The 71,712-nt window shown below is 46.0% G+C and overlaps 2 protein-coding genes, 4 long non-coding RNA genes and 1 pseudogene across 7 annotated transcripts; 4 read left to right on the top strand and 3 right to left on the bottom strand.

Moving 5' to 3' along the window:
• The first annotated feature begins 16,042 nt into the window (after window positions 1–16,042).
• On the top strand, window positions 16,043–25,116 carry LOC117192799 (annotated as a pseudogene).
• Window positions 25,117–28,760: 3,644 nt separating this feature from the next.
• On the bottom strand, window positions 28,761–45,964 carry LOC117192547 (kinesin-like protein KIF13A). The gene is given in 17 exon segments (XM_033397245.1): window positions 28,761–30,424; window positions 30,497–30,811; window positions 30,869–31,483; window positions 31,550–31,960; window positions 33,684–33,788; window positions 33,858–33,960; window positions 34,768–34,913; window positions 34,974–36,636; window positions 36,785–36,826; window positions 36,944–37,083; window positions 37,086–37,257; window positions 37,314–37,886; window positions 37,946–38,522; window positions 38,590–39,106; window positions 39,168–39,331; window positions 39,454–39,541; window positions 44,860–45,964. Coding segments are annotated over 17 exon segments (5,754 nt in total). The 5' UTR covers window positions 44,915–45,964; the 3' UTR covers window positions 28,761–30,356.
• Window positions 45,965–48,438: 2,474 nt separating this feature from the next.
• LOC117193730 lies at window positions 48,439–62,692 on the top strand. Its single transcript, XR_004474666.1, has 4 exons — window positions 48,439–49,480; window positions 61,765–62,131; window positions 62,188–62,519; window positions 62,603–62,692. It is a non-coding gene; the product is annotated as an uncharacterized LOC117193730 (long non-coding RNA).
• Window positions 53,901–55,155, top strand: LOC117193733. The gene is made up of 2 exons (XR_004474669.1): window positions 53,901–54,097; window positions 54,151–55,155. It is a non-coding gene; the product is annotated as an uncharacterized LOC117193733 (long non-coding RNA).
• On the bottom strand, window positions 55,082–56,154 carry LOC117193729. Of its 2 annotated transcripts, XM_033398456.1 has the most exons (3): window positions 55,945–56,154; window positions 55,706–55,886; window positions 55,082–55,649 (listed from the first exon to the last, which is right to left on the bottom strand). In XM_033398456.1, coding segments are annotated over exons 1-3 (666 nt in total). In that variant the 5' UTR covers window positions 55,947–56,154; the 3' UTR covers window positions 55,082–55,166. The 2 variants fall into 2 exon arrangements, with proteins under 2 accessions (XP_033254347.1, XP_033254346.1); XM_033398455.1 differs by having other exon boundaries at window positions 55,706–56,152.
• LOC117193731 lies at window positions 56,727–57,705 on the top strand. Its single transcript, XR_004474667.1, has 3 exons — window positions 56,727–56,841; window positions 56,900–57,080; window positions 57,137–57,705. It is a non-coding gene; the product is annotated as an uncharacterized LOC117193731 (long non-coding RNA).
• Window positions 57,632–58,986, bottom strand: LOC117193734. Its single transcript, XR_004474670.1, has 2 exons — window positions 58,690–58,986; window positions 57,632–58,636 (listed from the first exon to the last, which is right to left on the bottom strand). It is a non-coding gene; the product is annotated as an uncharacterized LOC117193734 (long non-coding RNA).
• Window positions 62,693–71,712: the final 9,020 nt, after the last annotated feature.

Below are 71,712 nucleotides of genomic sequence, written 5' to 3'. Positions count from 1 at the left end.
CAGATGTCCTGGAAAGGTCTCACCGTGGCAAACATCCTGCTGAACGACAAGACTCTGCGCGGCCTCTTGAGCCAGTCCTTTCCGTTTCCCCGTGACTCCAGCAAACAAATGAAGCTTGTCTGCTTCCTGCTGTGCTTCGCGAGTGTGATGATGACCACCATGTACGAGGCCTATCTGTAGTCCTTTTTTACGAGTCCGCCGCCTGAGCCGCTGCTCCGCTCCTTCAACGATGTGCAACACTCCCGCTATAAGGTCGCCATCAGCCAAGCCGATATGAAGTTGCTGCTGGCCTCCGGACATCAAGGAATCCAGCAACTGAGCGAAAATCGCACCTGCATCTTTAAGGACTACAACGAGTTCCTTAATCTGCGAGAATCCTTCAAGGCCAGCTTCATCTTTCCGGTAACGAATTTGCGCTGGCACACCTACGTGGAGCAGAAGAAGCTCTTTGCCGAGCCCGTCTTCTACTTCTCGGACGACATTTGCATCAACCGTTTCTTCTTTCTCGCTGTGCAGGTGCGCCGGCACCTGCCGTACCGCGAGCTCTTCGAAGAGCATATGCTGCGGCAAAAGGAGTTCGGCGTCCTCAAGTTTTGGATAGACAGAAGCTTCTACGACATGGTGAGGCTTCGCCTGACTCCGCTGAATGACTTTAGCTCGCCGGAGGCCTAATGGGACGCCATTTTTTTGGAGGATATATCCTGGATAATGTCGTTGTACATGGTTGCTATGCTGCTTTGCTGCTTTTGCTTTGCCCTGGAGCTCTGGGTCTCCCGGTTCTGGTCGAAATGGGGGCGATGCAGAGCCCCGAATTGAGATCGACGCAGAGATACATATGATCTGGAGATCATGGAGATTGCGAGTCACTTTTTACCACATTTTCTTTGTTTGCCTAATCTGAAATACATTGAAAAGCATCTTTCTTAATCTAATTCTGGTCCGATTCTCTGTTGGTTTAGCAACCTTCGCCAAACAAAGGAATATTGAATAGAGATTCGCCACCTCCGCAAAATAAATGATAGCGGATATGCTGATGCGGTTGTTTCTGTTGTCGCTGTTGTTCAAATCGACATCGAGTCATCTCATCAGGGACTGCAAACATTGAGACAATGCTCAATGTTGGGTTTTGATCGATACGCTTTATTGATTTTGATGTGGTTTTAAAAGACAATCGGATGTGTCTATCTATATCTGTCCATCTATAACGATTGTGAAAACCCAAATGGACGGACGCAATGTGCATTCCAGGCGATGAGTCGACCCAATGAACTGGCCAAATATTCGATGACATCTCACATGATTTGATCTTACATAAATATGACCATAAGCGGACGACAATGCGGGTGTTTCAGTCGCAGTCACAGACGCAGCAGCACCAAAGTCTGCGATTATGCAAAACCCGAACAGGCTACCATCATAAAGGCGTTATAATTTGTGTTTATTTGGGGCCAACTTGCATATTTGATCCGCATTATAACTCGGTTCGTCACTTTGGCGCCACTTTTGACGCGTGCTGATTGGAATTGGGATTGGGTAACGGAACACCAAACACCCCAGTGGGTGATACAAAACAATGGTCTGACACTGTCATCGCCGGCGGGATTTTCGAAATCTTTCACTTTCAATTTAGTAGTAAAGAAATCTGTGCTTAATATAGAGTAAGCTGGATCATAAATCATGGCTTTAAATACGCATGTTTGTGGTGCGCATCATTATGGTTCCCAGGTCCATCAGTTCGGTTTCTCATGGGAAGCCGTGTTCAGATCGGATCTGAATCGGATCTGTTGAAACCCCCGATGCAATGCCATCGTTCAGTTCAATTGCTCCACCTTTAGACATTTGCAAAAGGCTTTCGGAGCGAAACGAAAGTATCAGACAGTCAGGTCAGGCCAGACCATGGTCCATGATCCACTATATGGCAATCTCTGGCAAGCATTTCTCAACTGCAATCCCAATTCTATTATTATACGCTGTCGACTACCCATTCGCATTGACGGATGATGACTATTTCTCAGCTGCTTGTGCCTTCTTCAGGGTCGTTTAGATTAATAGATTTCTGTGGCTGAAGCCATTATGGCGAGCGCCTTAACCACAGTCGGCTCACATGTGGAACAATGTCTGGCAGCAGTTAAACTGTTTTTCGTTTGTTTTTTTTAAGCCTTTTTATACCCGATACTCAAAATGAGTATTGGGGTATATTAGATTTGTGGTAAAAGTGGATGTGTGTAAAGTCCAGAAGGAATCGTTTCCGACCCCATAAAGTATATATATTCTTGATCAGCATCAATAGCCGAGTCGATTGAGCCCTGTCTGTCTGTCCGTCTGTCCGTCCCCTTCAGCGCCTAGTGCTCAAAGACTATAAGAGCTAGAGCAACGATGTTTTGGATCCAGACTTCTGTGATATGTCAATGCTACAAACATATTTCAAAACTTCGCCCCGCCCACTTCCGCCCCCACAAAGGACGAAAATCTGTGGCATCCACAATTTTTAAGATATGAGAAAACCAAAAACGTAGAATTGTAGAGAATGACCATATCTTTAAGACTGCGGAATCTGAATTGGATCGTATTATTATTATAGCCAGCATCAAGAAAACAATTTCATTTTTTCTGGCCCTGTCTCTCTCTAACACACACGTAGCATAGGCGGCTTTGCTTAGAGTAAAACATTAGCGCCTAGATCTCAGAGACTACAAAAGCTAGAGCAACCAAATTTGGTATCCACACTCCTAATATATCGGACCTAGGCGAGTTTGATTCAAAATTTCGCCACACCCCCTTCCGCCCCCGCAAAGGACGAAAATCTGGGGATATTCAAAAATCTCAGAGACTATTAAGGCTAGAGTAACCAAATTTGGTATCCGCACTCCTGTTAGACTATAAAACGAGTATCTCAAAATTTCGCCCCACCCCCTTCCGCCCACACAAAGGACGAAAATCTGTTGCATCCACAATATTGCACATTCGAGAAAACTAAAAACGCAGAATCATAGATAATGACTATATCAGATTGCTGAATCTGGATCAGTTCAGATCATTTTTATAGCCAATAGGAACAAATCAATTTGCAGTGGCTACGCAGCGCCCGACGTCACGCTCAGACTGATTTTCTGTCTCTCTCGCACGCACTCTTTGTCGTGTCGTTTAATATTAGCGGCGTCTGCCGGAGGAGAGCCATACTGACTTAGTATCGGGTATAACCGTAGAGTTGCGGTGTCCGCAGCAACTCACAACGTTCCCCCTCGTTTATTGTATTAATGAGGCCTCGTTTGGAGCTCCACTCATTATTCAATATAGTAAGTTTTTTAATTATTTATCGAGCACTTCTGCTGTTTACCCAAACGTATTTGCTGGCTCTTGACGGTGGCTGATTTTCAATCCGGTTGCGGCTCATAACTCATAAAAGCAAACTAATTCGACCTCTAGCATTAACTATTTCACGAATGTGCTGAAAATGCATAATTTTCGGTGGTAATAAAGGGTGTTTCGGCTTAGGAGGTGTTAATTTGTTTCAATGCCGGACTTGATGTATTTTTACAAAGTTGAATTTTGAGGTCACACACGAAATGGAATTCCAAAGTCTGGTTGCCTCTCGCTACCCCTTCTCCCTGTCTGTCTTTCTCTGTGTCGGAGGTTTTTTTCGTGGGGGACCGAAAAAACAAAGGCACAGCCACCATGCCACCCTCTCCAAACTGGTAATTTATTATTAAGTAATTTATTTCCTTCCTAGTTTTTGTCGCTCAGAGCTATTAAAAGAGTTTTAGCGAAGATTGGCAAAACAGTTGCCACCTTTCAGCGGTGCAGCGGTTCAGCTTCTTTCGCTCTCTGGGATCCCGCCGAAACTCCAATTACTGGCTGGAGAGCACTTTGAACTTTTGCTTGTGGCTGTGCCGGCTGCTCGTCCGCCCGCTGCTTTGGCCCATTGCGTCTCCCGCAGCGTCACCAATGCGTATACGTAACGTATTAATTATGCGGCCGGAGAGCCAACTGCGACGACCGTTCGCAATAAAGATTCGTACGTTAATTACAGCAATTAATCACAGCCAGCTCCAAATGAGCTCCACTCAGATAGAATAGTTGGAATAATTTCGCAGAATTACAAAATGAAAGTTGGGTCGAGAATACACCCCACTTGTCAATTAGATATAACAAAAATGTAATTTTAACAAGCAACGGCTACAACGAAAAGAAACGAAACGAAAGAAGCAACATCAGCTCCAACGCTCACCTCTCTGACTCGCTGTGTTGCATGTCAAAGGTAGCAACAGGTTTTAATAGGAAATCCTTTTTGTCTCGTTTCAACTACAAATGAACATGCAATTTGTGCATTAAGTGGCAGAAAAAGTGTTAAGTGTGACAGTTTTGAGGTAGTCAGTCACTCAGTCAGTCCCTTTCGCTTCCAGCCTCGCTTTAGGCACCATTTTAAGTGATATGAGTTTCCGCTTTTTTAAATAATTGCTATGTCAACTGGGCAGCAATGTGGGTAGTAAAAGTGTCTGGCACATAATAACTTTCACTACAAATGAACATGCAATATGTGCATTAAGTGCCAGAAAAAGTGTCAAGTGTGACAGTTTCGAGGTAGTCAGTCACTCAGTCAGTCCCTTTCGCTTCCAGCCTCGCTCTAGGCACCATTTTAAGTGATATGAGTTTCCGCTTTTTTAAATAATTGCTATGTCAACTGGGCAGCAATGTGGGTAGTAAAAGTGTCTGGCACATGATAACTTTATTTATGATTTATGTCCTCGCACCAACCGAAAGTCTAAGGCATGAAAATGCAAAAAACTTAACTTTTTTTCGCCTAATTGAACAATAAATTAATTTCATATACATATTCTGAATCTTTGGTTTGAACGGCCCGCCAAGGCGTTGCCCCTTCCAACAGGTCTGGTTTCATAGCATATTTTTTCGGAGAATACACGTAAAAATTTAAGAATTGGCATTATTTTGTTTTTATATTTCTTATCTTGATATGCATAATTTTATACTACTATTTAAATAGTCTTTGTTCATACATACTGTATTTTCTTTTTAATTTGCATAAAATATAACGCTATTGTAGAATTTTTCACCAAAAAACTAGTTCCGAAACATTATTTACAACGATAAAATCCGGAAGAGATACACTAGGTACCCTAGGATATTATATAATTGAGGAAATGTTTGTCATCTGACGAAGTCTCCGTTATAAAGCTATTTTAACGAAATTTTCCTGTTCCTGGAACGTAATATATCCTCTTTACATAAAGGGGGGTCTAAGTGGGCTAAGTTCGTTCTTTCATCGGTATATTTGCGGTATTTCTCTGGTTCAGACGGTCACACTGCTGCTCCCTCCTACAACGAAAAAATGAGTCGTAATTTTGCATGGGCTATAAAAACCGGTATGGACCTCAGGCAAAAACAGACAAGTCAGATGCCAAAAAAGTTCGTACAAACCTCACCTCACGTGCGAGGAAAATATACCTTGAAAACAAGCCGTTTTGTTTTCAAGATATATTAAGCAAGTGGGGTGGATTTTACCTTGCACTTGTTGCGTTTTCTGGGCCGTTTTGCCTGTTTTCCATACCCTCTTTATCGACCTATTAACGAGTAACATGTGTCAAAAATTGTTGCATCACGTGATGAAAATACGCCTGAAAGACGCCCCCGTCCAACAGTTTTACAACAACAAATGGGATGGCGAGGGACGTCGGGGTCGTCGCGTTTAGAATTAATATTTCCATTTAGTCTAGTTTAAGCGTTTAAGCCACTAGAGCGGCTGAGCGGCGCTAATCAATAAGCGCTGCTTCTAGAAACGAGCAAAAACTGGAATTCCTATTCTCATTCGCATTCGCGCACAGCCATTCAGATCTACGAACAAAAACATATGCATAGCAATCCAATGCCCGTGCGCCGTGAGTGTGTATTTTCGCCAGCGACTCGACTCCGTGACAAATGAAGCTAATAGTGTAGGAGAGAAACATTAGCCAGAGACGAGGAAGACGGATTCACAGCAACGTCTGCGTCTGTGGCGTTGCAATTGAAAGTGACCAGACCAGTGCTACCTCAACCCCAAAGCAACACCCACAACCACCACGAAAGCAACCAGAATGCTGCCTCGGTTTCGTTCCTTTTATGGCAAACTAGTCATATTCATACTGGTAGCCCTGTGCTTCATCCTGTACAGCAAGGTGCAGCAGCCAAGCGGCGATGAAGCGCCTCCAGTTCGAGCAGCCGCCCTCCTATTTACTCCGCCCTTAATACGTTTGTTCCAGATATCACTGTACCTGTATCGTCCAAGCCTCCCTGGTTCTCCAAGTATTTGTCATACTTAAAAAATAATAAATCCCGGCTCTATAAAAAGTACCAGAAGTCGGGCTCCACGTTGGCCTTAGCTCTATACTCCTCCGCTCGCTCTCTGTTCCTTGCCGTCAATAGTCAGTGTTATAATCATTACCTTTCACAATGTAGTAGTAACTTTCGTAGTGATCCTAAAAAATTCTATTCGTTCGTTAATTCTAAGCGCAAGTCAAACGTTTTTCCTCCGTCCCTTCATTACCAGAACAAAACAGAAGCTTCTGCTGTTGGTATTGCAAATTTATTCGCTAAATTTTTCCAAACAACGTACTCGTCTCGTATTTACAACGCATCCACTCCGTATCCGTACCAGCTACCTCAAGCTAAACAGCATTTTTCTGCCCTTTTTCGAGGGATAAAAAACATTATCTCCACATAAAATTTGGTGACCCCGACGTGATCTCTGAGTTGCAGTGTCAATTAATAATCATTCGCGATCGACATTCGTTAGCCCTAGCAAATTTTCGGCGGTTAAGCACAATTCGGTGCTAAAACACACTTACATACACCTACATACACGCATTGCTGGCTATTAATTTCTCTGTCGCGACAATTCGGTCAGTGCGGTGCGGTAGGCAGTGCAGCGAACTCACTAATACACACAAGCGGAGTACAAAGCGGAATCGGACAGCTCGCACAGCCGCACAGCTAAAGGCATTAGCTGTAATCCCTTTGCTTTCGGTTCCCACGTTTATACGTATACAGGGTGTCTTTTTCGGTCGTGCTGAGTGACTCTTTTAAAACCTCAACATGGCAGCACCTGAGCCTACCAATGTCGCGAACGCAGCAATGCCGAGTGATGTAGATTTCTACAAGCACAAGGCCGAGTCCATCGCGCGCCAACTAAAGGCCATGGATCGCTTTCTCACCAAGGAAGAGCTTGCCGAGTTAGATGAGGCTCAAGCTCGCTTAGAGCAGATCGAGCGAATGAATGCGGATTTCGATGCCGCTCAAACGAGCCTTGAAAGGCTGGATTTCCTGCAGTTAGCCCATGATGCCCGGCTGGACTTTTCGAATGTTTATGTCAAGGTTAGGTCCAGGCTGTCGCGGGAGTTGATGGCTGCTCGCACGGTAAATGTTGCCAATTCAACGGCTCGGCATACTCTCGAGGGGAATTCGTCGTTGTTCGCCTATAATAGTATAGGCCGTTCTCGAATGCCCGAGTTGCAGCTTCCGCGATTCGGTGGGAGCTACATGGATTGGCCAGAATTCCACGCGATGTTTTCGACAATGGTGCACAAAGACCATCGTATACCAATCATCGAAAAATTCCAATATCTTCGTGGATGTCTAGATGGTGCTGCGCTGGATACGATTCGTTCCTTGGAACTTTCTGAGGAGAATTACGACAAGGCGTTGAATTTACTAATGTTGCGATTCGATAATAAACTGTTACATTTTCAGGCACACGTCAAGGCTATTTTCGGGCTGCAAGGGGTGGAGAAGGGCTCGGCTATCGTCTTGCGCGCGCTCAGCGATAAAATCAATTCGCACTTGCGTGCACTTCAGACCTTGGCGACCCCGCAGGAGATTTCCGATGGGTTGCTGATCTTCATCATAGGCACGAAATTGGACCACAAGACCAAGGAGAAATGGGAAGAGAACTTGCCGACGTCAGGATTGCCTCGGTGGTCAAGCATGGCCTCATTCTTGGAAGCAAGATGTCGGATGCTGGAAAATTTGGGATCGGCTATGGTAACAATTCCTAGCCAGCAGGTGGGAGAAAGTAAACCTAGCACCCTAATCACCTCCATTAACGATCATAATAGCTCAACATGCAAGTATTGCAAATCCTCCGATCGCTACATATCCCGATGCCAGGCATTTATAGATCTCCCTGTTTTTTCTCGATACAAGGAGGTGAAGAAGCGCCATTTATGTCTAAACTGCCTCAACAAAGGCCATTCATTGCAACGCTGCAAGTCAGGGGCATGTAGAAATTGCCAAGCCAAGCATCACACACTGCTCCACATGCAGTCGGGCGCTGACGCTGAGTTGACGTCGCCGAGCACGGAATCGACCCAGCATGATCCTGCAAGTGCCCTAGTAGCAAGCAAATATATTAGCCCTCCCCCTCGAGTAAAAAATCTCTGCCTAGCCAAAACGTGCTGCTAGCTACTGCAATCGTATATGTCAGGGGCCGTTTTGGATCGCTTATTCCATGTCGTGCCATTTTAGATTCCGCTTCTCAGGTTAACTTTATAACATCGAGACTCGCCAATCAGCTGCAGTTAGATCCTCACCCGTCTCACGATCAAATCGCCGGTATTGGAGAGTCAATTCTACCATCCAGCAAGGCTGTGGACATCGTCCTGCAATCTCAAGACGAAAGCTATCGCGGTTTCCTCTCTGCAATTATCAGTGCCTCAATCACAGGAATGCAGCCTAACTTCGGCCTAGACGCAAAGGATTGGCCAATGCCAAATAATCTAAAACTGGCTGATCCTAATTTCGCCATGCCCCAGCGTGTCGATCTGTTGATAGGTGCTGGTTTGTTCTTCGAATTAATGTGCGTTGGACAGATTCGACTGTCAGACCAATTGCCAACATTGCAGAAGACGAAACTTGGCTGGATAGTGTCAGGAAGTATTAAAAACTCTGAGAAAGCCCGTGCGGCGCTAGCAGCCGTTGAAGATCCCCCTGTCATCTCCGCTTGCGAGACTAATTTGTGCGATATTGTAAGGCGGTTTTGGGAAGTCGATGGAGATTATTCGCCCTCATCAATTTCGGAGGAAGATGTTCATTGCGAACAGCATTTCGTCACAAACTGCATTCGCCTAGAGTCCGGAGCTTACTCCGTGCGTTTGCCAACCAAATTCAGTCTAGAGGAATTAGGAGAATCGTATCAGCAGGCGCTACGTAGATTTCTCAATTTGGAGAGGAAGCTAGCAAAAAATGCACAGCTTAAGGCAAAATATATGGAGTTTCTCCAGGAGTATCGTGATTTAGGACACATGTCGCCAGCTTCGCGGCAGTCAGACCTCCCGCAGTACTTCTTGCCTCACCATTGCGTCCACAAGCAGGATAGTACAACCACCAAATTACGCGCAGTGTTCGATGGATCTGCCAAAACAGCGTCTGGAGTATCACTGAATGATGCGCTAATGGCTGGACCCACCATCCAACCTAAAATTCTGATAACTCTGCTTCGTTTCCGCTTTTTTAAAGTCGCCTTGTGTGGCGATATCTGCAAAATGTACCGCTGTGTACGTGTTTCCCATCCCGATACGCACGTGGAGTGCATCCTATGGCGCAATGACCCGAAGGAGGAGATTCAGGTGTTCAAGTTGGAGACTGTTACTTACGGAACCAAACCTGCCGCCTTCTTAGCAATTCGTGCTATGCATCAATTGGCAAATGATGAAGAGTTGCGTTTTCCGCTTGGCGCTGATGTTGTTCGAAGAGATTTCTATGTCGATGATCTCATATCTGGAGGGGACAGCGTTGATTCTGTCATCAAGATTCGTCAGCAGGTAAAGGAGCTACTTTCGAAAGGATGTTTTCCCATACGTAAATGGTGTTCCAATGAACCCGCTGCTTTGGAAGGCGTATCGGAGGCGGATCGCGAAAAGTTCCTTACCTTTCATGACGGGACTGAAGTAACCAAGGCGCTTGGTCTAGTTTGGGATCCCACCACGGACAATCTTCTGTTTAGCTTCGCTCACGTCGGAACCGCTGCAGGCCCAACCTCGAAGCGTTCGGTCCTGTCTACACTAGCTAGGTTCTACGATCCTCTAGGGCTCATCTCTCCCATCATCACAAAAGCTAAAATATTTATGCAGTCGCTATGGAACGAAAGCCTAAAGTTGAATTGGGACGAAAGCCTGCCTCAGGATCTACATACGACTTGGATTGAGCTGACTTCGCAGTTGTCGATGGTTAAAAACTTTAAGTTTCCACGTTACGTGCTTCAGCAGCAAGCCAGATTAGAAATGCACGCGTTTTGTGATGCGAGCCAAGCAGCATATGGCGCCTGTGTATACATGCGTTCGGAAGCTCTTGGCATTGTGCAAAGTCATCTCTTATGCTCTAAATCCAGAGTCGCGCCCTTGAAAAGTATGACTATCCCCAAGCTTGAGCTGTCCGCTGCCCTCGTATTAGCCGAACTAGTGTCCACCATAGTTAAGGGATTATCAGCTCCATGCCAAATACATTGCTGGTCGGATTCGTCCATAGCCCTTGCCTGGATTCGAGAATCACCATTGAATTTTAATATATTTGTTTCTAATCGAGTTCAGCGGATTCAGGAGCTCACCGCTGGAATGACTTGGCATCACGTGCCCACAAAGTTGAATCCTGCCGACATCATATCACGTGGATCCACGCCCGCTGAACTAATGGATAGCAGCCTTTGGATCTCTGGACCACCATTCTTGCGTCTTGAGAGCTCAGAGTGGCCTGCAGGCTTGCAATTGCCGACCGATGTACCAGAACGTCGTCATGCAGCATTGGTTGTTTCAAACGAAAGGGATGTATCGTACGATTGCAAATTTCAAAACTCATTCGGATCCATGCAGCGCGTCTTTGCTTACATATATCGATTCTACATTCTCAAGGACAAAGGCATAGCGCGGTCGAAGGGTCAACTTACCGTAATCGACATCAAAAATGGTACGCATTTGCTCATAAGGGCAATACAGCAGCAACAATTTTCGGAAGAGATAAGGGCCCTCGCCAGCAAACAGGCCCTACCCCCAAAAAGCACGATGGCCTCACTGAATCCATTTCTGGATAGCTTTGGATTGCTGCGTGTTGGAGGCCGCCTCCAAAATGCCGAATTGGACTACGACGCGAAGCACCCGATCCTGCTTCCTAAGGGACATCCTGTCACTGTCTCTATTATTATCTTCTTTCACGAAAGGTTTCTCCACGCAGGAGCTCAAGGATTGCTCGGACTGCTTCGGCAAAAATTCTGGCCTATTGGTGGACGCAAATATGTTGGGGGAATCATTCGCAAATGTGTTAGATGCTTTCGTTTGAAGCCAGTGCTGAGGGAACATATCATGGGAAACTTGCCTGCGGATCGCGTAAGGACTAATCCAGCATTCCACACAACGGGCGTTGATTTTTGCGGACCCTTTTATCACAAGTCGGAAGTCAGAAGCAGGCCTCCTATCAAATGTTACATCGCTGTCTTCGTATGCTTTAGCACCAAAGCAACTCATTTGGAAGTCGTTCGGGATCTATCTACAGAATCCTTTCTGGCAGCATTAAGGCGTTTTATAAGTCTACGTCCCAAACCTCGAATCATCTGGTCAGACAACGCTACAAATTTTGTAGGAGCAAAAAATGAGCTTTTGGAGCTTCGGCAAATGTTCCTCAGTGATCCTCATACGTCGGCTGTGTCACATCTCTGCGTTTCTAGTGGAATCGACTGGAAATTCATCCCCCCTCGCTCACCTCATTTTGGGGGTTTGTGGGAGGCGGCTGTTAAAGCAGCTAAATATCATTTTCATCGCATCGTCGGGACCTACATTTTTACTCTTGATGAAATTCAGACCTTGGCTTGTGAAATCTCTGCTTTGTTAAATTCCCGTCCGCTTTATGCAATTACAGAAAGTCCCGATGATCTAGATGTGCTCACGCCAAACCACTTTCTCAATGGAGCCCCGAAAGCTGCATTCGACGAGCAAGATGTGGCGCATCTCCGGGTCAACCTACTTAGTCGATGGCAGCGCTTGTGTCAAATGAAGCAGGCGTTTTGGAGAAAATGGAGCACGGCGTATCTTTCGATTCTTCAGGAGCGGAGCAAGTGGCGGTCATCGTCTCCAAACATTAAGCTAGGAGCGCTCGTCATGATCAAGGAGGAAACGCTGCCACCATTAAGGTGGCCGCTTGGCGGCATTGAGAGCGTCATACCAGGAAAAGATGGAACCATCAGAGTAGCCGTCATCCGCACTCAAAAAGGCCTTTTCAAGAGGGCCGTTGGAAAAATAGCGGTTCTGCCCCTTCAGGATGGATCTGTTGAAAGCCTTTGCCTTCCAACGGGGGGTGAATGTTCGGAGCAGAACCCAGCCGATTAGCTGCTTGCCAAATAGCACCTAATTCTTGGCCCTCAGCCGCTTATTTTGTTTGTTACTTATGTCTATGTCACTCATTTGTTTGTTAAAGCTCTGCGCTTGCTTGCCCTGCTAAACGCTCTCTGCCAGCTCGCTCTTCGCTATCTCCGCTTTGCGTCTGCCTACCGACGTCGGCCGAGCGAAGCTGCGCTTAGCGATCGGAGCGGCAATGTAAAGGGCTGGCAAGCCACACTTGCAATTTGGATGTCACGCATTAAAGAACATATCGTAATTTTATTTCTGCGCCGAGTTTTATTTAATTCGAAATAATTAGTCGGCCGATTGGGGATAAAAAACATTATCTCCACAGCGTTGTTCTGGAAGGTTTGTCATCTATGGACATGGTACCAAGTTGCATCTTAAAACACTGTGCCCAGTCCCTTTGCAAACCCTTGACCTTTCTCTTCAACCTCTCCTTGGAACAGTCTTGTCTCCCAGTAATTTGGAATGAGTCCTACATCATTCCGCTTCACAAAAAAGGTTCAAGATCAAACATTGAAAACTATCGTGGTATCGCAAAGCTTTCCGCCATCCCGAAGCTTCTTGAGTTCCTGGTCACCCGGCAACTGCAACATCTTTGTTGCAGCTTGATATCTCCGTCGCAACACGGTTTTTTCAGACATCGTTCAACATCGACTAACCTTCTTGAGTTTTCTAACCTAATCCACCGGTGTTTTCAAATTGGCTTGCAGACGGATGTAGTTTTTACGGACTTCAGCAAGGATTCGATTCTGTGAACCATGCTCTGCTTATTCAAAAGCTCTCTTTATTAGGGTTCCCAACGAATCTTCTAGATTGGATTTTGTCCTATCTCTCTAACCGTACTCAACGTGTTTTGTTTTCTAACGTGTTGTCAAATACTGTTAATGTTACTTCAGGTGTGCCACAGGGAAGTCATCTGGGCCCGCTTCTGTTTATTTTATTTGTGAACGACCTTCCTCAAGTTATAACATACTCTACTACACTAATGTATGCTGATGATGTCAAAATCTGTCTTTCTTACTCTGATTGGTATTTGCACACACGCCTTCAACTTGATCTAAGTGAACTACTATTGTGGTGTTCAACTAATCTTCTTTTTCTGAACCTTTCCAAATGCAAACTTATGACATTTTACCGTCGCGCTCCTCATTTTGTCTCATATGTTCTAGGAAATCATGTCCTTGAGCGAATTTCGAGTTCAAATGACCTCGGAGTCCTTTTTGATCATAAGATGTGTTTCAACACCCATATAGCTGCAACTGTAAATAAAGCTAAGGGTGTTTTAGCGTTCATCAAGCGTTGGTCCAAGGAGTTTGACGACCCGTACCTTACGAAACAACTGTACATCTCGTTAGTACGTCCTATATTGGAGTATTGTTCTTGTGTGTGGAGCCCGCAGTATAAAGAGCAGCAGGCTGTTATTGAATCCGTGCAAAAGCAATTTTTAATTTTTGCCCTTCGGAACTTTAACTGGGACTCGGGTAGAATCTTGCCACCCTACCGGTCTAGGCTAAATCTTATTGACCTGCCGTCGTTGCACCATCGCAGAATATGCAATGGCGTAATGTTCGTGCACAAGCTCCTTCTTGGGACTGTTGACTCCCAAACTCTCTTGGGTCAGATTGACTTGGCCGTTCCATCCAGACCTACCCGTACTTTTAGGCCTATCCGTCTACCCATATGTAGGTCTAATTATGCTGATCATGAACCTTTTAGGGTTTTATGCCATAATTATAACTCCCTCTGTCAAACCCTATCCCCTGAACTGTCTCTTAAACTAATTGCATGCAATATTTATAATCATTTAAATTTAGCTAACTTTTAACTTATCTTTTTCCGCCTTTAGTAACTAAGTACCATTATTAACAGATAATTTGTTAATTTTATAAATAAATAAATAAAATAGTCTTTGAGCACTAGCCGCTGAAGGGGACGGACAGACGGACGGACGGACAGACGGACAGACAGACATGGCTCAATCGACTCGGCTATTGATGCTGATCAAGAATATATATACTTTATGGGGTCGGAAACGATTCCTTCTGGACGTTACACTCATCCACTTTTACCACAAATCTAATATACCCCAATACTCATTTTGAGTATCGGGTATAAAAACAATTTATTGGGTCATCGAGCCGCCTTCGAATTTTTGCCAAGCGGCAAGCCAGCACACTCCAACATCGCCAAGATAAACTTTGGGCGTACAAAGCTCAGGGGCAGCTACCCCGACCTCTCTTGTAGCACAGTGTAGTGTACGTAGAAACCGACTGAGAGTTACAAAAAGTCAAGCCCAAAAACACACATAATCTTAACTTGACGAACTGGTTTTACGGTTGCCGTTTCGTTTCGTTTCTCCTCTTTCTGTGTCTTGTGTTTTTGGTTATTTGAGCTTTTGTCGGTTCTGACATTATGCTGCCTGCTAAAGAAGATGCTCCACCGCGTCTGACACGGCACTGGGCCACAAACTAGTTATTCAAATGATGGCAAGCCACGAGCGATTCGATAGCTGAATAGCCGAACTTTCCTAGCCGTAAGACAAATAATTTGTAAAATGGATCCACGGCCTTTCTCCGCTCCGTTCAGCCACTCACCGATTCTTCAGGCGCAGCACCGTCACTTTGCCGGGGGAGTACGGGTGCGAATGTAGTAGTCCAGCTTTCCCCCAATTCGGGGTTGTCACTGCCATCGTCCACAAGGATGATTTCCTTCAAGGCCTGCTGGTTGCAGGTGATTAGCGTGCTGTGCACGGTCCGCAGCAGCACGGAGTACGGTTCGTTGTAGATAATGACGACCACGCTGGCACTGGGCAGAGTACTGGAATCCAAGTGTTGCGCCAGGCACAAGGGGTTGCAGTGCGGTCACCCACACTGCGGTTGTAGGACAACTGCTCGCTCAGTTCCTCGTTTAGGGCGATCTTCTTGTAGATGGCGTCGTCGCGCGCCTTGGCTTTGCCAGACAGGTGCACTGATGCTCCCTGCTCGCCCAGGCCAACCTTCTGGTTTTCTAGGTCCAGCTGCATGCTCTGTTCATAGGGGGACACTGTGGCCGGTCGAGCGATTTCGTTTTCGCTCTCAGCGTATGCGTTGTATCTGTCTCGAGCGTGGCCCCGGAGGGCGGCTGCTCGAACTGGAGGCGCTTCATCGCCGCTTGGCTGCTGCACCTTGCTGTACAGGATGAAGCACAGGGCTACCAGTATGAATATGATTAGTTTGCCATAAAAGGAACGAAACCGAGGCAGCATTCTGGTTGCTTTCGTGGTGGTTGTGGGTGTTGCTTTGGGGTTGAGGTAGCACTGGTCTGGTCACTTTCAATTGCAACGCCACAGACGCAGGTCTAAGTGGGCTAAGTTCGTTCTTTCATCGGTATTTTTGCGGTATTTCTCTGGTTACACTGCTGCTCCCTCCTACAACGAAAAAATGAGTCGTAATTTTGCATGGGCTATAAAAACCGGTATGGACCTCAGGCAAAAACAGACAAGTCAAATGACAAGGTTCGTACAAACCTCACCTCACATGCGAGGAAAATATACCTTGAAAACAAGCCGTTTTGTTTTCAAGATATATTAAGCAAGTGGGGTGGATTTTACCTTGCACTTGTTGCGTTTTCTGGGCCGATTTGCCTGTTTTCCATACCCTCTTTATCGACCTATTAACGAGTAACATGTGTCAAAAATTGTTGCATCACGTGATGAAAATACGCCTGAAAGACGCCCCCGTCCAACAGTTTTACAACAACAAATGGGATGGCGAGGGACGTCGGGGTCGTCGCGCTTAGAATTAATATTTCCATTTAGTCTAGTTTAAGCGATTAAGCCACTAGAGCGGCTGAGCGGCGCTATTCAATAAGCGCTGCTTCTAGAAACGAGCAAAAACTGGAATTCCTATTCTCATTCGCATTCGCGCACAGCCATTCAGATCTACGAACAAAAACATATGCATAGCAATCCAATGGCCGTGCGCCGTGAGTGTGTATTTTCGCCAGCGACTCGACTCCGTGACAAATGAAGCTAATAGTGTAGGAGAGAAACATTAGCCAGAGACGAGGAAGACGGATTCACAGCCACGTCTGCGTCTGTGGCGTTGCAATTGAAAGTGACCAGACCAGTGCTACCTCAACCCCAAAGCAACACCCACAACCACCACGAAAGCAACCAGAATGCTGCCTCGGTTTCGTTCCTTTTATGGCAAACTAGTCATATTCATACTGGTAGCCCTGTGCTTCATCCTGTACAGCAAGGTGCAGCAGCCAAGCGGCGATGAAGCGCCTCCAGTTCGAGCAGCCGCCCTCCGGGGCCACGCTCGAGACAGATACAACGCATACGCTGAGAGCGAAAACGAAATCGCTCGACCGGCCACAGTGTCCCCCTATGAACAGAGCATCCAGCTGGACCTAGAAAACCAGAAGGTTGGCCTGGGCGAGCAGGGAGCATCAGTGCACCTGTCTGGCAAAGCCAAGGCGCGGCGACGCCATCTACAAGAAGATCGCCCTAAACGAGGAACTGAGCGAGCAGTTGTCCTACAACCGCAGTGTGGGTGACCACCGCAACCCCTTGTGCTTGGCGGATTCCAGTACTCTGCCCAGTGCCAGCGTGGTCGTCATTTTCTACAACGAACCGTACTCCGTGCTGCTGCGGACCGTGCACAGCACGCTAATCCCCTGCAACCAGCAGGCCTTGAAGGAAATCATCCTTGTGGACGATGGCAGTGACAACCCCGAATTGGAGGGAAAGCTGGACTACTACATTCGCACCCGTACTCCCCCGGCAAAGTGACTGTGCTGCGCCTGAAGAATCGGTGAGTGGCTGAACGGAGCGGAGAAAGGCCGTGGATCCATTTTACAAATTGTTTGTCTTACGGCTAGGAAAGTTCGGCTATTCAGCTATCGAATCGCTCGTGGCTTGCCATTATTTGAATAACTAGTTTGTGGCCCAGTGCCGTGTCAGACGCGGTGGAGCATCTTCTTTAGCAGGCAGCATAATGTCAGAACCGACAAAAGCTCAAATAACCAAAAACACAAGACACAGAAAGAGGAGAAACGAAACGAAACGGCAACCGTAAAACCAGTTCGTCAAGTTAAGATTATGTGTGTTTTTGGGCTTGACTTTTTGTAACTCTCAGTCGGTTTCTACGTACACTACACTGTGCTACAAGAGAGGTCGGGGTAGCTGCCCCTGAGCTTTGTACGCCCAAAGTTTATCTTGGCGATGTTGGAGTGTGCTGGCTTGCCGCTTGGCAAAAATTCGAAGGTGGCTCGATGACCCAATAAATTGTTTTTATACCCGATACTCAAAATGAGTATTGGGGTATATTAGATTTGTGGTAAAAGTGGATGTGTGTAACGTCCAGAAGGAATCGTTTCCGACCCCATAAAGTATATATATTCTTGATCAGCATCAATAGCCGAGTCGATTGAGCCATGTCTGTCTGTCCGTCTGTCCGTCCCCTTCAGCGCCTAGTGCTCAAAGACTATTTTATTTATTTATTTATTAAATTAACAAATTATCTGTTAATAATGGTACTTAGTTACTAAAGGCGGAAAAAGATAAGTTAAAAGTTAGCTAAATTTAAATGATTATAAATATTGCATGCAATTAGTTTAAGAGACAGTTCAGGGGATAGGGTTTGACAGAGGGAGTTATAATTATGGCATAAAACCCTAAAAGGTTCATGATCAGCATAATTAGACCTACATATGGGTAGACGGATAGGCCTAAAAGTACGGGTAGGTCTGGATGGAACGGCCAAGTCAATCTGACCCAAGAGAGTTTGGGAGTCAACAGTCCCAAGAAGGAGCTTGTGCACGAACATTACGCCATTGCATATTCTGCGATGGTGCAACGACGGCAGGTCAATAAGATTTCATCCTTACCGGTAGGGTGGCAAGATTCTACCCGAGTCCCAGTTAAATTTCCGAAGGGAAAAATTAAAAATTGCTTTTGCACGGATTCAATAACAGCCTGCTGCTCTTTATACTGCGGGCTCCACACACAAGAACAATACGCCAATATAGGACGTACTCACGAGATGTACAGTTGTTTCGTAACGTACGGGTCGTCAAACTCCTTGGACCAACGCTTGATGAACGCTAAAACACCCTTAGCTTTATTTACAGTTGCAGCTATATGGGTGTTGAAACACATCTTATGATCAAAAAGGACTCCGAGGTCATTTGAACTCGAAATTCGCTCAAGGACATGATTTCCTAGAACATATGAGACAAAATGAGGAGCGCGACGGTAAAATGTCATAAGTTTGCATTTGGAAAGGTTCAGAAAAAGAAGATTAGTTGAACACCACAATAGTAGTTCACTTAGATCAAGTTGAAGGCGTGTGTGCAAATACCAATCAGAGTAAGAAAGACAGATTTTGACATCATCAGCATACATTAGTGTAGTAGAGTATGTTATAACTTGAGGAAGGTCGTTCACAAATAAAATAAACAGAAGCGGGCCCAGATGACTTCCCTGTGGCACACCTGAAGTAACATTAACAGTATTTGACAACACGTTAGAAAACAAAACACGTTGAGTACGGTTAGAGAGATAGGACAAAATCCAATCTAGAAGATTCGTTGGGAACCCTAATAAAGAGAGCTTTTGAATAAGCAGAGCATGGTTCACAGAATCGAATGCCTTGCTGAAGTCCGTAAAAACTACATCCGTCTGCAAGCCAATTTGAAAACACCGGTGGATTAGGTTAGAAAACTCAAGAAGGTTAGTCGATGTTGAACGATGTCTGAAAAAACCGTGTTGCGACGGAGATATCAAGCTGCAACAAAGATGTTGCAGTTGCCGGGTGACCTGGAACTCAAGAAGCTTCGGGATGGCGGAAAGCTTTGCGATACCACGATAGTTTTCAATGTTTGATCTTGAACCTTTTTTGTGAAGCGGAATGATGTAGGACTCATTCCAAATTACTGGGAGACAAGACTGTTCCAAGGAGAGGTTGAAGAGAAAGGTCAAGGGTTTGCAAAGGGACTGGGCACAGTGTTTTAAGATGCAACTTGGTACCTTATCTGGACCCGCAGAAAACGATATGTCCATAGATGACAAACCTTCCAGAACAACGCTTTCCTCGAAAAAGGGCAGAAAAATGCTGTTAGCTTGAGGTAGCTGGTACGGATACGGAGTGGATGCGTTGTAAATATGAGACGAGTACGTTGTTTGGAAAAAGTTAGCGAATAAATTTGCAATACCAACAGCAGAAGCTTCTGTTTTGTTCTGGTAATGAAGGGACGGAGGAAAAACGTTTGACTTGCGCTTAGAATTAACGAACGAATAGAATTTTTTAGGATCACTACGAAAGTTACTACTACATTGTGAAAGGTAATGATTATAACACTGACTATTGACGGCAAGGAACAGAGAGCGAGCGGAGGAGTATAGAGCTAAGGCCAACGTGGAGCCCGACTTCTGGTACTTTTTATAGAGCCGGGATTTATTATTTTTTAAGTATGACAAATACTTGGAGAACCAGGGAGGCTTGGACGATACAGGTACAGTGATATCTGGAACAAACGTATTAAGGGCGGAGTAAATAGAACTATAAAACGAGTTAACAGTTGCATCTATGTTCGGTAATGAATAAAGAAACGACCAATCAACACGCGAGAGATGTAGATCTAAATCAATAAAGTTTGTTTTGCGAAAACACTTTATGTGAAAAGGAGCCATGGAACTGTCAGCACCTCCAGATTGTGTACACTCCAGTGATATCAACAAAGTTGGATGCTAAGGATCTTCAGGGAGAGATATTGGGCTTGCTCTAGATACAGTAGCAAGAGAACCATCGTTAACAAAAACGAGGTCAAGAAGTCTGTCCCTAATGTTTTTAACGGCATTAATTTGGACAAGGGAAATATCCGTTAGCCCATTGATAAAATCATTATGGCAATTGGGAAACAACAGGTTAGCGTCATTATAAGGCAGCCAAGAAAGAAATGGGAGGTTAAAGTCCCCCATAACAATAATTCGATCATTGCACCCTAATGTAGAAACAACATTATTAATTGCTGAAAGGTGGTGTAAGTAAAGCTCAGCATCAGACCTGGGAGGAATGTAAGAGCAGGTTAAATAGAAAAATGCGGAGCCAACACGAACTTTGACTGCAACAAATTCAATTCCATGAATGTTATTGAATGGGAATAACTCAGATGAGAAAACAGATTTAACTGCAATCAGAACCCCACCTGAAAAAGATGGGCGGTCCATTCTATAAATAGTGTAACTATCAATGAAAATTTCGTGATCATTGACAGAGGAGTTAAGCCAGGTTTCGGTAAACGCGATGGCATCGAAATCAAAGGACGCGCTATTAGTATGCTGCGAACGTTCTGATAGTGCATGGAAAAATAGTACATCAGTTTTTTGGAGCATGTTCGGTAATTCTTGGATTCGAGTTCGAATCTTTGAGAAGGAACTCATGCACAATTGTATGCACAGGCCATATTGACGGTTCTAGAGAACAGGATAGTAAAGAATCAGGGAGAAGAATTTTAAAGGATGATATGTTGCGCTTATGTTTAAATGTAAATTTAGTCACAACTATATCAACAGGCGAAGTGTTAAGTATAGCGGCAAGATGTTGTTTAACATCCTCCGTTGTAGCCTCAGGAATAAGACGAGAAACAAATATTGCTTTCCGAGGGACCACTGCTTTAAGTTGAAGTCCCGAGCGAGATCGAGATGGTGGAGCCACTCCTAAAAGAGTTCTCGGTACAAGGGCAGAGGAATTGGCAGCAATGGCTGTAGCAGGAATTGGAGTAGGAATTGGAGCAGGAATTGAAGCAGGAATTGGAGCAGGAATTGGCAAGACGTCGTCAGCAACCAGCACACCCGCACTAGGAGCACTCACCGCGTCAGAAGTGACGGCCACAGAAACTGCAGGGATGGGATTGATGCTGTTGGGGAGTTGGGTGCTCGAAGGAAGCACATTGCTCGGTGTAAAGAACTCCGGAGCCACCGTTGGCGGATTAACAGACAACGGCGTGGCATGACTACACGGAAATGCTACCGATGGATGAAGGTGGGAGGCAGGCGTACCAATCGTATTAGGTTGCAAGAGATTGGTATCATTATGCGGAATTTTCCGTCTAGGCGATTCGCTCAAGAGTTTGAGCCCAAGAAACTGTGATTCAAGGGCAAGAAATTTCTCGCTGAGAGTCACAAATTGTTTCCGGACATCCAGAAACCCAGTTCGAGTCTGTCTCATAAATGTGCGCATTTCGGCCTCAATCTCCCGACAAGCCAGACATGACCAAGACAGGCCCATGCGTTTCGAGATCAGATCATTCAGCCGGCCAAAATTTCCACCACCAGCACATTTTATGTGGGCAAAATTGTCACACAGCCAGCAGCTAAGAAATGAATCACCAATGATAACACCACCGAATTCACATTTCTTTGCACTACAAACGATTGCCATTATTGACAGCAGTAGAATCACTGTGCACGAATAATAAGAGAACGGAGTGAGATCGCAGGTAAAGTAGGAGAGCAGACAGCAGAGCGAGCCAGACAATCAGCTGCAGCGGCAATAATTCAAAGCAGATGATCCAACGAAGTGCAGTAAACGAGCAGTAAACTCACCAAAGCAGAGACACAAAAGAAAAGTCCACAGAGAGGGAGAGTATAGGCAATCCAGAGAGAGTGAGAGCAACAATGCCAGCAGCCCGCTTATGCTCACGAGAGAGTGTGGGCGATGCAAACGCTGATGCGCGAGAACAGTGCACACCGAAGAAGCGATAACGAAAAGCAGACTGGGCAAAAAACAATAACAAAGTGCCTGCACGAGTCCGATGTGTTACGTTGCAATATTGAATTTATATTATACACTTGTTTACAAACAAAACACTGGTGGTTAACACAAAGTAGAATCAAATTAAAGAGATGCGATAATAAATCAAAACAAAGACATAACAATGTTGTATGATATTTAGGCAAAGGGCGGAGAATGCGGGAGCAAGAAAAAAACACAACCGGCTTAAGCAAGAGCTAGAAGCGTCGAGCTAAAGCAACGATGTTTTGGATCCAGACTTCTGTGATATGTCACTGCTACAAAAATATTTCAAAACTTCGCCCCGCCCACTTCCGCCCCCACAAAGGACGAAAATCTGTGGCATCCACATTTTTAAAGATACGATAAAACTAAAAACGCAGAATCGTAGAGGATGACTATATGTTCTAGAGTGTAAAATCTCAACCAGATCGTATAATTATTATAGCCAGAATCAAGAAAACAATTTCATTCTTTCTCGCTCTGTCTCTCTCTAACACACAGGTTTCATGGTAGGCTTTGCCAATTGCAAAATATGAGTTCAAGGATCTCAGAACCTATAAGAGCCAGAGCAACCAATTTTGGTATCCACACTCCTGTGATATCGGACCTTGACCGTTTCGTGTCCAAATTTCGCCACACCCCCTTCCGCCCCCGCAAAGGACGAAAATCTGGGGCATCCACAAATCTCAGAGACTATTAAGGCTAGAGTAACCAAATTTGGTATCCGCACTTCTGTTAGATCTCACTATAAAACGTATATCTCAGAATTTCGCCCCACCCCCTTCCGCCCCCACAAAGGACGAAAATCTGTTGCATCCACAATATTGCAGATTCAAGAAAACTAAAAACGCAGAATCATAGATAATGACTATATCAGATTGCTGAATCTGGATCAGTTCAGATCATTTTTATAGCCAATAGGAACAAATCAATTTGCAGTGGCTACGCAGCGCCCGACGTCACGCTCAGACTGATTTTCTGTCTCTCTCGCACGCACTCTTTGTCGTGTCGTTTAATATTAGCGGCGTCTGCCGGAGGAGAGCCATACTGACTAAGTATCGGGTATAACTGTAGAGTTGCGGTGTCCGCAGCAACTCACAACGTTCCCCCTCGTTTTCTTTTCATAGCACAGTTCACAAAAATTCACATCGATTGGCTAAAGAAAGTTTTGGTATTTCCCGTTTAGATTGGGACTGATACGCGCCCGTTTGGCCGGAGCCCGCATCGCCACAGGAGATGTGCTCATCTTCCTCGACGCCCACTGCGAGGGAAACGTGGGCTGGTGTGTGCCGCTGTTGCACCGGATCAAGGAGTCGCGCACGAGCGTCTTGGTGCCCATCATCGATGTGATAGATGCCAATGACTTTCAGTACAGCACCAACGGGTACAAGTCCTTCCAAGTAGGCGGATTCCAGTGGAACGGTCACTTCGATTGGATCAATCTGCCGGAGCGGGAGAAGCAGCGTCAACGACGCGAATGTAAACAGGAGCGAGAGATCTGTCCAGCCTACAGTCCGACCATGGCCGGGGGACTGTTTGCCATGGATCGACGTTACTTCTGGGAGGTGGGCAGCTATGACGAGCAAATGGACGGCTGGGGAGGCGAGAACCTGGAAATGTCGTTTAGGATCTGGCAGTGCGGGGGCACTATTGAGACGATTCCCTGCTCCCGAGTGGGTCACATCTTCCGCGACTTCCATCCTTACAAGTAAGGCAAAAATCATCCGCTTCTATATTGAGAACAAATTTAATTTAATTCCTTCACAGATTCCCCAATGACCGGGACACGCACGGCATCAATACAGCCCGCATGGCCTTGGTGTGGATGGATGAGTTCATCAATATATTCTTCCTCAACCGGCCCGATCTGAAGTTCCATGCGGACATCGGAGATGTCACCCACCGAGTGATGCTTCGGAAGAAGCTACGCTGCAAGAGTTTCGCGTGGTACCTGAAGAACATCTACCCTGAAAAGTTTGTGCCCAACGCGGATGTTGTGGGTTGGGGCAAGGTGAAATCTGTCAGTTCCAACTTGTGCCTTGATGACTTGCTGCAGAACAACGAAAAGCTCTACAACGTGGGCCTCTATCCGTGCGGCAAGGTGCTCCAAAAGTCTCAGCTCTTTTCTTTCACCAACTCGCAGGTGCTGCGAAACGAGCTCAGCTGCGCCACAGTCCAGCATAGCGACTCACCACCATACCGGGTGGTGATGGTGCCGTGCATGGAAAACGACGAATTTAACGAGCAGTGGAAATTCGAACACCAGCATCTGATGCACAGCAACACGGGCATGTGCCTCGACCACAAGGGCCTCAAGACCGTCGACGATGCCCAGATGGCGCCTTGCGACCCCAACAGCGAGACGCAACGTTGGACCATCGAACACTGAGGAGGCACTGGGAAGACAGGGATTGCGATGGGGACGGGACCAAACCAACTGAGAGAAACTGACTAAAGCTGACTGAGCAGCACAGACCCGAATACTTGTAAATACATAACCGAATTCTAGAATCATATATTTTCTATACGCTGTACGTGTATACCACGACCATTGAGAGGTCCGCCGATCACCGGATCGGTAGCTAGTGCAAATCGAAATATATTTAAAAAAATCAAAAGCAGCGGCGAATCAAACACAAACAAGTCACCTAGAAATCGAATAGGCATAACAATTACCTGTGTGTTGTGTATTTTGTGTGTATAAATATTATTAGAACAAGTTGTAAAATAGAACGTCGGTACATCCTACGAGTATGGAAATGCTTCACCGATAATTATAATCGCAATGTGATCACGGAACGATGAAAGCGACGCGATGCATGGCAAAGTGTGTAACAATTGCATTCCACGGATGTAGAGAGAACGGACGTAAGGGAATCATCCGCTTTCATCGAAAGTCTCCTCGAATAACCAACTATGTAAACTGTAAACTAAAAGTGTTGTAAGCATTTATCTACTAATATACCTTTTTTGCCATTTGTTTTCATAAATAAAACACTTCCAATCCAAGTGGAATACACACTTGGTCTTCAACGTTTGACCTCGTTTTCCTATGCCCCCATACACCAGGTCAAAGGCGTTAGCCTTTGGGAAAGGGGACCAGTTACAACTAGCACCAGAGGCCGAGTTCAAGGCTACCCTACCCCGCCGATGTCTTTCACAAACATCAACAAGATGGGAACGAAACAGCTTTGACAGCGTACAGAAATAAAGTCAACTCGATTCCAATATATTCATTGCATGTTTGTATATTTGTATTTATAAGTAGATATAAGTACATATTCATATTCTCTTTTTTGGTTTTTGCTGAAATTGTTCAAATTTGCTGATTACCGTGTTTGTTTTATTTTTTGCATCTTTTTCTGACTTGTTGAATTTAAAATACTTTAATTGGAGTCAAACAATTGTAATTACACAAATTTGATCACATTATTGTGTACTATTTTGTTTTGTGTACTTTTTGTAGTACCCCGCACTGTTAAAACTACATGTGGAGAGTATGAACTTAATGTCGGTTATAATTATCCATCCTAACACACAACACAAAAGAAACAAATGCATCATCATCAAAAAGTGGGTTTTAGCCCTATTCTGTCTGCCTTTTTAGTATGATTAAGGCAATTGTTAGCATATGCATGTACTCTTTTTTTTGGTAATTAACGTTTTTTTTCAACTCTTGGTTAATTTATTTAACGGTTGATGGATTCGCGTGCTGCTGGTATCGAGCTACAATTGATTCATAATAACGTTTTTTCGTTGACCGTGCTAAAAGCTCTAAGAGTGCGCAAACTTACGAGTATCTATCTGTAACTTGTTTCGAAGGCTATGTATATCGTATGACTCCGTTCCCCATCCTAGTATATGCTATTTCCCATATAATATGTGTGTGTCTAACATTCTGTTCTGCTATGCAACTGCAAATCAATTTGGCTCAACTATTGGGGGGCCGATTGCGAGAGAGCAGCACTGGATTGCACAAAAATATGATTAGTTCTTTAATAATTTCAAGGTACGATTCAATTTGTCAGTATTGCCAATCGATCTCTGGGACTCCACTCCGATCCGTTTCGGCTACCCTAAGGCTACGTATTACTTTTCTATCTGATAATTACTAATTACTATACTATTGAACTATATCGATATATTTTACACCTAAAGCCGAGTGTGCGTGCTGCTAATTTACTGATTTCGATTTACTATCCGCTTAAGGATTTAAGGATTTCATAACTCAATCAAGCTCTAGTTGAATGTTAATTACGCTTATTAAATGCATTAATTATACCCGATACTCAAAATGAGTATTGGGGTATATTAGATTTGTGATAAAAGTGGATGTGTGTAACGTCCAGAAGGAATCGTTTCCGACCCCATAAAGTATACTGACTAAGTATCGGGTATAACTGTAGAGTTGCGGTGTCCGCAGCAACTCACAACGTTCCCCCTCGTTTTCTTGATCAGCAGCAATAGCCGAGTCGATTGGGCCCTGTCTGTCTGTCTGTCTGTCCGTCTGTCCGTCCGTCCGTCTGTCCGTCCCCTTCAGCGCCTAGTGCTCTGTGATATGTCACTGCTACAAAAATATTTCAAAACTTCGCCCCACCCACTTCCGCCCCCACAAAGGACGAAAATCTGTGGCATCCACAATTTTAAAGATATGAGAAAACCAAAAACGTAGAATCGTAGAGAATGACCATATCTTTAAGACTGCGGAATCTGAATTGGATCGTATTATTATTATAGCCAGCATCAAGAAAACAATTTCATTCTTTCTCGCTCTGTCTCTCTCTAACACACAGGTTTCATGGTCGGTTTTGCCAATTGCAAAATATGAGTTCAAGGATCTCAGAACCCATAAGAGCTAGAGCAACCAAATTTGGTATCCACACTCCTAATATATCGGACCGAGACGAGTTTGTTTAAAAATTTCGCCACACCCCCTTCCGCCCCCGCAAAGGACGAAAATCTGGGGCATCCACAAATCTCAGAGACTATTAAGGCTAGAGTAACCAAATTTAGTATCCGCACTCCTGTTAGATCTCACTATAAAATGTATATCTCAAAATTTCGTCCCACCCCCTTCCGCCCACACAAAGGACGAACATCCACAATATTGCAGATTCGAGAAAACTAAAAACGCAGAATCATAGATAACGACCATATCTATCTCATTGCTGAATCTGGATCAGATCGGATCATTTTTGTAGCCATAAGCAAGAAATCAATTTGCAGTGGCTACGCAGCGCCCGACGTCACGCTCAGACTGATTTTCTGTCTCTCTCGCACGCACTCTTTGTCGTGTCGTTCAATATTAGCGGCGTCTGCCGGAGGAGAGCCATACTGACTAAGTATCGGGTATAACTGTAGAGTTGCGGTGTCCGCAGCAACTCACAACGTTCCCCCTCGTTTTCATTGATTTTGTCAGTATTAATGCCCCACTATGTACATATTGTACATACACTCATGTGGCACGTGGCTGGGTGCAACAATTAAACCATATGGAGAGTGCTCAACAGAATAAAACTGCGGCGTCTACGAATCGCACACACATACACCCATTTGCCCCTTCAGTGGCTGTAGTCTGGGAGCGGACGAAACTAGACGAGACGAGACCCCTTTCTCAAGGAGCCTCTCAACTTTGGCTGGCCAAAGATTTAGTTTAGTTCGTACGTTAGGATTATCATTGGTAAATATTTATCATAGTATGTATATATTTGTATTCATGAATATCCATGTAATTGTAAGTATACAATGGAGTTGTATCTTGCTCTTCTCTTGAATTTTTAATTTTGGACGTATTTTCAAGTATATTTTTTTGGTAGTGTAGTTGATTCTCTCATCTATACGCAACTAGAAAACACAGTTTCGAAAATATATATGTACCTAATGTATATGCATGCATTTATATAGTATATGTATATGTGTATATACTTATGTATATGTTTTTACTACTGGATGAATGGCTGTAGTTCTTCCAGTTGGATGTTTCAACGTTTGATCTCAAGCATCTCTGCATTCCTGTTGGATTTTAGTATCACTTTGGTTTTGGTTTCGGTTTTGGTTTTGCTTTCGCTTTGGTTTCTAAGTGTAAATCGCTTGTTATTGTGTTTTAAATTGCAATTTATCTCAGACTCAGTTTGGAGTGTCTTGGATGTTGGTTGGTTGGATGGATGGATGGATACAATTATTGCTTCACTTCATCTTGCTTTCTTGGACAAACACAAGCTTCGTTCGCAGTGTTCGGTGTTCAGTTAATGTTACGTAATAACGCTTCACAAACATAGTCGCACAACCTTCAACAATGATAAATATGTATGTATGTACATATGTACAACGAAAAGTTCCTAACACCTAGGATATTGCACATACCGGGATAAGGTAAGAACGTAAGAAAAATCATAAAATAATAAGGTACATATATGATAAAATCAATTTTATACTTATATATGTATATGTATATGTATAAAGAGGAAATTATAAATACATCACATCAAAATAATACAATTTACACATGTATTTACTACGTTAGTGCGAAGCTTCTTAATCGGCGACTAAGATCAAAGATGGGATCCATCTTACGATGCCTCGCGATAGCAGCGACGCAGCATTATAGAATATGTCGCTTTAATTATTACTAACATTGTAATCCGGTAGTCTGTTCTGTATATAAATGCGCTTAACAGAATGTGAGCCCGGGGAATAGGAAAGAAAGTAGAATATACGTGTATACAAGAAAATATTGCATGATCTTAAAGTTATAAATATATACAAATGATCTCATAAATTTCATATACATATATATATAGTCAATAACAATTAAAAATATAAGCTCATCATAAACCATGTGAGGACCCATACTGGGAGCCTCACATAGTAACGAGAGTTAATTGATTAAGAAGACAACCTGAAAATATAAGACATCGCAATGGAGCGAGATTTGTATCAGTCAAAATCATCTTCTATGTTAGTAAATAAGCTAGTTAATTTTTGCATAGCCGAAATCCCGCCAAACGGCCAGCTCACACAGAATAGCCGCAAAGAGAACAGCGAAGAGAGAGCCACGCTCAGCCGGCAACAGAGCAGATCTCTTTCGAGAAAATCCCGTTGGCCCGAAAACGAGCGCCAGGCGTGGTGAGGGCGTCGAGCGACCGTGGCGAGAGCGGGAGTCGATTTTCGGAAGCGAGCAAAGACGGAACGCCGCGGAGTGACTAGAAAAGCAAGAAAAAGTGTTGAACGGCCGGGCGCCTAAGAAGTGGAGGAAGCATGGACGAGCTGCAGGAGCACAGACGCCGGATCCGCGGGTGAGCTGGCCGATGGCCAAGGTAGCGGTAGAAGTAGAAGGGAGTGCGAGGGAAACCAGGCCAATAAAACTTCGATCATATGACTAAGAATTCTTTTGCTTCCATTTGCTTTCCCCGGTCGGACCACCGACTGCGGTCCCCTTCCCCTTCCGTTTTCCTGACTGTTTTCGGTCCCGCTCCCGCTCTGACTCTGGCAACAGGGTTTTACCCTGCTGGAGTGAGAAGTGGTACGCGTTTCGGCGGGTGCGCCGCCCCTTCCTTTTTTTCTTGGTCCCTACGCTCCCGCTCTGACTCTGGCAACAGGGTTTTACCCTGCTGTAGTGAGAAGCGGTATGCGTTCTCTTCCTTTCCTCCTCCTCACCGGACCCGCGGCTCACCTCGACCTTGGCAACAGGAGTTTTTACCCTGCTGGTGTCGGGGTGTGCAGCGTCCCTGGTGAGTTTCGTGCCGGCCGGCTCAACGCGAGCGCCCTGCCTGGCTTAGTTTAGTTTAGCTAGATTAGTATTTAGTTCTGTTCTGCTGTAGACACCGCCTTAAACTACTTAGAGAAGCGCGAGGGTTAAGTGTACCGCATTTCATTTGCGGCGTGGTGAGAGAATAGTTAAGTAAGCTAGTAAATGGTTGGCATGTGGATTATGCTCCGCATTGTTCGTTGCTGGACGACCTTGTCATCATCTTCGTAATCGACATTATCCGTCATCGTTTGTCATTGTTGGTTGGCAGCCTTAGAAGGCCGTCGAGCGTCGATTGGCATAGCACTTTTTGCCATGACTGTTCGCATCTGCAGCGCTGCTGGTTGCACGCAATCTGTGGCAGGTCGTTGGCTGGCTGAGAGCGCAGGTGACCAGCGTCGATTGTCTGCAATTAGTCCAACGCTGCAGCTGATGCGAACACTTTGGGTACGATCATTTGCGCGCCGACACATTTAGCGAGTCGCCACGGCTCTTGGAGCGTGTCATCGAGCTGCTCATTTCTAAACGGGGCGAAGGCGAACCAAAAACCATAAATTAAAAACTGCCTCACTCCAATGTTATCCACGACTCACCTTTGCCGATGCTGTTGCTCTTCTCGGCGGCTTTGTAGGCTCTCATCGCCTTGCCGCGCTTGTCCAGCTGCAGCTTGTCAGGTCGCACAAACTTGCCGTACTTTGGCCTGCACTGGAAATACTGTATGCCCTCCATGGTGCCATCGTTTTTGCCTGTAGGCGTGTCCAGTTCCACGCCAATCCAGGCTCCAGCCTGAAAGTGTGTCGTGCCCACATACCGTATGACGCCGCTGGCGTTGGACGGGCGGATCAGCACCGACTCACCCACCACAATCCAATCGGGCAGCGTCAGATGCACCATATCCTTGCCATCGTCTGCAAATGTACGTGCCACGTGAATAGTCAAGTTAGCGATTGAATTGGCATGCTTACCCTCGACTTCTGTGCTGCTGGACATAATGCTGGGGTCCATGTGCGCTGCCAGGCCTTCCATTTTGGCCACCGAGGCACGCTGGTTGGTGCGTGCCGTTTGGCTTGTGCTGTTGCAGTTGTTATTGTTATTGTTGCTATTGCCAATGTTGTTCGGTGGCTGCGTATTGGACTTTTTGCGCCGCATCACTTTGCCAGCCGGCAGTTCTTCTCTGACGATGCCATCGCCCTCAAGGTTCTGCTCTGAAATGTTGTGTGTGGCCTCGTCCAGCGATTGATTGCCGTTCTGATTGTCTGTGGAAAGTTCCTGTCTCTGCTCTGACTCATCTTCCACTACCTCCTGAAGTTCTTCATCGGGCGCATGCTGTGGCTCCTCCTTGACAATGCTATCGTTGTTGTTGTTGTTTATTTTATTTTTGGGCACCTGCTCGCACTCATCATCACTTTGGCCGGCTTCCTTCGACTCTGGCTGCTCCAGGGGGTGTGTGAACGCCTCCCGCAGCGTCTTAGCTTGGGGCTCGACTGTCTTTTGTGTTTTGGCTTTAGGCATGTCCTTGAGGAAGGGGTTGACTCGAGCCTGACGGTTTGGTGGCGAATTTGAATTGACGCGATCCAAATCTGTAGGATAGTAGGAAAAGATGAGACGATTGTTGTTATTCTGATTTGTTTGCCATCTGGATTTACCTGGAGTCTCGTCAATGCTCATGGAACGCATGGAAGTTATGTCCTCGTTGCTCAGATTATTACAGGAAACGGCCTGGGAGCCATAGCCACTGCTGGTGGACGAGCTCATGCTGAGCGTGGCCAGACCTGTCAAGTGCTTCATATTCGCATTGGCGCTCGACGTGTAGCTCAAGTAGTTGTTGCTCGAGTGGCTGCTGACATCCATGAACGAGTCCATGGTCTTGGACGCCGTGAGGCGTGACCGCTTGGCCAGGCTCCTGTTCTGCTGGCGCTCCTGCTCATACTCTGCGGCATATTCCGAGTCGCTGTAGCTGTCCTCGGGCTCCTCATCGAGCGATCGATGTCCACCCAGGGGCTCCTCATGCAGCGTGGTCATGCGCATACCCAGCAGCTTGCTGGTGGCCGGCGATGCTGTGGACACAAGTCATTCAAGACAGATTAGCAATCTCTACGATTCTCAGCGAGAACAGTGCTAGACTTAGAGCTAGACAAACCACATACGTTTCGTTGGCGCAATTCTCAATGTGTTCAAGTTCAAATTGAGATTCAAAAACGTTGGACGCGCTGCATTCCACATTGGGGCGGGGAAGATAATGGGTATGTTTAATGTTTAGTTACAATGCAATATACAGACTTCGATGACTGATCACTCTAGCCCGAGCTGCGACTAGCTCGCACCTCGAGGAACACTAACAAAGATAATGATTGCTCTAGGGTCTAGGATAAGAGTGCAAAATGCTACAGATACGCGGTTCGTGCTCAAATCTCGTGCGGTGTGCGTGGCTGCTGAGTGGCAGTGTGCTGTGAGCGCCAGATTGTGTGGGTTGGCTGGAATGGAATGACCAAGTGATTGATGCATGTACAACTGGTGGTGACGACAATGGCACGAGTGATTGAATGGGAGAGAGAGAGTCTTGTGGGGGTATGGTATGATTGAAAGAAGGAGTTACCAGCAAGCGAACACTAACACAAAACTACATTTAAACATGGACTAAATATGGACTGGGACTCCCAACCTCCCCTCTTGGACTGAAATAATAGGCTTATGTCCATGGATGGGTATGAGATGGTAGGTGTTTCCGTGGCGGTGTCTGTGTCTGTGTGGATGGGCGTGAAGACAGACAAACTGAAACTGAAACTCAACTCAACTAACAATCTTACAATGAACATCAGTCAAGAATACACTTTGAATTTGATTTGGGCATAAGTACGGCCTTTACCTGACAGCAGAGATATAGAGCCTGTTGGCCGTTGAATTTCATTTATATTACGATATAGATTGGAGACACAGAAAAGAATTTTACAAAGTGAGAAACCATACGATAAATACGAGAAGAGAAGAGAGGAGAAGCAATGTGGACTGGATTCTGGATGGATGGCTTTGCGGCTCGTGTACTCGTCGTATGCATGTCAATTTATATGATAAGCAATTAAATGTGGCAGGAAAGAACAGAAAAAACAGTCGGGTGCGTCAATAATAAGAATTGCTCGAATCTTCAGATCGAGTTGATGCTATTGCTGTTGATCTGTTGCTATTGATGTTGCTATTGCTGCTGCAGGTGTTGCATCGAAGCAAAAAGTCAAACAAATTACGATTCAGAAGTTGTGACAAAGCAATGCAATGCGAGAATTCGCAGAATTAAGAAGTTGCTCTTTGGCAGGAAGTAGGAAAGCATAAGCAAGCATAACAAAAACCGGTTCGAAGCGTGTGCGGGTGAGCACAGAATCATTCGGTAAATGATTTATCTTGTTGCCAGTGGGATAGTATGATTTGATTTTTACTAAATACTAGTTCAAGTCAAGTACTACTACAAGTAACGTAACAGTTAACAGATTGTATATACGAAGAAGGAGAACTAGCAGTTTCCAAAATTACGGATTATATAGGTAGTCGATAGGTAGTGCAATCGAAGTTCAAAAAAAGATAAATCCCTTGCTCTAGAGCACGCCTGCAACTAGGTCGCACGCTGCGTTTCGCATAATGAATATGCAGTACATATTAAGTGGATATATAATTTGATTATATGGATTAAAGTACGTAAACATTGTTTTTCGAAAGGTTGTTCAAAAGGTGTCATTATGGTGTGGTAGTCGGTGGATTCAGACAAATCAATTTCTTGCAGGCAATACCCACCAATGCCGAAGGCTTTTCCAGGCGACTCCTCGCTGCTGCCCTTGCCGCCGAAGCTGTGCCGGTTGCGTATGACTCCGTTGCCGGATCCTCCCCCTCCGCTGTGAACTGCAGTCGAGAGAATTGGGTTGGTTTCCAATGATCTAAAGAATGCTTGAATTCTATGCTTGGGCTCACCTGGCGTAAACTTATTGCCCAGGGCACTGTTCTTGAGATCGGCAAAGGACTCGGAGCGTCCCACATTCAGCAGCGACTCCATCGACGCATCGAAGCGCATTATCTGCGTGAGTTTATTCATGAGTTTCTTGCATCATAAATTTCATATGCAAACGTTTTTTTTTTGTTTTGTTTTTTTTGCAACAAATGTTATTCAGTATGATGAAACAAATTTATTAAAAACCAAAAAGAAACCAAAATGAAAATGAAAATAAAAATCAAAATCAAAAATGACGACAAACTTTACAAAAATGGCAAACTGAAGAGCGCAGAGAGAGAGAGAGAGTTCTGGAACCCAGTTGAATGATTCAAGAGGTGAAAGAGGAACGTAACAGAAGAACAGAAGAAGACAACGTCTACAAAAAGCACATTTACGGTAGTGGGTGCTCAGGATGATGGAAGGATAGAGGAAGAGGTGAAGTGGAAAAAGTGGATACAAGTTACTTACACTCCCGCTATTGGTGGTGTCTTTGACCGCCTATGTGCGCAGTGGGAAGCGTTTGGGCATAGCACACATACACATCACAGACATAACGGCAGAGATAGTACCAATACACACGCACGCACATACACACAGATATCAGAAAAAAGTGCGCGCCGAATTTGGTATTTGGTATTTGGTTTTTGTTTTTGGTGGTTAATCATAATTATTTTTGGTTTTTTGGGTTAGTTTTTGTGAAAGCGCATAGAAGAATGTGAAAAGAGAAAGAATTTGCGTTTTAGTCAAATGTTTTTGGTTAATTTAGCACGTGGCGAGTGTGGCAAGTGAGTGAGTTAGTGAGTGTAAGTGGAAGTGGAAGCGTAAGGCGGCAGCAACGGCAGCGACGACATGATGAAACAGCGCAGCAGCAGCAGAAGCTGAATAGAATACCTGCGAGAAGTTCGGCACACTGACGGTCTTGCGCATGGACAGCGGCTGGCCATGGGCCGTCTCCAGCTCCTTGACAGCCACATTCTGCCGCAGCCGATCCAGGGTCAAAATGCTCTCCACTGCCGAAACGCCCCGGGTGTATTTCTCTGCAAAATTGGAGGATAGAGGGCTGGTTATGCTGACTAGGTATAATTGATTGGTCTCACCTATGTATGTCTCGCCATCGCTGGCCGAGCAATCGTCTCCGCTGGCCGCTAGCTGGGCGAGCGACTCGCGATCCTCGAGCTCTTCGGAGGCTTTCGGAATGTTGGAGACCACCTCGTAGGTAACGCCACTCTGCCAAATGGCGTTCTCGCCCCGCACAAGTCGGAACTTCTTGAGGCGATCCGTCAGCATCTGTCCTTTCTTGATGTTGATGCTGAGGCGCTTCCGCAGCACCAGATCCATGGGGGCAGGATGCGAGAGACGCACTGTGGTGCGCAGAATGAGATAGACACGTTCGTTGGCCTCAGTGACGCGGTTGAGGGCCTGGCTGTCGTGCATGGACGAGTCCCAGCTGGCCACACAGCACACGTCCTTGTCCAGATGCTGCAGGATCTGCAGCGTGTAGAATTTGTGGCCGTGCTCCTTGGAGAGAATGGAATTGATGCCCGCAATGGAGAGCTCGTCGTTGGTGTTCTGGGCGGACAGGTCGTCGCCGTTGAGGTTTAAGAAGAGCACGGGCACATGCGGCTCCATGCCAGATGGCGGCTCCCAGGAAGCAGGGGCTCCCGGTATGCCCGAACCGGGCGCCGGCACCAGCACTGCGTTGCGTTCCTCCGTCAGGGAGACCCACTGATGCACCAGGCTCAGCTCCCGCTCCCGCTCCTGCTCGTTCTTCTCCTCATTCTTGATCAGCATCTGGATCTGCTGGTCCAGGTACTGGCGACGACGTCCCAGCGCCTCGCTCCACTTCTCACGCAAGACGGTGAGATCTTCCTCCTGGTAGGAGTCGAGTGGCCGCTGCAGCCGCGAGCGAACCGTCACACTGCCAATAGCCACGTTCACAATCGACTGGCAGATAATGGGCAGCGTTCCCGAGTTTTGGACAGGCTTCACGCGCACATTGACCCGTCGCTGCTGACCCTGGCGCAGCTGGTAGATGCCACCGGTCAGAACCTCGTTGCGATTGGTCACTTCCACGGGCGAGTACTCGCCGCTGTCGTTCAGCTCGTGGATCTCCACCCAGAGCTCGATTTTGCGCGACAGCTCCGCCCAGCGGTCGACCAGGGAACGGGCCTTGGCCTGCTGCTGCTCCACGTCCCAGCCCTTGGTCCTGGAGAATCCGGCACTGCGATGGCCCCAGACCTCAATCGACAGGGCTCCCTCGATGCAGTGCTCGAGGAACTCCTCGTTGATGGTGACCGTAAAGTCCTTTGTGTGCTCGAACTTGAATACCATATTCTGATCGTGGGCCGTGGACTCGGCATTGATCACGGGCACCACCATCTCCTGGTGGCCCCAGAACGTGTACTGGCAGAACACAAAGTTGGAGAGGGACAGGGGCAGGCCTGTTGCGCACTTGATGGTGACGCGGCACGTGATCTGGTTGGAGGAGGGATCGACAGGGTCATCGTACTCGTCGCGCGAGTTCTCCGAGGACTCCGAGACTGACTCGCACATGCGGTCCTGCGGCATCTGGCCGGCTATGCGCTCCACCTCCACCTGCAGGCGTCCTGCCACCTCTCCCTGCTGGCTGATGATGGGCGTGTGGTAGTCCAGCTTGACGTCTTGGAAGAGCACCTCCAGGAATATGTTGGCCACGCCAATGAGATTGTGGTTCTCCTGCGACTCGTAGAACGGGTCCTGCGGCTTGGCATTGTCATCGTCCTACAAAAGGCAGAGCAAATAATAATTCGATTTCGTGTCGCAATCACACAATTTCACTGCCAAATAGTTTTTAGAACGGTGTGTGTGTGTGTGTGGTGTTCTTGTTTAGGGGTGATCTAGGGGTGTGGGGGTGTCGTGTCTTAATTACCTTGTCATCGTATTCATCGTCTGAGAATTGCTCTACAAGGGGCTGTACTCAGGGGTTAATTGAATGCGTGTGTAAATCGATACAATTATAAATGGTAAATGGTTAGTACAGAGCACACAGAGCGAGAGATGGATGGAGAGTAGAGCGAATTCAACATACCAATCCGTTGGGCACGCGCTCCTTGTGCTCCTGGTACATCTCTCGCATGTCGATCAGTTTGTTTTCCAGCTTCTCCATCGTCCATATTTGGCTGCCGGAATTTGTGCGCTTCACCAGAATCGCGGGCTCGCTAACAAAGGCCCCCGTCGTCTGTTGGGACTCAGATTGGCCGGCGGTATTTGCAGGGTGACCGAGAATTTGGTCTTCTTCTCCATTTCCTCGGCCAGGAAGTTGGCCTCTTGCACCAGGGAATTGGCTCGCATGATGTCCGTTTTCAGCTGTCCCAGCGAACGTCGGAACATTTCATCGCGCTCCTGAAAAAGATTCAAGGATTATCCAAGTCATACATCAGCCTAGGCGCCTGGCTTACCTGTGCCCACTTCTCGACCCGCATCTGGGAGGTCGGAGTATTCGGGGTTATCTTGCCCATGCGCAGCGGATCGTAGGGGGCATATGGGGCATAGGGGGTGCTGGGCGAGAGAATGTTGCGCAGTTGCTGGAACTGGCGTTCGTACTCCTGCCGCTGCTTCTCCAGCGCCACCTGCTTATCTTCCTCGTGCTGGCGCTCCAGGCGAGCAATGGCCGTCTGAATGGGGTCATTGCTCAGCTCGTTCTGCATAATCTCGTCGCGCGCAAAGTTGTAGTCGATCAACTGTGCCGGCGTCTGTGTCTCCGAGGCGCTCATGCTCGTGTTGTTGCTCTTTGGAGAGTTGACGCGGAAGAAATGATGATTGCCCCACAGGATGCGATCGCCGTTCTGGAGCGGAGTCTTCTCCACGGCCGCCGATCCGTTGACGAAGCAACGCGCTCCCTGGACCGGCTCCATATACAGCCCGCTGTCCTCAATGGTGATCACACAATGCTCCGGTTGAATGCCCAGCCCAGAGAGCTGTATATCGGGCTGTTGTCCGCTAATGCTGCGACCGCCAATCAGCGTCCGTTCCTGATCACAAAGAAAGCATAGTTTAGATCGGTTCTGCAAAGCATTTGAGTACCATTTACCTTTAGGTAGTAGACCAGCAGTTCGTTGAGGGACGGATCCGCATTCAAATTGACCAAATAGTACTTGTTCTTCTCCACCTTGATGCCGCTGGCCTGCACACTGATGCCCATTTTCTCCAGGGCCTGCTGTCGCTCGTTCTGGATGCGCTCCGTCTTGACCAGCTTCTCCTCCCAAGTCTGCGAGATCTGCTTCATTAGATTCTCGCTCTCGGCCAGTTTATCCTGCACATCGCCCACCGGCGATCCCGTGGCGTGCTTCAGCATGCTCCTCAGCGTCTCCACCTCGTGCCGCAGCTCCCGAATGATCCGGGCATTGGGATCTTCGTTGACCACGGCGTGGTTGACGATGCGCTTGGCCCGATCCGCATAGCGCAGCGTGGACAACGTCTCCTCGTAGTTGTCCGCCGACGGTGAGATTGTGGCCACCATTACGGTCCTGGAGTTGCCGCCCAGATTGTCCTTCAGCAGCCAGGTGAGCACAGAGTCCCGATAGGGCACAAATTTGTCGTTTCCATTGCGCTTGCCATTGGTCTGATCGGCCAGCTTGGAGATGACCAGGCCCAGCGTGGTCAGAGATCTGCAAGAGGTATAAAGATGATACAAATTGAGGTATAAACCAAGATTCTTGTCAACTTTTCACCCACTTGTTTATGTTGGAGCCCTCCTTGAGACGATCGCCGACAGCGCCCGTCTTCACGGCACGCTCGGAGCCTGCCAAGTCTACGAGAGACATCCGCGAAACCTTCTCCCCGCTGACGCCCGTTGCCTGATCCGTGAGTATCTGGGTGAGCACCACCGAGAAGACGGCATGGGAGCGCGACGACTCGGCATTCATGTTGGTGGCCGCCACCGTCCGGGATTTGTTGCCCTCGGTCATGAGGTTGTCGATGTCCTGGTAGGATGCCACGGCCAGCTGCGACAAACCATCGACATAGGGACCCATCACGTTGTGTTCGCGCACTTTGAGAGACTGCTTGTTTGGCTTCGGGTCGAGCAGATCGTGGACCTTCTCGTTGTAGATCTCCATGTAGGAGACTTCCACTTTGTACATCAGCTCGGGCGTTGACTTGTTGGCAATGGCCGAGAAGAGCTTATCACACAGGCGCGGTATAATGCCCTTGTTCTCCTGAGAGCCCATCATCGTGTAGGACTTACCGGACCCTGCAAGAATAACCAATTGATGAATCATCTTCTTGCCAACTACTGGCACTGGCCGTCCTACCTGTCTGGCCATAAGCGAATATGCACGCATTATAGCCCTGGAATGCATTGTCCAGTATATCACGTCCCACGCAATCGAACACCGTCTCCTGGGACGCGAAGTTGTCATCCTCCGGGTTCAACGAGTAGAAGCAATGATCGAATGCAAATGTCTTTGGTTGTTTTCTGTTTTAAGATTGTAAAGCAAAATATCATTAATCATAGATATACTGTATTTGTGATATCATTTTACTACATTATATTACTTATTATAGCATGCCTGATAAAGTTTTATTGGTATATTTTACCTTTCGATTTTCTCCAATGGTGGTGGATTCTGCAATATCGTCTGTTGTTTTTCCATTTCCACGATACATTTTGTACCCAATTCGATTTCTGCAAGTAGAGTCAAAGACTTTCAATGAATCTCGTTCCGGAATACATACTACAAACTATACTATAAATGTACTATATTCGTTGTGAATTATGTGTAAAATTGAGATAATACCCCCGTTATTCTCTCTCTTCTCTCCGTGGGGTGATAACAATTTCAAAATGGCAAAACAATTTCATTTTATATTTTCGCTGCACCCCATATAGGTACTTACATATATGTTCATATAGAGAGAGAGAGGGAGGCGATAAGTGAGTGTGGTGTGGAATACGTCCAATGCCACACACAACAAAAACTCAATGGAGGAGAACAGAACTTTTCAAATGATTGTAAGCAAAGCTCGAATAAAAAGGCAGAAAAACAGTTGCCCAACCAACCGGCGTTATAAATACAACAGCAACAATAAAACCATGATTCGATTAGATACTTCCTAAGACGAACTACGGATGCCCTTGACAGCTCTTTCCTATGAAGTAATCCAGTCTAAAATATGGGGGATAGAACAGAATCCAGGCAGAAGAAACAGAAACCCAACAAGAAATGACTTTTTACTGGACATTCCCCGGACAAAAAAAAAGTATGTACATTCCAGCTAATAAATTGTTGAAATATTTCAGCTGTGATGCCTCATCATGTCCTTCGCATGCTTCTTCCAGTCGAGAACGATTCGAAATGGCAGAGAGCAAATGCCAAAACAAACAAAGCAAAACATAGCCGTACCGTCGAAGCCCTGTGCCCAGACAGGCAGACACATTTCTAGCCCACACACTAGTGTTGGGTAAACATTGCTCATTTTGGTGAACATGTTCACTTGTTCTTTTTTAGTAAGTGAGTCAACTCACTCATATTGCTCACTTGCTCACTTGCTCTCTTAGATTGCTCAGTTACTCACTTGTTCACTTGCTCAGTTGTTCACTTGCTCAGTTGCTCAATTGCTCACTTGCTCAGTTGCTGACTTGCTCAGTTGTTCACTATTCCTGCACAGAACCCTAAGCACCACAGACTTTTACACAAATAAAATACGTTACATTTCAATATTAATCAAACATTTATAACTAAAAAAAAAAAAATGTGTATAACAAAAAAACAAACTTTTTATTTCCTTTCATAGGAATTCTTATACTAACATAAAAATAAGGAGATCCTTTCATAGGAATTTTTATACCAACATAAAAATAAGGAGATCCTTTCATAGGAATTCTTATACTAACTTAAAAAAAACTCGTTATCTTCATTTTAGCGCTATAAGAGAAAAAAATGTTAATCAAGCAAACAAGCAATCAAGTACAAATTATGTTGAACTCACTTCCGATTTACATGTTGTTATGCAAAAAAATTAAATTTTCAACGGTTGTTGACTTTAAAAGGGAGCGCCTTTTACGTATGGTTTCGCCTGCACTTGAAAATATGCGCTCGCATGGCACTGAGGTGGAGACTAAGCAGAGGCGCTTCAGCATATAGTTATAAAGTAGCGGGTATTGCGCTTTCCGCTGATTCCACCATACCAATGGATCATCTTTTCGGCTGATGTACTCCTCAGCCAGGTACTTATCCATTTCTCTTATGGATGCTGCCGTATTGTTGGTGGGTTGGCTTACTTGCTGAAAAGTGGTATCAAATTCAGCTCATATTGTGTCCTCTTCTTGTTTTTTGTTGCTTATAGCTTCTTGTGGAGGTTCAGGGAGTGACCGTATCGTTTGAGCCAATTTTTTGTTGATATCCGCTACTGACTTTTTAAAGGCCTCCGCAGATTTAAATGCGCGTCCTTTGAACCTGGTATCCAGAACAGTGCTCTCCGCATACAAAATATTAGCCTCGAAATCGTTAAACCTGCCGTCCATCTCGTTTATGATTTCATTGATTACTTCGAAGTGTTGGCACATCCTGTGCTAGTTTGAGGTCAGCCAACTTAAGCAGCGCTTGCATATCTTTAAGGTTTTTTAAGCCTGATGAGCTGCGATGAAAATATTCGCTTATACCTTTAGCTTTTCTGCGCACACTGCTCATTTTATCTAGAGCTTTTTGGCCAATTAGATTTAGGGTATGAGCAAAACACCGTGTATGACTCCAATTGCCGGTTCTAATAGCAAGAGCAATGTTGTGTGCATTATCGGATGCTATTGCTGCGACTTTGTTTTTGAGATCCCATTGAGCCCGTAATATAAAAAGTGTGAAGTAAACGCAAATATGAGCAAAGCTGCCAGATCGCAAAATGCCCTTTGAGGAGCAAAATTGCGCAAAAAGTGAGTAGAGAACAAGTGAGTAAAAATGAACCAGTGAGTAAAAATGAACAAGTGAACAACAAAGAACAAGTGAACAAAAAAGAACAAGTGAACAACAAAGAACAAGTGAACAAAAAAGAACAAGTGAACAACAAAGAGCAAGTGAAGAAAAAAGAACAAGTGAACAAAAAAGAACAAGTGAACAAAAAAGAACAAGTGAACAACAAAGAACAAGTGAACAAAAAAGAACAACTTGGAATGAACATGTTCAGTTGCTCACTTAAGTGAACAACTCTTTTTTGTTCACTCACTCATGAGAAACACAACACTACCACACACTCACATGTGCTGCACACATTTGTATCTACATACACGCGTCCTGGCGTGGCCTGGCCTTTGGTACTTCCGTTCCGGTTTACATTACAAAACGACACTGAGCCCAGAACGTGACAAGACATGGAAATGAGAGCCACAAAGGACTCGACTCTGCGAGTAGCACATTAAATAATACTATATATACATATACATATATGTAGCATATAGAATATCTCAGTAATTGCCGTTTGCCTTTTGCCGTTTACCGTCTGCCCCGTAACGAACGTAACGGAGGCGTGTCATAAATTATTTGATGGTCTCTCATTTGGTAGTTCTGGTCAGTTGAGTTTTGGTAACAGCCTGCCTGTCTGTCTGTCTCCCTGTCTATAACCTTAAAGTAGTCTCGATGATGATAAAGTTTTCTCTTGCCGTTGACCGTTGTTTGGCTATTGTCCATCCAATGTTTAAATTAACATCCAAACATCCACACACACAGACACACACATGCACACTCGCATTCACAGACATTGGCACGGTTCAAAACAGGTTAAGCTTTTTGGTAGTAATTCTGCTCCACTCTCCGCTGGTCAAAGCTGTGACTTCATTTTGACTCGTTTGAATCGGTCTTTGCCATTGGCTTTGATTGTGTGTGTGCTGGTGTCTCTGCGCTTGCGTTTGCTTTCGTTTTACGCTTTGCAGGCCCCTGCAGGAGGGGCCACCAGCTTCGGACATGGCCCAAATACGATGCCAAAGATTGACTAATGGCTGTATTACGGGCGCACACACTTCATGTGGAACATCCACCAGTCACACGTTTATCAGCTGAGATAACATTTCTGCACTGCTTATCGCAGACATTCTGGTGACTACGATTCCCGCATACAGTCACACAACTACACCTAATCAACCCGAATAACAAGCGAGCGACATGACAGGGAAACGGAGAGCAGGAAAACTAACCATGAAATTAATAAAAACATTATCAACGGGCGGGGAAGCTCTGCCACCATTCAAGCATCCACCATTGGCATCCAATCAATAAGTCCCTATTCATGCGAGAATCCGAGTGAACCTTGCCCCACACTGTGTCTGCTTCTGCTTCTGCCTATGCCATGCATGTGGCTGTGCCTGTGCCTGTGCCTGCCCGTCCCCAACAGTTTCTTCCTTCATTTCCGCTTTCGACCCGTGTGAGTCATGGATAAGCCAAATGAATGATCGGCGTTGACATTGGAAATGCTGACTGACACTGTTGTTGGTGTTGCTGTTGCCGTTGCTTGTTTTTCCACTTGCAACACTTCACCGCTGCAATGGGAGACACACAAAATTAGCTGGAAACGAAACGAAAATCGCTGTAAGTCACACAGGCTGCTGACAGGCCAGGGGCCAGGGCTCGGGGCCGTAGGTAGTCCGCTGCGCCTCTCTGGTATAAAATAAACGAGGGGGAACGTTGTGAGTTGCAGCGGACACCGCAACTCTACAGTTACTAAGTCGATACTAAGTCAGTCAGAAAATCAGTCTGAGCGTGACGTCGGGCGCTGCGTAGCCACTGCAAATTGATTTCTTGCTTTTGGCTACAAAAATGATCCGATCTGATCCAGATTCAGCAATCTGATAGATATGATCATTATCTATGATTCTGCGTTTTTAGTTTTCTCGTATCCTCAATATTGTGGATGCAACAGATTTTGTGGGGGCGGAAGGGGGTAGGGCGAAATTTTGAGATATACGATTTAAAGAGAGATCTAACAGGAGTGCGGATACCAAATTTGGTTACTCTAGCCTTAATAGTCTCTCAGATTTGTGAATATCCCCAGATTTTCATCCTTTGCGGGGGCGGAAGGGAGTGTGGCGAAATTTTGAAACAAACTCGTCTCGGTCCGATATATTAGGAGTCTGGATACCAAATTTGGTTGCTCTAGCTTTTATAGTCTCTGAGATCTAGTCTCTGACATTAGATCGCTAATGTTTTACTCTTAGCAAAGCCGGCTATGCTACGTGTGTGTTAGAGAAAGACAGGGCGAGAAAAAATGAAATTGTTTTCTTGATGCTGGCTATAATAATAATACGATCTTATTCAAATTCTGCAGTCTAAAAGATATGGTCATTCTCTACGATTCTGCGTTTTTGGTTTTCTCGTATCTTTAAAATTGTGGATGCCACAGATTTTCGTCCTTTGTGGGGGCGGAAGTGGGCGGGGCGAAGTTTTGAAATATTTTTGTAGCAGTGACATATCACAGAAGTCTGGATCCAAAACATCGTTGCTCTAGCTCTTATAGTCTTTGAGCACTAGGCGCTAATAGGGACGGACAGACGGACAGACAGACATGGCTCAATCGACTCGGCTATTGATGCTGATCAAGAATATATATACTTTATGGGGTCGGAAACGATTCTTTCTGGACGTTACACATATCCACTTTTACCACAAATCTAATATACCCCAATACTCATTTTGAGTATCGGGTATAAAAATTTGCTGTCGCAGCAGTGGAGGAAAAACGAAAACGAAACCGAAATTCAAAGGAAACGCCAAAGAGCCATGTAAATTTTGTAAGCCTAAAAAAACCGACCCTTGCTGCTGGCTGCTGGCTGGTGCCTGTTTGCATTATTGATTTAGAGAAGAGAGGAGCATTGACTGTGTGGCACTGCAGTCCCAGTACATGGGGCATTGTTCATTGCAAGGGAGCTGAGTTGTGGGGATACTGCTACGGCTTTACTGGTACAGCAGCTCCCGCAGAGCTAATCACAGATGGAGGCTTATGGCCAAGGGAAAATGTACTTACCGCGGCGATTGAAGGGTCGCACCCTTACAGCAACTTTGATCTTATCACTTGACATCGTGAAGGCTTCGAAGCTGGTGATGGATGTGGATGTTGATGCGGGCGAGGGAGTGATTCATGCACCACTCACTTGGCTCCGTTCGACGCCAGAGGGGGACTATACGGACGGCAGAGTTGGGTCTCCATTATTATGGATATTTTTGGCTGGTTTTGTTGTCCTCGGAGTCATGCGCACGCAATCTATAAGGCAGGTGGAAGTTGTAAGGCTCTAAGCGGACTAGCGCGGGGGGGGAGTGCGCCAAAATTGTGTGAGCTATTCAATTAGCGCCGCGCAGACAGACCCACATCCAACAATACATATATACGTCATGCGGGGGGTGGACTGTGTGTGTGTTTGCCTTTGCCTGTGCCTGGGGGGGGAGGCATATTTCCCTTTCATTCTTGACTTTCGTCATTCACTGCTTTGTTATTACTGCGCACAGACACATTCACACAACACACATGCGTTTCACTGTTGTGTGCTGACATTCTTTATATGTGCGCCGCGACGCACACTCAAATGTTTGCCCAAAATTAGTTAATTAAGATTATGATTCGAATGTCCTGTCCGATTTGTAGGTTCGTTTGTTTCGCAAACAAATGAATGTACCCTCAAATATAATTATCTTTTCGCACATGAACACACACTCTCTCACTCACACAATTACAGGTGCATAGTACACAGTGCACAGGTTGGGATGGCCTCCACACCACTCTCTTCTCCCCTCGCTCGCACAGTGGGTAGATCTAAAGTTTTTCGAGGCCCCTTTTAAATTGGCGAGCTGTAGGCAAAAGTAACGCCAGGTACCATTCCAGGGTACACCGCCCGCGCGAAAATTCTTGCCCGCAGCGTATGACTGTGCTGTGACTTCTTTGAAGAATCGATTTTTATGGCTCTTTTTTCCCGAAGCTAGACTTCTTTAGCTCTGCGCCGTTTCTTGTGTTCGCTTCGACTATTGCTCAACTGGCTACCGCACCTGCAATCCGACGTAGTTGCGTTTAATTTCACTTTAATTTTGTTTTTGTATATTGCGTTTTCATTTTTCGCGTCGTTAATCGTTTTTTGGGCAAAATTTTACAATGACCAGCCAGTGTGACCAGCAGACTTATCGATAAAATATACCGTCCGATCGTCAGAAATATACCGAAACATACAGTCTCATTAAAAAAATATACCGTAAATATACTGACGATTTCAAGTTCTATTTTACATATTCCTCGTTTGATCTGGCCTATCGTTCCCAGCTAGCTCACGGGTAGTCAGGGGTGCTTCCGACCCGATAAGCCAGGGGACGGATTGAACAAAACAAAAACAAACAAAAAACATACAAAACGAGGGGGAACGTTGTGAGTTGCTGCGGACACCGCAACTCTACAGTTATACACGATACTTAGTCAGTATGGCTCTCCTCCGGCAGACGCCGCTAATATTAAACGACACGACAAAGAGTGCGTGCGAGAGAGACAGAAAATCAGTCTGAGCGTGACGTCGGGCGCTGCGTAGCCAGTGCAAATTGATTTGTTCCTTTTGGGTATATAAATGATCCGATCTGATCCAGATTCAGCAATCTGATAGATATGGTCATTATTTATGATTCTGCGTTTTTAGTTTTCTCGAATCTGCAATATTGTGGATGCAACAGATTTTCGTCCTTTGTGGGGGCGGAAGGGGGTGGGGCGAAATTCTGAGATATACGATTTAAAGAGAGATCTAACAGGAGTGCGGATACCAAATTTGGTTACTCTAGCCTTAATAGTCTCTGAGATTTGTGGATGCCCCAGATTTTCGTCCTTTGCGGGGGCGGAAGGGGGTGTGGCAAAATTTGGACACGAAACGGTCAAGGTCCGATATCACAGGAGTGTGGATACCAAATTTGGTTGCTCTGGCTCTTATAGGTTCTGAGATCCTTGAACTCATATTTTGCAATTGGCAAAGCCGACCATGAAACCTGTCTGTTAGAGAGAGACAGAGCGAGAAAGAATGAAATTGTTTTCTTGATGCTGGCTATAATAATGATACGATCCAATTCAGATTCCGCAGTCTTAAAGATATGGTCATTCTCTACAATTCTACGTTTTTGGTTTTCTCATATCTTTAAAATTGTGGATGCCACAGATTTTCGTCCTTTGTGGGGCGGAAGTGGGCTTTGAAATATTTTTGTAGCAGTGACATATCACAGAAGTCTGGATCCAAAACATCGTTGCTCTAGCTCTTATAGTCTTTGAGCACTAGGCGCTGAAGGGGACGGACAGACGGACGGACGGACAGACGGACAGACAGACATGGCTCAATCGACTCGGCTATTGATGCTGATCAAGAATATATATACTTTATGGGGTCGGAAACGATTCCTTCTGGACGTTACACACATCCACTTTTACCACAAATCTAATATACCCTAATACTCATTTTGAGTATCGGGTATAAAAAACAAATCTAATTTATAGGGCAGACTTGTCCTCGTTGGCACTTTCGTCAGCGGGGATAGTTGGTTTCGTTATCCCTAGCAGGGTCCCACCCTCCCATGAGCGCCACCAATTTGCCAATTGCAAAATATGAGTTCAAGGATCTCAGAACCTATAAGAGCCAGAGCAACCAAATTTGGTATCCACACTCCTGTGATATCGGACCTTGACCGTTTCGTGTCCAAATTTCGCCACACCCCCTTCCGCCCCCGCAAAGGACGAAAATCTGGGGCATCCACAAATCTCAGAGACTATTAAGGCTAGAGTAACCAAATTTGGTATCCGCACTTCTGTTAGATCTCACTATAAAACGTATATCTCAGAATTTCGCCCCACCCCCTTCCGCCCCCACAAAGGACGAAAATCGGTTGCATCCACAATATTGCAGATTCCAGAAAACTAAAAACGCAGAATCATAGATAATGACCATATCTATCAGACTGCTGAATCTGGATCAGATCGGATCATTTTTATACCCAAAAGGAACAAATCAATTTGCACTGGCTACGCAGCGCCCGACGTCACGCTCAGACTGAATTTCTGTCTCTCTCGCACGCACTCTTTGTCGTGTCGTTTAATATTAGCGGCGTCTGCCGGAGGAGAGCCATACTGACTAAGTATCGGGTATAACTGTAGAGTTGCGGTGTCCGCAGCAACTCACAACGTTCCCCCTCGTTTTGTATGTTTTTTGTTTGTTTTTGTTTTGCTCAATCCGTCCCCAGGCTTATCGAGTCGGAAGCACCCCTGACTTCCCCGTGAGCTAGCTGGGAACGATCGGCCAGGGTGGCAAAGAGGCGGATCTTAGCAAAATGTATTCATGAATCGTATACAATTATGTGGGCATGGCTAAATGTGCTATATAGCTGAGAGTATTCCACGGAAGATCAAAAACGAGGAATATGTAAAATAGAACTTGAAATCGTCAGTATATTTACGGTATATTTTTTAAATGAGACTGTATGTTTCGGTATATTTCTGACGATCGGACGGTATATTTTATCGATAAGTCTGCTGGTCACACTGGCTGGTCATTGTAAAATTTTGCCCAAAAAACGATTAACGACGCGAAAAATGAAAACGCAATATAGAAAAACAAAATTAAAGTGAAATTAAATGCAACTACGTCGGATTGCAGGTGCGGTAGCCAGTTGAGCAATAGTCGAAGCGAACACAAGAAACGGCGCAGAGCTAAAGAAGTCTAGCTTCTTCAAAGAAGTCACAGCACAGTCATACGCTGCGGGCAAGAATTTTCGCGCGGGCGGTGTACCCTGGAATGGTACCTGGCGTTACTTTTGCCTACAGCTCGCCAATTTAAAAGGGGCCTCGAAAAACTTTAGATCTACCCACTGTGCGAGCGAGGGGAGAAGAGAGTGGTGTGGAGGCCATCCCAACCTGTGCACTGTGTACTATGCACCTGTAATTGTGTGAGTGAGAGAGTGTGTGTTCATGTGCGAAAAGATAATTATATTTGAGGGAACATTCATTTGTTTGCGAAACAAACGAACCTACAAATCGGACAGGACATTCGAATCATAATCTTAATTAACTAATTTTGGGCAAACATTTGAGTGTGCGTCGCGGCGCACATATAAAGAATGTCAGCACACAACAGTGAAACGCATGTGTGTTGTGTGAATGTGTCTGTGCGCAGTAATAACAAAGCAGTGAATGACGAAAGTCAAGAATGAAAGGGAAATATGCCTCCCCCCCAGGCACAGGCAAAGGCAAACTCACACACAGTCCACCCCCCGCATGACGTATATATGTATTGTTGGATGTGGGTCTGTCTGCGCGGCGCTAATTGAATAGCTCACACAATTTTGGCGCACTCCCCCCCCGCGCTAGTCCGCTTAGAGCCTTACAACTTCCACCTGCCTTATAGATTGCGTGCGCATGACTCCGAGGACAACAAAACCAGCCAAAAATATCCATAATAATGGAGACCCAACTCTGCCGTCCGTATAGTCCCCCTCTGGCGTCGAACGGAGCCAAGTGAGTGGTGCATGAATCACTCCCTCGCCCGCATCAACATCCACATCCATCACCAGCTTCGAAGCCTTCACGATGTCAAGTGATAAGATCAAAGTTGCTGTAAGGGTGCGACCCTTCAATCGCCGCGGTAAGTACATTTTCCCTTGGCCATAATCCTCCATCTGTGATTAGCTCTGCGGGAGCTGCTGTACCAGTAAAGCCGTAGCAGTATCCCCACAACTCAGCTCCCTTGCAATGAACAATGCCCCATGTACTGGGACTGCAGTGCCACACAGTCAATGCTCCTCTCTTCTCTAAATCAATAATGCAAACAGGCACCAGCCAGCAGCCAGCAGCAAGCGTCGGTTTTTTTAGGCTAACAAAATTTACATGGCTCTTTGGCGTTTCCTTTGAATTTCGGTTTCGTTTTCGTTTTTCCTCCACTGCTGCGACAGCAAATTTTTATACCCGATACTCAAAATGAGTATTGGGGTATATTAGATTTGTGGTAAAAGTGGATGTGTGTAACGTCCAGAAAGAATCGTTTCCGACCCCATTAAGTATATATATTCTTGATCAGCATCAATAGCCGAGTCGATTGAGCCATGTCTGTCTGTCCGTCTGTCCGTCCGTCTGTCCGTCCCTATTAGCGCCTAGTGCTCAAAGACTATAAGAGCTAGAGCAACGATGTTTTGGATCCAGACTTCTGTGATATGTCACTGCTACAAAAACTAGCAGATCTAGCGCCTAGATCTCAGAGACTATAAAAGCTAGAGCAACCAAATTTGGTATCCAGACTCCTAATATATCGGACCGAGACGAGTTTGTTTCAAAATTTCGCCACACCCCCTTCCGCCCCCGCAAAGGATGAAAATCTGGGGGATATTCACAAATCTCAGAGACTATTAAGGCTAGAGTAACCAAATTTGGTATCCGCACTCCTGTTAGATCTCACTTTAAATCGTATATCTCAAAATTACGCCCTACCCCCTTCCGCCCCCACAAAACCTGTTGCATCCACAATATTGAGGATACGAGAAAACTAAAAACGCAGAATCATAGATAATGATCATATCTATCAGATTGCTGAATCTGGATCAGATCGGATCATTTTTGTAGCCAAAAGAAAGAAATCAATTTGCAGTGGCTACGCAGCGCCCGACGTCACGCTCAGACTGATTTTCTGTCTCTCTCGCACGCACTCTTTGTCGTGTCGTTTAATATTAGCGGCGTCTGCCGGAGGAGAGCCATACTGACTTAGTATCTGGTATAACTGTAGAGTTGCGGTGTCCGCTGCAACTCACAACGTTCCCCCTCGTTTCTTTCAGGGCACGTGCGGCCTCCACTATTCTCCACCGGAAACTTCCTTTTTTTTCTTCCTCGCCCCGTTTCCTTTTCTCCCACGCAACTCTGCCACTGCTTCCCAGTGTTTGTAGTGGGGCGGATCGAAGCTCAACTCTCCCACAACGCAATTGCTGTAGCCGTCATAAGAAATGAAAACCGTTATGTTTAGTGGTATATATATAATTATGTGTGTGTATTTGGTTGGACGGTCGCGCGGTAGATCGGCCGTCTGAAGCGGGGGTGAAATCGTAACTCCTTAACTCTATGCCTTATGGGGCTTTTTCTGCCGTGAGCGCCGTGTGGATCGTGGATTGTGGATCCGAGCGCACCTCCGAGCGCGCGAGAGCGAGTTGGGACCGGGGCGCACGGAGTTGGCACAGTGCGCGGAAATTGTTTACGGCTGGCCTGAACATCCTCACCCCCGGAGTGTTGGTGAGCCAGGCAGTTCCCGCAATACTGGTTGATAAGGACAACTCGGACCCCGAGTCTTCTACCAGTGTGATAGGTCGTCTGGAAATTTGACTCGAGAACGATGAGATTTGATTCATCACCTGAGGCACTGGACCTGTGAGTACCCAGCCGAAAATGGTCTCCTGCCCGAGGAGAGAGCCACAGATGTTGGTCAGTGAGCCACTTAACTGAATTGACGGAAGGATATCCGCTCCAATCAGGATATCTATTTGTGAACTCTCATAGAAGGTCGGATCCGCCCATGAGAGGTTCGGCAGGTCTCTCAAGAACCCTTGCGAGATCGGATGCGATGGAATATTCGCGGCCAATTCCGGAATAACGTAGGCTGTGGCATTTAGTTGTAAGCCCGGCTTAGTCGGAGAACGGATGGAAAAACTGCAGAGCTTCTTTGACTGAGCGGATACGCCATTATTTAGGCCGGAGACCTGTGCCTGGATACGTTGGAATGGCAATTTGATCATGTCCACAAGACGTTCTGTAATGAACGTCGCCTCTGAGCCAGAGTCGATCAGAGCGCGGGCGTGGAAAGTTTTTCCCAGGTGGCAAATATTAACGATGGCCGTGCCTAGGAGGACAGCACTCGTGCCGGAGGCGAAATATGACTGAACGTTTGGCTGGGCTTAGGACGAACTTGGATTTTGTACGCTTGGTAATCGTAGATGTAGCTCGGGCCACGCTGAGGAATTTTGTGCCGTTGTGGAAATCGCCTCGCTGGAGTTTGCTGGATTGCTACGGTGCAGAAGCGTATGGTGCCGGTCTCCACAAATTATGCAATTGTGGGCGCTTTGGCATGCTCGTATCTGGTGGCCCCTTGCAAAGCAGTTCAAACAAAGCTGCTTTTGCTTAATGTAGTCGGAGCGAGCGCCAGCGGGCATTTGAAGGAAGTAAGGGCATAACCGGATTGGATGATAGTCTTTGGAGCAGAGATCACACGTGCTCCTCGTTTGATTCACTGCGGTCTCGAACGAGTGGGCACTCCTAGGATAAGGACTTCCTTGAGACCGAAACGGATTGCTTCTCGAATTGTCTGCAGTGCGTATGCTCGCCCTGGGGTGGGCCTGAGTCTCCATGCCTGGATGGTCGTCCTCGGTCACTTCGAGAGACGGGTACCGCTCCGCCAGGAACTTGTCCATGGCGTGCCAGGTGGGAATTTCGGACTTGTGCGTCACGGATTGCTCCCAAAGCTCTAAGGGCGTCTTTGGCAGTTTAGCGGAAATGAGGTACACTAAAACTCCGTCAGCGAAAACGCTGTCTGTGGAGACCTCGGAATGGGTGAGTGTCGTGAGGCACTTGTGGACGGCCCTCTGGAGCTCTTTTAGCGCTGCTGCTGACTCGGTACGGATTTGGGGCAGACTGAAAAGGATCTTCAGCTGGGCCTTGAGTATCAGCCTCTTGTTTTGGAAACGCTCACGGAGGGCGTTCCATGCGGACGCGAAACCCTCGTTCGTAAGTGGAGCCTGTGCCACTATGTCGTGGGATTCACCGCTGGTCTTTTTGTTGAGGTGGAACAGTTTTTCCACTGGAGCCAACCTTGGGGGTTCTATGTAGATGGCGGTGAACAGGTCTCGGAACGTGGGCCACTGCTGGTAGTCCCCACTGAAAACTTCAGTGTCACATGGAGGGAGGCGGCAACCGCCGGAAGTCGGCACTTGAACGGCCAGTTGCGGCGTGTGAGGGACAGTCGGGGGCTCGAGCTGATCGTTCAGTTCGGCCAGGCATTGCGCGTAGACCGCGTAGCAGTCATCGTACATCTCTTGGACATAAGCTACACCCTCTGGATCCCCTTCCGCCATCGTCACCGAACAGGCCGCGAACTCCGCGTCCACCTTTGCCCACAGGCTTCGGAGTTGTTCTCGATGGACTTGGGAGAGCGAGCGGGTTGGTGTGCTAGCATCTGGAGCGCTGAGCTTCTGGTCGAAGCGGGGTCAGTCTGCTTGCGGCCAAGGCAAACTTAGACTGTGCGGAACTGGCGGCCATAGTGCCAGGAGTCGTGCGAGGGACTCCTGAGGGGAGCAACAAATCCTCGAAGGCATGTGGTGCGTGAGCCCTGGACGAGGTCGGACCTCGCTCAGCTGGGGCCGGACGGGAAGATGAGGGCGTAGTGGCTGAGCCGTTGGAGCTGGGTGGATGGGTCAAACTCAGCGAACTCACCCGCTTAAACTTCTTGCGAGATTTCTTCTCAACAGTGGGCATGTTTTGCTGATGGATCTGCGATAACGCGTAGTAGAGTCGCAAAGGTAGGTGAGCGGAAATGGCGACGTGGAATTTCAGAACTACGAACCGTGGATATGTGGTTTTGGTGGAATTTATTGCGAGTATTTAAATTATGGAAATAGTACACCGTGGCCGTAATATATAGATATAAATACTACGATTGAACTACGGTTGAAAACAATATACTCTCGAAATGCAGGGTAGCGCGTCACTTGGCGTTTCGTTACAGTCAAGCGCGGCACCGAAAAATATTCTCCCAACAACTACAACGCAGGCAAACGGTGGAGAAGCGAAAGCGAAAAGAAAAACGAAAAGAATGCACCGCTGCTGCTGCTTGTATGTGTGTATGTATGGCTGTAAGTGCCATGTACCGCGGCTTGGGTTGAAGAGATGTCAAACAACGGGTAAAACGATGGATAACCGTTTTATATACAATCAGGCAGGCTCCGTTTTTTATTTACTTTTGCGGATTACGTTTTCAGCCAAAACGTTTCGATTTCGTTTTAAGGTGCTCTAGTTTTCCCATATTTTTTTTATTGATATGTTTCTTTTTTCATCGTTTCTGGCAAACAAAAACAGCTGACCTGGCTGCTTTGTAAAAATACAGCGTGATTAAAATGCCTTTTATTTTTTCAATTGCTTGTTTTGAAGCAAAACGATTGCAGAAATTACGTGATCTAAGAAGATCTAGACATCTTAGATGCAACATTTGTGTATTTAACATGTCTGACGAACTGTGAGTAACAGCATGCGTATTGAAAATTAAATTGCTAATGGTAAAGCTTTCAGATTTGTGAAGTCATTTCGGATCGACAAAAAAACTTTCAAAATGATTTTGGAGAAAGTTCAACCCCATTAAGGTGTTACCAGGAAGTTATCTCCCTCTACGCAATTGGCTTCAGTAATGTGATATCTCGCCACTGGCTGCTACCAGTGGGCAGTTGCCAAAGACCACCATATAAACATTGGACGCAGTACATTTGGAAAGATTCTTCACAAACTTATTCCGTTGATGGACAGGCTGTTATGTATTGAGTTCATTTCGTTGTAGATGAATAATCATCAATTGCAACAATCATATGAATATTTCTATCGGAACTTTAAATTGCCTCGAATTGGTGCCTGTGTGGATGGAACTCACATCAGAATACTAAAGCCTGTACAAAACCACTCCGTGTTCTATAATAGGAAATGATTTTATAGCATGAATGCCATGGTGGTGTGTAACTACAACATGGAGATAATTGCTATTGATGCCACGCACCCTGGTTCCTGCCATGACTCCATCATTTGGAATCACTCCCCTGCTAGGGAATATTTATCCACGACCATTAATGGGTTTGTTTTGGCTGATTCGGGCTACGCTCTAGAGAGTTTTGTTCTGACTCCTTATAGGAGCGCGGAGATAGCCACCTATCAGCACAGATTCAACATAAAGCATACTGGAGCACGAAATATTATAGAACGCACCATTGGAGTCCTTAAAAGCCGTTTCCGTTGCTTGCAACGCACTTTAAATTACCCACCAATATTTTGTTGCCAAATTATAAATGTATGCTGTGCCCTGCACAATATTTGTAGAAGACGTAATGTCTTAATCGAGGAGGATGTTCGATTTGACGACCCTTTAGACACTGAAAATGAATTCGACGACACTGAAAATAATGGATCATCTATACGCGATGAAATAGCTCAGGCCATTCCTTATTAAAATGCAAAATTTTTCATGTTTTCTTCTTTATGTCATTCGATATTCTTTATAACTAATAAAGCTAAGTTTCACAAAAAAACTAATAGGAAACTAATTATTTCGCAAATTTGTCCAAAATTTGGCTAAATTTGTCTACAAGCGCCTTTTGGACCTCGAGCTTCTCCTTCTCTAACGATTCCATTCGTTCGAAATGTTCCGAAATTTTCTTGGAAATTGCCGACATTTCATCCAGCTTAGCAGCGCAGAGATCGTTGAGGTCCATGGTCTGCGCTGGTCTAGTTGGACGGCGCTTCGGCATGGGCTCCTCCTTCTCTGAGGGTTCGTCCTTCTCTGAGGGTTCCTCCTCAATGGGGTCTTCCATCACGCACTTAACCCCAGTGTCGGCCTCCTTGGTCGTACGGGGGGAAGTCCATACGCTGGCCCACCTACTCCTTCCACCATTTCGTAGAGGCCACATAGCTATCTCCTCCAATTCCCTAAGCGATTGCTGAGCGAAGGGCCCTCCACCTGTAGCTCGAGTTTCTGATTTGTTTTTCGCCATCTTCTTGCGGATGTTTGTTTTCCAATCTGCCCAAACCTGAAATTGTAGAATTGAATATATTAGTGTGCTACCTTTTGTTGTGCAACACATACCTTTTTCCAACCCAATGCTTCCTTGATTGGCGGCCCAACAGCATTGAGAGCGCCGCAAAGCTCTGCCCACTTGGCATCGACAACAACTCGGTCGCCCTTCACAAATCCTTTTGCCAAGTCCGGGTTGTCTTTCATAAAACCCACCAGGATTTCATCTTGAAGAGATGATTTATGCTTTCCCCTGGATATAAAGAACAAAGCGGTAATTTTGAAATAAAAAATTAATTTGCTGCACTTACATTTTGAAGTCCGAATTAAATTGGGCGGGAAGCAGCTGTGCTCACCCAGATGTTCTGTTAAGCGCATGTTACAAGCACAGTCTGAGCTGTTACATGCACATTTGTGCTGTTATACGCAAAAATTTATTACTTGCCAACGTTCCGATAACCAAATCGGAATGCGTCAGCTGCTTACACCAAAACGAAATTTGTTGTTGCTGTGGCCAATTTTGTCCGAACCAAATTTGAGGTTGGGTTAAAATAAAATTATTTATAAAAAAAGCACAAGTTAAATTACCCTGATATAGGTATCAAGTTTATGTTAATGCATCAATAAGTCATCTATTTTTTTCCTTTTGCAATTAGGGTTCGTTTTGTTGTATAAAAAGCCGTTTACTTTTCATTTCGTCAACGAAAATGTTTTCGTTTTGAAAACGAAGAAATCTTGCGGAATGGGAAAAAGAGAGCCCCAATTTATGTGATTTCAAAAGTAAATCGGAAAACTTTTGTGAAAGTGAAAAACGGAGCCTGGCTGAATATGTATATACGGCTTTTTATACAACAAAACGAACCCTAATTGCAAAAGGAAAAAAATAGATGACTTATTGATGCATTAACATAAACTTGATACCTATATCAGGGTAATTTAACTTGTGCTTTTTTTATAAATAATTTTATTTTAACCCAACCTCAAATTTGGTTCGGACAAAATTGGCCACAGCAACAACAAATTTCGTTTTGGTGTAAGCAGCTGACGCCTTCCGATTTGGTTATCGGAACGTTGGCAAGTAATAAATTTTTGCGTATAACAGCACAAATGTGCATGTAACAGCTCAGACTGTGCTTGTAACATGCGCTTAACAGAACATCTGGGTGAGCACAGCTGCTTCCCGCCCAATTTAATTCGGACTTCAAAATGTAAGTGCAGCAAATTAATTTTTTATTTCAAAATTACCGCTTTGTTCTTTATATCCAGGGGAAAGCATAAATCATCTCTTCAAGATGAAATCCTGGTGGGTTTTATGAAAGACAACCCGGACTTGGCAAAAGGATTTGTGAAGGGCGACCGAGTTGTTGTCGATGCCAAGTGGGCAGAGCTTTGCGGCGCTCTCAATGCTGTTGGGCCGCCAATCAAGGAAGCATTGGGTTGGAAAAAGGTATGTGTTGCACAACAAAAGGTAGCACACTAATATATTCAATTCTACAATTTCAGGTTTGGGCAGATTGGAAAACAAACATCCGCAAGAAGATGGCGAAAAACAAATCAGAAACTCGAGCTACAGGTGGAGGGCCCTTCGCTCAGCAATCGCTTGGGGAATTGGAGGAGATAGCTATGTGGCCTCTACGAAATGGTGGAAGGAGTAGGTGGGCCAGCGTCTGGACTTCCCCCCCGTACGACCAAGGAGGCCGACACTGGGGTTAAGTGCGTGATGGAAGACCCCATTGAGGAGGAACCCTCAGAGAAGGACGAACCCTCAGAGAAGGAGGAGCCCATGCCGAAGCGCCGTCCAACTAGACCAGCGCAGACCATGGACCTCAACGATCTCTGCGCTGCTAAGCTGGATGAAATGTCGGCAATTTCCAAGAAAATTTCGGAACATTTCGAACGAATGGAATCGTTAGAGAAGGAGAAGCTCGAGGTCCAAAAGGCGCTTGTAGACAAATTTAGCCAAATTTTGGACAAATTTGCGAAATAATTAGTTTCCTATTAGTTTTTTTGTGAAACTTAGCTTTATTAGTTATAAAGAATATCGAATGACATAAAGAAGAAAACATGAAAAATTTTGCATTTTAATAAGGAATGGCCTGAGCTATTTCATCGCGTATAGATGATCCATTATTTTCAGTGTCGTCGAATTCATTTTCAGTGTCTAAAGGGTCGTCAAATCGAACATCCTCCTCGATTAAGACATTACGTCTTCTACAAATATTGTGCAGGGCACAGCATACATTTATAATTTGGCAACAAAATATTGGTGGGTAATTTAAAGTGCGTTGCAAGCAACGGAAACGGCTTTTAAGGACTCCAATGGTGCGTTCTATAATATTTCGTGCTCCAGTATGCTTTATGTTGAATCTGTGCTGATAGGTGGCTATCTCCGCGCTCCTATAAGGAGTCAGAACAAAACTCTCTAGAGCGTAGCCCGAATCAGCCAAAACAAACCCATTAATGGTCGTGGATAAATATTCCCTAGCAGGGGAGTGATTCCAAATGATGGAGTCATGGCAGGAACCAGGGTGCGTGGCATCAATAGCAATTATCTCCATGTTGTAGTTACACACCACCATGGCATTCATGCTATAAAATCATTTCCTATTATAGAACACGGAGTGGTTTTGTACAGGCTTTAGTATTCTGATGTGAGTTCCATCCACACAGGCACCAATTCGAGGCAATTTAAAGTTCCGATAGAAATATTCATATGATTGTTGCAATTGATGATTATTCATCTACAACGAAATGAACTCAATACATAACAGCCTGTCCATCAACGGAATAAGTTTGTGAAGAATCTTTCCAAATGTACTGCGTCCAATGTTTATATGGTGGTCTTTGGCAACTGCCCACTGGTAGCAGCCAGTGGCGAGATATCACATTACTGAAGCCAATTGCGTAGAGGGAGATAACTTCCTGGTAACACCTTAATGGGGTTGAACTTTCTCCAAAATCATTTTGAAAGTTTTTTTGTCGATCCGAAATGACTTCACAAATCTGAAAGCTTTACCATTAGCAATTTAATTTTCAATACGCATGCTGTTACTCACAGTTCGTCAGACATGTTAAATACACAAATGTTGCATCTAAGATGTCTAGATCTTCTTAGATCACGTAATTTCTGCAATCGTTTTGCTTCAAAACAAGCAATTGAAAAAATAAAAGGCATTTTAATCACGCTGTATTTTTACAAAGCAGCCAGGTCAGCTGTTTTTGTTTGCCAGAAACGATGAAAAAAGAAACATATCGATAAAAAAAATATGTGAAAACTGGAGCACCTTAAAACGAAAATGAAACGTTTTGGCTGAAAACGTAATCCGCAAAAGTAAATGAAAAACGGAGCCTGCCTGATTATATAGATGTGCAAGAATATGCTAATTTAAAATGCGTACGTATAGATATGTAAGATAAATACATACATACAGTATGTCAAGAAACTCTTTACACACTGAAAATAAATTAAATTTTTTGACTTTGGATAAGAAAATAATGGCCTTTGGCTCAAATTTATCAAATTTGTTTAATTCATAACCATTCAGGGATTAATTATAAAGTAGTTAGTGAAAAAAAAAATAACAAAACTATAAATAGGTAACTTACAAAACAACAAAAACAATGATTACTCATTTTTGACACTGTCAAGAAACTCTTTACACATTTCGTTTTCGAGCTCTGTTTTGATCTCGTTCTTAGAAAAAACGGGACTTTACCGTAATCTATGCTTTTGGCGTTGCTCAGTGATGCTCTATTTTTGCATTGACTTTGATTTGGTTGCGAAATTTTGACCGGTGCACATCTACAGACTAACTTTCTGAAATTTTTAAAATGCCTGACAAAAGACTAAGCTTTGACGTTGTCCAGTTGATTTACTATAATCACCAGTTGGGCAAATCTGTTGCAGACAGGGTAGACATGTTTTCAGTATCAAGGAAAACAATTTACAATGTCCTAAGTCGCGCGAAGAACGAAGGGAGACTGGAAACCAAATCTGGAGGTGGCCGTAAAAGGAAGATAGACAAACGGGCAGACCGCATAATCATGAGGAAAATTAATCAGAATCCGCAAATATCGGTCAGGACTCTGGCCAAGGAACTTGACGAAGAACTTGACTTGGTTGTTTCACACGAAACAGTACGCCAGGTTATTCTACGCCATAAATACTCTTCCAGAGTGGCACGAAAAAAACCGCTGCTTTCGTCGGTCAATGTGGAAAAGCGCTTCACTTTCGCTGTTAACATGATCAGTAAGCCGGCAGAGTATTGGGATGACGTCATATTTTGCGACGAAACAAAAATGATGCTATATTACAATGATGGTCCACCCAGAGTATGGCGCAAGCCGTTAACAGCTTTAGATAAACATCATTCCGACTGTAAAGTTTGGAAAACTTTCGGTTATGATTTGGGGGTGCATCTCTAGCCGAGGAGTGGGAAATATTGAATTTATTGAGAACACAATGGATGCAAAACAGTACCTGCGGAGAAATTTGGTCTCATTACGGACAATAGGGCCAAATTTAAGTTTTATCAAGACAATGATCCCAAACATAAAGAGTCCAATGTGAGAGCTTGGCTGCTTTACAACTGTGGAAAAGTTATTGATACACCACCCCAGAGTCCCGATCTTGACCCCATTGAAAATTTGTGGGCCTATTTGAAGAAGAAAGTGGGAAAAAGACAGCCCAAAAACCGCAATCAGCTCAAAGAATTCATATTGGAAGAGTGGCAAAAGATTCCCTTTGAGTATGACCTACAAAAATTGATAAATTCGATGAAAAAACGGCTCCAGCATGTAATCAATGCTAAGGGTGGACATACCAAATATTAAAATAAGTTAAATATATTAAATAATTACGAAGAATTTTGAATTTAAAAAATGAAAATATTTTGTGTAAAGACTTTCTCAGTAAGGCTAGAGTAACCAAATTTGGTATCCGCACTTCTGTTAGATCTCACTATAAAACGTATATCTCAGAATTTCGCCCCACCCCCTTCCGCCCCCACAAAGAAGGAAAATCTGTTGCATCCACAATATTGCACATTCGAGAAAACTAAAAACGCAGAATCATAGCTAATGACTATATCTATCAGATTGCTGAATCTGGATCAGATCGGATAATTTTTGTAGCCAAAAGCAAGAAATCAATTTGCAGTGGCCACGCAGCGCCCGACGTCACGCTCAGACTGATTTTCTGTCTCTCTCGCACGCACTCTTTATGGGGTCGGAAACGATTCCTTCTGGACGTTACACACATCCACTTTTACCACAAATCTAATATACCCCAATACTCATTTTGAGTATCGGGTATAAAAATAATTGCAAGAACATGCCTTTATGTTTGTTGCCAGCCGCTTGGATTGCGTTGCGATGTGTACATACATGTATGTACTATGTATGTATGTTAGCAACGAAAGCTCAGCTGGTAGCTGGAGAGGTAAGAATATTATTTACACTGGATCGGAAGCTGAACGCAGGAGTTAGCTCGGATCAAATTAAACCTTTGGATAAGTAGGAAGCCACAACCGTTGGCAGAACGAAGTATGGTTTAATTTGGAGCTAGAGCGAGAAATAAATACATACATATGTACATATGCCACGGGAACTCGGACTGGGATGGAAAACTCGCACAAAATCACTGCACTGTTGTTAGGCACAATCGAAGAGTACTTATCTTGAACTTGGAGCGATCCGCCGATGCTGGCTGGGGTGAGCTTCTCCTTATGGGGAAGGCGAAGATCCGGCTCGAAGGACCAATCTTTGTAGTGGGGCGGATCGAAGCTCAACTCTCCCACAACGCAATTGCTGTAGCCGTCATAAGAAATGAAAACCGTTATGTTTAGTGGTATATATATAATTATGTGTGTGTATTTGGTTGGACGGTCGCGCGGTAGATCGGCCGTCTGAAGCGGGGGTGAAATCGTAACTCCTTAACTCTATGCCTTATGGTGCTTTTTCTGCCGTGAGCGCCGTGTGGATCGTGGATTGTGGATCCGAGCGCCCCTCCGAGCGCGCGAGAGCGAGTTGGGACCGGGGCGCACGGAGTTGGCACAGTGCGCGGAAATTGTTTAAGGCTGGCCTGAACACCCAGGATCCACTATAGATGCCGCTGTCTCTTTCTTCTCCAGCCCTGATACCTATCGGCTCTCTCCAAAACCGCCCATAACACCACACTACCGTTTCTAGGATTACTCCGCCGAAACGGGAGTGCCAAGCAGGCGGGCTTTTTCAATTAAGGGGCCCCAAATGTAGGCCATCGCCCACACCCTGAGATTGAGAGTCTCTGGCTCCATCGACTGAGATGCCTGGGCTACTGCTTCAGATCCTTTGAGTGAAACACCCCAATACGTGAGCCTTGCAACGTCTCAAGCTCGTACAGACTGTTGCCCATACTCCGGATCACTCGGCACTTGACGTATTTTGGGCTGAACTTTGCGTTGATGTTGTTTTTAAATTTGCTCAACACGAAATTCCGCTTATATATTTCCTGACCCGGTGAGTACCTGATTTCTCGAGCTTTTCGATTATACCTGTTCTTCGCTCTGTTGTAGGCTTCATGAGAGTTTCCTCGGACCTCATCTCGGACTATTTCCATCTTGTCACTCCTCGCCAAGGGGGACATTTGTGTATCATTTAGGGCGCCCAGTCTGCGTGCCAATTTATAATCTCGGCCGCTAGTAAACATGTGCTGCCCAAACAACACAAAGTATGGCGACGTCCCGATACCCGTGTGTATAGCGCTCCTAGCCACACACTGGATCTCCGTCAGCTTCTCGTCCCAGCGCGTGTGATCCTCACTAGCGTATGTCCTTATTGCTGCCAGTACAGTCTGGTTCACTCGTTCGGCCGCGTTCGCCTGCGGTGCATAGTTCCCCGACTTCAGGTGCGTTATGATTCTCCTATCCAGGAATTGAGAGAATTCAGCTGACACAAATTGCTTTCCATTATCGGTATGCACTATTTCAGGCACGCCAAACTGCGCGAAGACCTCGGCGTACAAGAATCGGATCACGGCCGAAGACGTCGCCTTAGGCAAAGCCTTCAACCAGACATATCTCGACATGTGATCGAGGACTATTAGTATGACTACATTGCCACTTCGAGTCCTCGGATATGGACCCAGGAAATCCAGGTACAGTTTTTGAATCGGCCTCTCGGTTCTGGTTTCGGCCCCCATGAGTGGACGGTGAACCTGTGTTGAATGTTTTGTTTCTTTGCAGGTGTCACAATCAGCCACATATGCCTTCACCTGCACGGTCATCCGGGGCCAATAATAGAACTGTCGCAGCCGTCCCAGTGTCCTCGCGATTCCTCCATGCATTGCCACATCGCTGTCGTGAGCCTGTTGGATCAGTGTGCTCGTCAGGGCTTCCGGGATCCATAGCTTCCACGAAAACTCCTCTATTTCCGGCCGGCCAAATTGTGTGCGCAGTCCTTCCTCCACCTTCAGGTCTGGGAACTCATCCGCATCGCACTGGACCGACTCGATTTTTCTTCGGTATTCTTCATCCTCGAAGGCTGTGGTGTCGAACTCCAGGAAGTCGATAGCGTCAACGTCAAAGGGACGTGACAGCGTATCGGCGACGATATTTTCCTTTCCTTTGCGGTGCTCGATTTCGAAGTCATAAGCCTGGAGAGCCAACGACCACCTGGCTAGCCTCCCATCCAGTGCTTTGAATCGCATGAGCCACTGCAAACTCGCGTGATCTGTTATCACCGTGAATGGCATCAGTTCTACGTATGCACGGAACTTCTCTATGGCTCTTACCGCCGCCAGACACTCCTTCTCTGGCACGCTATAGTTGAGCTGTGCCCCTCTTAGCTTCGCCGAAAAGAATGCGATCGGGTGCTCTGCTCCTTCATCATCCCTCTGGAAGAGAACTGCTCCAATCCCCACGTGACTCGCATTACACTGGATGAAGAAGTGCTTCTTAAGGTCTGGGCGATGTAGCACGGGGGCGCTGGTAAGTGCTTTTTTGAGCTCCTCGAACGATTTTCCTGCCTCCTCCGTCAGCTTAAATTGCCCTTTTCCTTTCAGACAGTCTGTCAGAGGAGCCGAGAGTGCCGAGAAATTTCGGATAAACCGCCGATACCAGCCAGCTGTCCCCAAAAATCTCCGGATTTGTCTCACGTTCCTTGGCATTGGTATTTGGGTGATCACCTGTACTTTCTCCGGATCTGTCCTAAGTGCGCCGTCGCCTACGATGTACCCTAAATACTTTAAATATTTATAGCCGAATTTCGATTTTTTTCTTCCAATTGTCAGGTTTGCCTCCTCGAGACACTTGGCCACTTCCTCTAACAGGTGTATATGCTCCTCAAACGTCCGGGAAATAACTAGTAGATCGTCTAAGTATACAAAGACATGGCTTCGGAGTCGTTGTGGAATTACTCGATCCATCAACCGACACAGCCGTTGGGCTGCATTGCACAACCCGAAGGGCATCGATTTAAATTGATAGAGTGGTCTGCCCGGCACCGTGAATGCTGTGTACGTCCGACTTTCAGGCTCCAGCTCTATCTGCCAAAATGCGTGCTTTAAATCGATGCACAGTATCCTCTACGCGGCTCAGAATTGACTCAATGCTCTGCAGCGGGTAAGCATCCTTCACGGTTAATTTGTTTAGTTTCCGCGCATCCAGACACAATCGGTTTTTTCCCGGCTTCCGTACCAGCGTCACGCGGTTGCTCCACGGGCTCTCGCTGGTTTCGATGACTCCGAGACGCAACATTTCGTCCACCTCGGCAAACAACAGCTCTTGCACCGCGGGAGATACCGGGTAGAATCGCTCCTTTACGGGTACGGCTCCCTCGATTAATTGAATTTCGTGCCTTTCGAGCGTCGTTCTTCCCAAACCATGTGTGTCGAATGCCCTGAAGTTGTTCTTCACCTGGTCCAGACGTGTCTGCTGCGTGTGCGTCAACTCGTGCGGTTCCGTTGGTCTACTCCTAGTCAGCACCTCAGCATCAATTTCGGCTAATTCCTTGTGTCGTTCTAGGCCTACTATATGCGGAGCCAGACCAAACTTCCGCCAGAAATCGACCCCTAGGTACAGCGGTTGTTTCAGCGAGGGACACGGACACAGGAACAACTCCATAGTCTGCTTCTGGCCTCCATACGTCATCACCGTCGACACATGTCCCAGTATTTTATGAGGAGTGCCGCCCGCTGTTTGTACTGAGAATTTCTTTATGTCTTGAAGTTTCAGCTCCAATTCTCCTATCAGTTCCAGGCCACCTTTCCCCAGAAGGCTCACCGATGCCCCTGTATCCAGTAGTCCCATCAGCGTCCTCGGGCCCAACTTCACTCGTGCGAATGGCCTGTCATCCTGACGAATTGCCAAATGGACTGCAGCACACACCTGGAGCCGCCTCCTCTTGCGCCCCTGAAACCTGTCCCGAGCCCGCTGTGCTCTGACTGCTCCCGTTCGGATACTTTCATCGAGTTCGTCCCCCATTATCCGATTCCTGGCCTGTTCGTACTGCCGCTGTCTTCCTTAATCGGCTTGCGCTCGGACCATCTAGCTTCGGGTAATACCGCTTGGTTAATCTTATATATGGTAGTGTAAATATTTTTATTGCTACTTCTTTCCTTAGGGGTATCTAATTTAACGTTGGAGGGCCTTTCTATTGGCTGCTTCGCGGCGACGTGGTACTCGACTCCTCCAATTGCGTCGTGCTCCTTTTCGCGTTTCCGGCCGACATTTAGGGCATTTAGGGAGGATGACCCCGGCCAGCCCGGGCCAGCACTTGTAGCAGAACAGGTTACGCACGGCCGACTCACACTTGTAGCAGAACAGGTTACGCACGGCCGACTCACACTCAAAATAGGTGTGACCCGGCTGAGCGCAATTCCAGCACTTCAGCTGGGTGCGGTCGCCTCCGGATTCCCTCGTCCTATGGACAGCATCCAATGCCTCGGTCTGTTCCTCCGGGTCGTGAGTGTTCGCATCCAATTCATGTACTTTGTGATCTTCCCTGCGCCTACTACCCCCATGGTCTGGACCGCTCCTTGTCCATCGCGTCGCCAGCAGTTTCTCGGCGTCCGCACACTCTTCTCGCAGCTTCTGGAGATTTGGTATCTGCATTGGATAAATCAGCCTCGAAATTGCATCCCTAATATTGATCTTTATGATCTTTATTAGATCATAATCCGAGAACGGACTCAGCAATCTCGACCTCAACACCAACATCTCCTGGATGTACTGGTCCGCCGACTCCCCGTGGGGTTGTCGGCGTTCCCTGAGCTCTGGCTCTCGCTCGAACTCTGTCCGCAAACTTGAAACTGCTGCTGGAGACCATATCTCAGATTCGGCCAGTCCGGCATTCCTACCGTCCGAACATGCATCCAGTACCAATCCCTTGCGTGGCCACTGACCAATGTGTGAAAGGCTTTCAACACCTCCGCCCACGGTACCTGATACGACGTCTGTAGATGCTCCACCCGGAATATGAATTCCGCCACGGGCACCCCCTTTGGATCGCCGTCGAAGCTAAGTCCCCATCTTCGTATCTGCACTTGTTCCTGCCTAGCCTCTCCGAAACTCGGTCGATTCCTGTTAGGGTTTGCTCTTGCGCCCATCCCGTTGAACAGCCACTCCTCCACGGGTCTCTGATCGGCTTGGGTCCTCTGATCGGCCTCCAATGTTCGGTTGTCCACGAACAAGTGCGTTGGATGCACTTGCTGGTTCGCGGGTGCTTCCTGTTGACCTCCTCCCAGACTAGTTGCATTTTATCCCCGATTCCTTCCATTCGCATCACTCGCCGTTCGCTCCGCTTTTAACGAACCCACCACAGCGTTGATCTCTCGCATGAACTCTAGCATGTCCGCTTGCATTGACGATCTCAGCGCTTCCATTTGCTGCCCGAGCGACGCTCGGTAGGTCTCCTGTGCTTCGGCTAAGGCTGCGTTCACGGCTGAGCTTAACTCGGACGGTAACACCAGGTCCTTACGGGTTCGCTGTTGACCTCCTACCGCTCCGGCCTCTGGGTCCTCCTGGTACAACCCCGCATGTACGTTTTCCGCCACTTGCGACGGCCCTTCCGCCCTCCTGCCGGCTTTACCGTCCTGGGACCGAGTCGTCGGCCCCGGTGTTGTACGGCTGGTACCTGCGCTGTGCCTCTGGGCTACGCCTTGTCTTTCCCGACCCTTTAAAAATCTCCGAGTCACTCATCAACCAATTTTCCTAACGTACTCCTTTCCTTCGTCTATTCCCTATTTACTTAACTGTCTTGGTGATAAATAAATTGGGTTGTTTATTATCTGACTACCCTACTCCACTAAACACCTAGTTCCTGGCTAATTAATCCTCAATAACTTCAATCGTAACGAGAAAACAAATAAATAAATAGTGCAATAAATAAATAAGCGAATAATTAATTCCCTGTTTAGATAACCAAATAAATAAATTTAAATACATAAATCGGTTAATTTAAATCAATAAATTGATAAATCTAAATATCCAAACTGATTCAATCAAATAAATAAACACCTACATCTACAATTAATCGCCTAATTAAATGCAACACTAAATAACTAAATACTTCCTCTCCCAAACAAAAACTCTTTTTCCGATGACTTGCCTAATGCCTACTTCTAAAATTGCTTCCAAACAATGCTAGCGAGGATCGTCAGTCCTCAAAAAAAAATGATTTCCCTTTGGGTTTTCTTGCTTTGGCTTTCCAATAGTCTGCTAAATCACTAACAAAAAAAACATATAATTCCCAAACTGCTTCAGACAAAAATTTACCTTTAATTTGTTTGGTGGGACGAGAGACAACTGCATTAATTGTTTTGCAGGTGAGCGGACCCCCTTCTTTTCCCCTTTCTATTTTCCTTCGCTTACTTTTTCTGAGTGCCAACTCCTTTTGCTGTTTGCTCCCTCAGATCACCGTGGATCCCCCAGAATCGGACAACGACGTTAATGCCTCTGGACATAACCCGGACCACGACTCGATAGATCCTCCGGCACCTCCTCCTCTTTTCAGATCCAGACAGCGAGCTCCACGAGTCGGACAACGATGCTACTACCACCTGGTAATACCTGGACCACAACTCGGGACACGCACTTCCTTCCCTTCTACTTTCGATACATAACTACCATGTCCATTTTCCTCTCATCTACTCCTCTCAGCGGCTACGACGGCTAGGATTTATTCCCGGCTCCCGGGCCGGCTGAGTTTCGTTCTACCAGGGTTCCATTTTACACCGGGTCTTTAAGACTCGCGCTTAAAATCGATCCCTTCTATTACCCTTGGGCGCCATTTGCTATGATCCGCCTCTTTGCCACCCTGGCCTTTCGTTCCCAGCTAGCTCACGGGGAAGTCAGGGGTGCTTCCGACCCGATAAGCCAGGGGACGGATTGAACAAAACAAAAACAAACAAAAAACATACAAAAACGAGGGGGAACGTTGTGAGTTGCAGCGGACACCGCAACTCTACAGCTATACCCGATACTAAGTCAGTAGGAGAGAGAGCCACTCCGGCAGACGCCGCTAATTTGAACGACACGACAAAGAGTGCGTGCGAGAGAGACAGAAAATCAGTCTGATCGTGACGTCGGGGGCTGCGTAGCCAGTGCAAATTGATTTGTTCCTTTTGGCTATAAAAATGATCTTATCTGATCCAGATTCAGCAATCTGATAGATATGATCATTATCTATGATTCTGCGTTTTTATTTTTCTCGTATCCTCAATATTGTGGATGCAACAGATTTTCGTTCTTTGTGGGGGCGGAAGGGGGTGGGGCGAAATTTTGAGATATACGTTTTAAAGTGAGATCTAACAGGAGTGCGGATACCAAATTTGGTTACTCTATACCTTAATAGTCTCTGATATTTGTGAATACCCCCAGATTTTCATCCTTTGCGGGGGCGGAAGGTGGTGTGGCGAAATTTTGAAACAAACTCGTCTCGGTCCGATATATTAGGAGTGTGGATACCAAATTTGGTTGCTCTAGCTTTTATAGTCTCTGAGATCTAGGCGCTAATGTTTTACTCTAAGCAAAACCGGCTATGCTACGTGTGTGTTAGAGAGAGACAGGGCGAGAAAAAATGAAATTGTTTTCTGAATGCTGGCTATTATAATAATACGATCTTATTCAAATTCTGCAGTCTAAAAGATATAGTCACCCTCTACGATTCTGCGTTTTTGGTTTTCCCGTATCTTTAAAATTGTGGATGCCACAGATTTTCGTCTTTTGTGGGGGCGGAAGTGGGCGGGGCGAAGTTTTGAAATATTTTTGTAGCAGTGACATATCACAGAAGTCTGGATCCAAAACATCGTTGCTCTAGCTCTTATAGTCTTTGAGCACTAGGCGCTAATAGGGACGGACAAACGGACAGACGGACGGACGGACAGACGGACAGACAGACATGGCTCAATCGACTCGGCTATTGATGCTGATCAAGAATATATATACTTTATGGGGTCGGAAACGATTCCTTCTGGACGTTACACACATCCACTTTTACCACAAATCTAATATACCCCAATATTCATTTTGAGTATCGGGTATAAAAACAAATCTAATTTATAGGGCAGACTTGTCCTCGTTGGCACTTTCGTCAGCGGGGATAGTTGGTTTCGTTATCCCTAGCAGGGTCCCACCCTTCCATGAGCGCCACCTTTTGAATTCGCTCCCTTTGAATATTCAGGGTCCCGCTCTTCTTCTCGCTCTCGTCCCACCCAACTACCGTTTTCTATTCACTTATGACTCTTTTCAAATTTTCCTTTTATATCCATTATATTTTCTTATTTATCTTCTTGAACATTATTAATTAATAATCTAGGTTTATATAAAGGAAACAAATACTAACACAAAAATACTAACAAAAAAAATAAACCCTATTTCGGCCGAATTTGCAGCCCCCTTTGATAGAGGTTGTTGCTTCCTGTTGGTGTGTGGGGACAGAAATGTGTCTCCAGTCGGTGCTCCGCTGACGGTTCTCGCACCAGTTTTCCGGCCTGGCCAGTACCGGGCTGCTGCTGCCGATGTCCGCCGCTTCCGCTGAAGTTGATGCCTGCCGCTGATGTCTTGGTGGGATCGTCGTCTCCACGATCACCAATTTTGTTTCCTTTTTCTTTCAGGGCACGTGCGGCCTCTACTATTCTCCACCGGAAACTTCTTTTTTTTCTTCCTCGCCCCGTTTCCTTTTCTCCCACGCAACTCTGCCACTGCTTCCCAGGATCCACTATAGATGCCGCTGTCTCTTTCTTCTCCAGCCCTGATACCTATCGGCTCTCTCCAAAACCGCCCATAACACCACACTACCGTTTCCAGGATTACTCCGCCGAAACGGGAGTGCCAAGCAGGCGAGCTTTTTCAATTAAGCGGCCCCAAACGTAGGCCATCGCCCACACCCTGAGATTGAGAGTCTCTGGTTCCATCGACTGAGATGCCTGGGCTACTGCTTCAGATCCTTTGAGTGAAACACCCCAATACGTGAGCCTTGCAACGTCTCCAGCTCGTACAGACTGTTGCCCATACTCCGGATCACTCGGCACTTGACGTATTTTGGGCTGAACTTTGCGTTGATGTTGTTTTTAAATTTGCTCAACACGAAATTCCGCTTATATATTACCTGACCCGGTGAGTACCTAATTTCTCGAGCTTTTCGATTATACCTGTTCTTCGCTCTGTTGTAGGCTTAATGAGAGTTTCCTCCGACCTCATCTCGGACTATTTCCATCTTGTCACTCCTCGCCAAGGGGGACATTTGTGCATCATTTAGGGCGCCCAGTCTGCGTGCCAATTTATAATCTCGGCCGCTATAAACATGTGCTGCCCAAACAACACAAAGTATGGCGGCCTCTCGGCTCTGGTTTCGGCTGTTGAATTTTTTGTTTCTTTGCAGGTGTCACAATCAGCCACATATGCCTTCACCTGCACGGTCATCCGGGGCCAATAATAGAACTGTCGCAGCCGTCCCAGTGTCCTCGCGATTCCTCCATGCATTGCCACATCGCTGTCGTGAGCCTGTTGGATCAGTGTGCTCGTCAGGGCTTCCGGGATCCATAGCTTCCACGAAAACTCCTCTATTTCCGGCCGGCCAAATTGTGTGCGCTTAAACAGCAGTCCTTCCTCCACCTTCAGGTCTGGGAACTCATCCGCATCGCACTGGACCGACTCGATTTTTCTTCGGTATTCTTCATCCTCGAAGGCTGTGGTGTCGAACTCCAGGAAGTCGATAGCGTCAACGTCAAAGGGACGTGACAGCGTATCGGCGACGATATTTTCCTTTCCTTTGCGGTGCTCGATTTCGAAGTCATAAGCCAGGAGAGCCAACGACCACCTGGCTAGCCTCCCATCCAGTGCTTTGAATCGCATGAGCCACTGCAAATTCGCGTGATCTGTTATCACCGTGAATGGCATCAGTTCTACGTATGCACGGAACTTCTCTATGGCTCTTACCGCCGCCAGACACTCCTTCTCTGGCACGCTTTAGTTGAGCTGTGCCCCTCTTAGCTTCGCCGAAAAGAATGCGATCGGGTGCTCTGCTCCTTCATCATCCCTCTGGAAGAGAACTGCTCCAATCCCCACGTGACTCGCATTACACTGGATGAAGAAGTGCTTCTTAAGGTCTGGGCGATGTAGCACGGGGGCGCTGGTAAGTGCTTTTTTGAGCTCCTCGAACGATTTTCCTGCCTCCTCCGTCAGCTTAAATTGCCCTTTTCCTTTCAGACAGTCTGTCAGAGGAGCCGAGAGTGCCGAGAAATTTCGGATAACCCGCCGATACCAGCCAGCTGTCCCCAAAAATCTCCGGATTTGTCTCACGTTCCTTGGCATTGGTATTTGGGTAATCACCTGTACTTTCTCCGGATCTGTCCTAAGTGCGCCGTCGCCTACGATGTACCCTAAATACTTTAAATATTTATAGCCGAATTTCGATTTTTTTCTTCCAATTGTCAGGTTTGCCTCCTCGAGACACTTGGCCACTTCCTCTAACAGGTGTATATGCTCCTCAAACGTCCGGGAAATAACTAGTAGATCGTCTAAGTATACAAAGACATGGCTTCGAAGTCGTTGTGGAATTACTCGATCCATCAACCGACACAGCCGTTGGGCTGCATTGCA

The sequence above is a fragment of the Drosophila miranda genome (genome assembly GCF_003369915.1).
Source record: "Drosophila miranda strain MSH22 chromosome Y unlocalized genomic scaffold, D.miranda_PacBio2.1 Contig_Y2_pilon, whole genome shotgun sequence".
NCBI classification, from domain to species: Eukaryota; Metazoa; Arthropoda; class Insecta; order Diptera; family Drosophilidae; genus Drosophila; species Drosophila miranda.
Note: the sequence above shows the minus strand (reverse complement) of the source record. Positions and strands in the feature narration are given on the sequence as shown.

What these genes read in the sequence shown, in the direction of transcription:
- LOC117193729 (XM_033398455.1), bottom strand. Translation starts at nt 56,011, where the DNA reads ATGCGCTTAACAGAACATCTGGGTGAGCACAGCTGCTTCCCGCCCAAT. An exon ending in AAGCATTGGGTTGGAAAAAG is followed by an intron (nt 55,650 to 55,705) that starts GTATGTGTTGCA and finishes CTACAATTTCAG; the next exon opens with GTTTGGGCAGATTGGAAAAC.